We start from the raw sequence: 72,089 nt of genomic DNA, 5'->3' as shown, positions 1-72,089 counted from the left end.
ATGGAGTGGAATGGAATTGACTGGCATAGAATGGAGTGGAATTGAATGCAATGGAATGGATAGGAAAGGAATGGAAAGGAGTAGAGTGGAGTAGAGTGGTGTGGAGTGGAGTGGAATGGAGCTGAATGTACTTCAATGGAGTACAATGGAATGGAATGGAGTGGAATGGAATGGAAAGATATGAGGTGGATTGGAGTGGAATGTAGCGGAGTGGAAGGGAATGGAATAGAATGGAATGGAGTAGACTGTAATGGAATGCAGTGGCGATAAGCGGAGTGGAATGGAATGCATTGGAGTAGAGTGGAGTGGAATGGAATGGAATGGAGTGGAGTGGAGGGCAGTGGAGTGGAATGGAATTGAGTAAAGTGGAGTGGAGTTGAATGGAATATCGTGGTGTGGAGTGGAGTGGAAGTGAATGGAGTGAATAGGAGTGGAATGGAGTGGAAGGTAACGGAGTGGAATGGAATCGAATGGAGTGGAATGGAGTAGAGTGGATTAGAGTGGAATGGTGTCGAACGGACTGGAATGGAATGGAATGGTGTGGAATGGAATTGAATCGAATGGAATGCAGTGGAGTGGAATGGAGTGGAGTGGAGTGGAATGAAATGAAATGGAAGGGAGTGGAGAGAAACGCAGTTGATTGGAGTGGAGTGGAGTGGAAAGGAATGGAAAGGAGAGGGATGGAGTCGTATGGATTGGAGTGGAATGGAGTGGAATGGAATGAAGTGGAAAGGAGTGGAACGGAGTGAAATTGAATTTAGTGGACTGGAGTGGAATGGAGTTAAATGGAATGGAATGGAATGGAGTGGAATGGAATGGAATGGAGTGGAGTGGAATGGAATAGAATGGAATGGAATGGAATTGAATGGAATGGAGTGGAGTGGATAGGAGTGGAATGGATTGGAGTGAAGTGGAGTGGAATGGAATTGAGTGGAGCGGAGAGGAAAGGAATGGAATGGAGTGGAGTGGAATGGCATGGAATGGAGTGGAATGGAATGGATAGTAGTGGAGTGGAGTGGAGTGGATTGGAGTGTAGTGGAAGGGAACGGAGTGCAGTGTAATGGAGTGGAATGGAGCAGAGCAGAATGGAGTGGACTGGAGTGGAGTGGAATGGAATGGGATGGAATGGAATGGGAGCTGAGATTTTACCAATGTGCTCTAGGCAGGGTGACTGAGTGTCATACTCTCAAAAGAAAGGAATGGAATGGAACGCAGTGGAATGGAATGGAACAGAGTGGACATTAGTGGAGTGGAATGTGGAGGAATGGAATGAAATGGAACGTAATGGCATGAATTGGAGTGGTGTGGGGTGGAATGGATTATAGTGGAATGGGGTGGAAAGGAATGGGATGGAGTGGAATGAAGTGGAGTGCAGTGGAGTGGAACGGAGTTGAATGGCATAGAATTGAGAGGACAGTAGTGGAATGCAATGGAATGCAGTGGAATCCATTGTAATAGAATATAATACAATGGAAAGTTGAGATGTAGTGTGAGCTGAGATTGTGCCACTGCACTCCAGACTGGGTGACACGTTATATCCTGTGGATAGAAAGGAATGGGATGCAATAGAGTGAAATGGAATGAAGTGGAATGGAATTGAATGGAATGGAGTGGAGTGCAGTTGAGTGGAGTCGAATGGAGACGAATGGAATTTGACGGAGTGGAATGGAACGGAGTGACGTGGAGTATCGTTGAGTGAAATAGAATGGAATGCAATGGGTTGGAATGGAATGCAATGGACTGCTGAAAGGAAATGTGAGCTGTTATTGTTCCACTGCACTCCAGCCTTTGTGACGGAATGAAATCCTGTGGAAAAAAAGGAATGGAATGGAATGGAATGGAATGGAATGGAACGGAATGAAGTGCAGTGGTGTGGAGAGGAGTGTAGTGGAGTGGAGTGAAATGGAGTGGAGTGTCGTGGAGGAGAGTGGAATGGAGTGGAATTGAATGCTGTGGAAAGGAACGGAGCGGAGTGGAATGGAACGGAGTGGTTTGGAATGGAATCCAATGGAATGAAATGGAATTGAATCGAATGGAATGAAGAAATATGTGCAGTGATTTGGCCACGGCGCTGGAGCCTGCGTGACAGAGGGAGATCCTGTCGATAAAACAGAGTGGAATGGAAAGGATTGGAATGGAATGGAATGGAACGTATTGGAGTGGAGTGGAGTGGAATTGAGTGGAGTGGAGTGCACTGGAATGGAATGGAATGCAATGGAATGTAATGGAATGATGGAATGATATGTGAGCTGAGATTGTGCCACTGCACTCCACGCTGGGTGACAGAGTGAGATACTCTTGAAAGAAAGAAATGGAATGGAAAGAATTTTTAATTGAGTGGATTCGAGTGGACTGAAGTAGAGTGCAGTGGAATGGAGAGGAATGGAATGGAACGGAATCGCATGTAAAGGAATGGAATGATGTGGATTGGAGTGGTGAGGAGTGTAGTGCTGTGGAATGGAGCAGAAAGTAATGGGATGGTGTGGAGTGGAGTGCAGTGCAGTGGGGTGGAGAGGAGTGCAATGGCGTGGAATGGAATAGGATGTAAAGGAACGTACTGGAGTGGAGTGGAGTGGAAAAGAGTGGAATGGAATGGAATTGAATGTAATGGAAAGCAAAGGAATGGAATGGGATGCAATGGAATTTTATGCAATAGAATGCAGTTCAATAGAGAGTTGATATGTAATGTGAGCTGAGATTGTGCCTAACCTCTCCAGGCTGTTTGACACAGTGATATCGTGTCGAAAGAATGGAATTGAATGCAGTGGTGTGAAATGGAATGGAATGTAGTGGACAGGGGTAGAATGGAGAGGAGTGAAGAGGAACAGAGTGGAATAGAATGGGATGCAGTGGAATGGAATGCAGTGGAGTGGAGTGAAATAGAAAGAAATGGAATGGGATGGAATGGAATGCAATGGAATGGAGAACAGAAATGTGAGCTGCGATGGTATGACGACACTCCTGCCTTAGTGACCGAGTGAGATTCTGTGGAAGGAAGGAACTGATTTCAAAGGAGTGGAATGGAAGGGAATGTAGTACAGTGGAGTAGAGTGGAATGGAGTGAAACGGAATAGAATGGAGTGGAATGCAATGGAATGGAATTGAATGGAGTGGAGTGGAATAGAGAGGAGTGCACTGCAATGGAGTGGAGTGGAGTGGAAGGGAATTGAATGCAATGGAATGTAGTGGAGTGCAGTGGAGTGGAATGGAATGGAGTGGAGAGGACCGGAAGGAGTAGAGTGGACTTTAATGGAATAGAATGAATAGAATGCCGTGGACTGGAGGGGAGTGGAGGTGAGTGGAGTGGCATGGAGTGGAATGGAATGGAATGGAGTGAAATGGAATCCAATCTATTGGAATGGAGTGGAGTGGAGTGGAGTTGAATGGAGAGGAGTCGAATGGAATGGAAGGGAATGCAACGGAATGCAGTGGTGTGGATTGGAGTGCAGTGAAATGGAGTACTATGGATTCTAAAGGAGTGGAGTGGAGTCTAGTGGAGTGGAATGGAATGGAATAAAATGGAATGGAATGGCACGGAATGGAGTGGAGTAGAGTGGAGTGGGAAGGAAGGGAGATGAGTGGACTGGAGCGGAATGGAATGGAGTGGAGTGGATTGGATTGGAATGAGCTGGAATGGAGATTAATGGAATGAAGTGGAACGGAATGGACTGCAATGGAATTGAATGGAGTGAAATGGAGAGGAGTGGAGTGGAGTGGAATGGAGTGGAAATGAATGGAATGGAGTGGAATGGAAGGGAATGGAGACAAGTGGATAGGAATTGAATGAAGCAGATTGGAGTGGAGTGGAGTGGAGTGGCATGGAATGGAATGAAGTGGAAGGGAAAGCAATGGAGTGGAATGTAATGGAATAAAATGAAATGGAGTGGAATGGAGAGGAATGGAGTGGAGTGGAGTGGAATGGAGGGTAGTAAGAGGAAGAGAATGGAATGGAATCGAAAGGAGGGAAGTGCAATTGTGTGGAGTGAAGTGGAGATGAAAGGAGTAGAGTGATGTGGAGTCGAGAGGAAAGGAATGGAATGGAATGGAATTGAGTTAAGTGGAGTGGAATGCAGTGGAAGGTAAAGGAGTGGAATGAAAAGGAGTGGATTGGAATGGAGTGGAATGGAATGGAGTGGAATGGAGTGGAGTAGAATGGAGTGGGTTTCAGGGGAGTGGAATGGAGTGGAATGGAAGGGAACGGAAAGGAATGTAGTGGAAAGGAATGGAATAGAGTGGATTGAAATTGAATGGAAAGGATTGGAGTGCAGTGGACTGGAGGGGAGTGGAATAAAATGGAGTATAGTGCAGTGGAATGGAGTGGACTGGAGTGGAGATGAGTGGAGTGGACTGAAATGGAGTGGAATGGAGTGGAGTGGAATGGTGTGGAGTGGGGTGGAAAGGAATGGCACAGAATGGAATGGAGAGGAATGGAGTGGCATGTAGTGGATGGGAGTGAAGTGGAAAGCAATGGAATTGAATGGAATTGAATGGAGTGGAGTGGAGTGCAATAGAATGGAGTGGAGTGGAGTGGAATGCAGTGGAGTAGATTTTGGAGGAATGGAGTGTAGTGGAATGGCATGGAATGGCATGGAATGGAATGGAGCGGAAGCGGAGATTGTGCGTCTGTGCTCCAGGCTATGTGACAGAGTGAGATAACATTGAAAGAAAGGAATGGAATGGAATGGAATGGAGTGGACTGCATGGGAACAGAGTGGAGTGAAGTGGAGTGGCCTGGAATGGAGAGAACTGGAATGAGACGGAATGGAATGGATTGAAATGGAGCGGAGTGAGGTGGAGCGGAATACAGTGCAATGTAGATGAATGCAAGGGGATGGCGTGAAATGGAGTGGAGCGGAATGCAGTCAAGTGTAGAGGAGTGTAAAGCAGTGGAATGCAATTGGATGTAACGAAATGTAGTGGAGTGGACTGGAGTAGAATGGAAGGAAATGGAACGGAGCAGAGCCTAGCAGAGCTGAATGGAGTGGAACGGAAAGAAAAGGAACAGAACAGAACGGGAGCTGAGACTGTGCCACTGAACTCCATGCTGAGTGACAGAGTGAGATACTCTCGAAAGAAAGGAAAAGAATGCAATGGAGTAAAACAGAACGGAATGGAATGGAATGGAATGGAATGGAATGGAATAGAATGGAGTAGAATGGAATGGAATGGAGTGGATTGGAATGAAGTGGAGTGGAGTGGAATGGAATGGAGAGAAATGGAATGGGATGGAATGGAATGGAATGAACTGGAGTTGATTGAGGTGGGGAGGATAGCAGTGGAATGGAGTGGAATGGAATGAGAAGGAGTGGAACTGAGAGGAGAGCATTGCGGCAAAGTGGAGGAGTGGAATGGAGTGGAATGGATTTGGATGTAATGGAATGTAGTGCAGTGGAGTAGAGTTGAGTGGAACAGAGGAGAATAGAATAGAATTGAAAGTAATGGAATGGAAAGCAGTGGAAGGGAATGGAATGCAAAGAGTGGAGTGGAGTGGAAAGGAGTAGAATGGAATGGAGTGGAACGGAATGGAATGGAATAGAATGGAACGGATTGGAGTGGGAAAGATTGGAGTGCAGTGGAATGGAGTGGAATAGAATGGAGTGGAGTAGAGTGGAGTGGAGGGAAGAGGAATGGAGTAGAATGGAATGGAATGGAAAGGAATGGAATGGAATGGAGTGGATTGGAAAGGGAGTGGAGTGGAGTAGAATGGATTGGAATGGTATGGAATGGAGTGACGTGGAATAGTTTGGAAAGGAATGGCATGGAATGGAGTAGAGTGGAATGGAGGGGAATGGAATGGAATGGAATTGAGTGGAATGGAGTGGAATGGAGTGTAGTGGAGAGGAATGGAATGGAGTGGAAAGTTCTGAAAGGAGTGGAATGGAGTGGAGTGGAATGCAATGGAGTAGATTGGAATGAAGTGGAAAGGAATGGAATGGAGAGAAGTAGAGTAGAATGAAGTGGATTGGAATGGAGGGGAGCAGAGTGGAGTTAACAGCAGTGGATTGGAATACAGTGTATGGAGTAGAGTGGAAGGGAGTGGAATTGTATGGAATGGAATGTATTGGATTGGAGTGGAAGGGAGTGGAGTGGAGTTGAAAGTAGAGGAATCGAAAGAAGTGGAAAGGAGTGGAGTAGAGTGGATTAGAGTGGATTGGAATGGAATGGAGTGGAGTGGAATGGTGTGGAAACGAATGGAAGGAAGGGGAGTGGAATGGAACGAAATGGAATGGAATGTAGTGGAATGGAGAGGAGTGGAGTGGACTGGAGTGGAATGTAATCGAATGGAGTGTACTGGAGTTTAATGTATTTGAGAGGAGGGTAATGGACAGGAATTGAGTGGAGTGGAGTGGAGTGAAATACATCGGAATGGCATGGAATTGAATGGAATGGTGGGGAATGGAATGCAGTGGAGTGGAGTCGATTGGAGTGGTGAGGAATAGAACGGAGTGGCATGGAAAGGAGCACAGTGGAATGCAATAGAGTGTAGTGGATTGGAAAGGGGTGGAGTGCAGTGACGATGGGTGAAGTGGAATGGAATGGAGTGGAGTGCAGAGGAGTCTCATGCAATGGAATGGAATGGAACGCAATGGAAGCTGAGATTGTACCACTGTGCTCCAGGAAGGGTGACAGAGTGTGATACTCTCGAAAGAAAGGAATTGAATGGAATGCAGTGGAATGCAAAGGAATGCAATGGGGTGCATTGGAGTGGAGTGGAGTGAAGTGAAGTGGATTGGAGTGGAATGGAGAGGAATGGAACGGAATGGAATGGAATGAAGTGGACTGGAGTGGGGTGGAGTTGAGTGCAATGGAATGGAGCGAAATGGAATCAGATGCAGTGAAATGGAGTAGAGAGGAGTGCAGTAGAGTGGAAAGGAGTGCAATGGAGTGGAATGGAATCGGAAGTAATGGAAAGTAGTGGAGTGGATGGAACGGAAAGGAAAGGAGCGGAGCGGAGTGGAATGGAACGGAGCGGGAGGTGGGATGGGGCCACTGCACTCCAGGCTGGCTGGCTGACTGTGGTATTCTCGAAATAAAGGAATGGACTGGAATGCCGTAGAATGGAATGGAACGGAGTGGAGTGGAGTGGAATGGAGTGAGTTGGAGCAGAGTGGAATGAAGAATGCAATGGGATGGAAGGGAATTGAATGAAATGCAGTGGAGTGCAGTGGAGTGCATTGCAGTGGAATGGATCAGAATGAAATGGAAAGGAGTGGATTGGACAGGAGTGGAGTGCACTGGAGAGGAGACGATAGGAATGCAGTGGAATGGAATTGGATGTAATGGAACGTAGAGGAGTGGAGTGGAATGGAGTGGGCCAGAGTGGAATGGAGTGGAATGCAATGGAAAGGAATGGAGTGGAATAGAATGGAATGGAATGGAATGGAGTGGAGTGGAATGAAATGTAGTGGAGTGGAGTGAAATGGAGTGGAATGGAATGGAGTGGAGTGGAGTGGAATGTGATAGAATGGAGAGGAGGGGAATGGAGCAGAATGGAATATAGTGCAGCAGAATGGAGTGGAGTGGAATGGAATCAAATGGAGTGGAATGGAGCAGAGTGGAATGGATTGGAGTGCAATAGACTAGAATTGAGTGTAGTGTAGTGGAATTTAGTGGAATGGACTGGAATGGAGTGGAATGGAATTGAATTGAGAGGAATGGAATGGAATGGAATGGAATGGAATGGAATGGAATGGAATGGAATGGAATAGACTTGAATGCAACGGAATTAAAAGTATGCAATGGAATGCAATGGAATAGAATGCAATGGAATGTATAGTTGACATGTAATATGAGCTGAGATTGTGAAACTGCGCTCCAGCCAGGGTGACATAGTGATATCCTGTCGTAAGAAGTGAATGGAATGCAATGGAGTGAAATGGAATGGAATGAAATGGAATGGAGTGGAGTGGAACGGAATGGAGTGGAATGGAAGCGAATGAAGTGGAGTGGAGCGGGGTGGAGTGGAATGAAATGGAATGCAGTGGACTGTAATGGCATGGAGTGGAAAGAAGTAGAGTGGAATGGAGTGGAATGGAATGGACAGGCATAGAATGGAGTGGAACTGAATGCAATGGAGTGGATTGGAAAGGAATGGAAAGGAGTAGAGTGCAGTAGAGTGGTGTGGAGTGGAGTGGAATGGAGATGAATGAACTTCGATGGAGTACAATGGAATGGAACGGAGTGGAATGGAATGGAATGATATGAGGTGGATTGGAGTGGAATGCAGTGGAGTGGAATGGAATGGAATAGAATGGAATGGAGTAGAGTGTAATGGAATGCAGTGGCGATAAGTGGAGTGGAATGGAATGCATTGGAGTAGAGTGGAGTGGAATGGAATGGAATGGAGTGGAGTGGAGGGGAGTGGAGTGGAATGGAATTGAGTGTAGTGGAGTGCAGTTGAATGGAATATCGTGGTGTGGAGTGGAGTGGAAGTGAAAGGAGTGAATAGGAGTGGAATGGAGTGGAAGGTAACGGAGTGGAATGGAGTCGAATGGAGTGGAATGGAGTAGAGTGGATTAGAGTGGAATGGTGTCGAACGGACTGGAATGGAATGGAATGGAGTGGAATGGAATTGAATCAAATGGAATGCAGTGGAGTGGAATGGAGTGGACTGGAGTGGAGTGGAATGGAATGGGATGGAATGGAATGGGAGCTGAGATTTTACCAATGTGCTCTAGGCAGGGTGACTGAGTGTCATACTCTCAAAAGAAAGGAATGGAATGGAACGCAGTGGAATGGAATGGAACAGAGTGGACATTAGTGGAGTGGAATGTGGAGGAATGGAATGAAATGGAACGTAATGGCATGAATTGGAGTGGTGTGGGGTGGAATGGATTATAGTGGAATGGGGTGGAAAGGAACGGGATGGAGTGGAATGAAGTGGAGTGCAGTGGAGTGGAACGGAGTTGAATGGCCTAGAATTGAGTGGACAGTAGTGGAATGTAATGGAATGCAATGGAATCCATTGTAAGAGAATATAATACAATGGAATGTTGACATGTAGTGTGAGCTGAGATTGTGCCACTGCACTCCAGACTGGGTGACACGTCATATCCTGTGGATAGAAAGGAATGGAATGCAATAGAGTGAAATGGAATGGAGTGGAATGGAATTGAATGGAATGGAGTGGAGTGGAGTCGAATGGAGACGAACGGAGTGGGACGGAGTGGAATGGAACGGAGTGGAGTGCAGTATCGTGGAGTGAAATAGAATGGAATGCAATGGGTTGGAATGGAATGCAATGGACTGCTGAAAGGAAATGTGAGCTGTTATTGTTCCACTGCACTCCAGCCTTTGTGACGGAAAGAAATCCTGTGGAAAAAAAGGAATGGAATGGAATGGAATGGAATGGAATGGAGTGGAATGGAATGGAATGGAGGGGAGTGGAGTGGTGTGGAGAGGAGTGGAGTGGAGTGGAGTGAAATGGAGTGGAGTGTCGTGGAGGAGAGTGGAATGGAGTGGAATGGAATGGAGAGGAAAGGAACGGAGTGGAGTGGAATGGAACGGAGTGGAGTGGAATGGAATCCAATGGAATGAAATGGAATTGAATCGAATGGAATGAAGAAATATGTGCAGTGATTTGGCCACTGCGCTGGAGCCTGCGTGACAGAGGGAGATCCTGTCGATAAAACAGACTGGAATGGAAGGGATTGGAATGGAATGGAATGGAACTTGTTGGAGTGGAGTGGAGTGGAATTGAGTGGGTGGAGTGCACTGGAATGGAATGGAATGCAATGGAATGTAATGGAATGATGAAATGATATGTGAGCTGAGATTGTGCCACTGCACTCCACGCTGGGTGACAGAGTGAGATACTCTGGAAAGAAAGAAATGGAATGGAAAGAATTTTTAATTGGGTGGATTCGAGTGGACTGAAGTAGAGTGCAGTGGAATGGAGAGGAATGGAATGGAATGGAATCGGATGTCAAGGAATGGAATGATGTGGAGTGGAGTGTTGAGGAGTGTGGTGCTGTGGAATGGAGCAGAAAGTAATGGGATGGTGTGGAGTGGAGTGCAGTGCAGTGGAGTGGAGAGGAGTGCAATGGCGTGGAATGGAATCGGATGTAAAGGAACGTACTGGAGTGGAGTGGAGTGGAAAGGAGTGGAATGGAATGGAATTGAATGTAATGGAAAGCAAAGGAATGGAATGGGATGCAATGGAATTTAATGCAATAGAATGCAGTTCAATAGAGAGTTGACATGTAATGTGAGCTGAGATTGTGCCTAAGCTCTCCAGGCTGTTTGACACAGTGATATCGTGTCGAAAGAATGGAATGGAATGCAGTGGTGTGAAATGGAATGGAATGTAGTGGACAGGAGTAGAATGGAGTGGAGTGACGAGGAACAGAGTGGAATGGAATGGGATGCAGTGGAATGGAATGCAGTGGAGTGGAGTGAAATAGAAAGAAACGGAATGGGATGGAATAGAATGCAATGGAATGGAGAAGAGAAATGTGAGCTGAGATTGTGTGACTACACTCCAGCCTTAGTGACCGAGAGAGATTCTGTGGAAGGAAAGAACTGATTTCAAAGGAGTGGAATGGAAGGGAATGTAGTACAGTGGAGTAGAGTGGAATGGAGTGAAACAGAATAGAATGGAGTGGAATGCAATGGAATGGAATGGAATGGAGTGGAGTGGAATAGAGAGGAGTGCACTGCAATGGAGTGGAGTGGAGTGGAAGGGAGTGGAATGCAATGGAATGTAGTGGAGTGCAGTGGAGTGGAATGGAATGGAGTGGACAGGAGTGGAAGGAGTAGAGTGGACTGGAATGGAATAGAATGGAACAGAATGCAGTGGAGTGGAGGGGAGTGGAGGTGAGTGGAGTGGCATGGAGTGGAATGGAATGGAATGGAGTGAAATGGAATCCAATGGATTGGAATGGAGTGGAGTGGAGTGGAGTGGAATGGAGAGGAGTCGAATGGAATGGAAGGGAATGCAACGGAACGCAGTGGTGTGGATTGGAATGCAGTGAAATGGAGTACTATGGAATCTAAAGGAGTGGAGTGCAGTCTAGTGGAGTGGAATGGAATGGAACAAAATGGATTGGAATGGCACGGAATGGAGTGGAGTAGAGTGGAGTGGGAAGGAAGGGAGATGAGTGGAATGGAGAGGAATGGAATGGAGTGGAGTGGATTGGATTGGAATGAACTGGAATGGAGAGGAATGGAATGAAGTGGAACGGAATGGACTGCAATGGAATTGAATGGAGTGAAATGGAGAGGAGTGGAGTGGAGTGGAATGGAGTGGAAATGAATGGAATGGAGTGGAATGGAAGGGAATGGAGACAAGTGGATAGGAATTGAATGAAGCAGATTGGAGTGGAGTGGAGTGGAGTGGCATGGAATGGAATGAAGTGGAAGGGAATGCAATGGAGTGGAATGTAATGGAATAAAATGGAATGTAGTGGAATGGAGAGGAATGGAGTGGAGTGGAGTGGAATGGAGGGGAGTAAGAGGAAGAGAATGGAATGGAATCGAAAGGAGGGAAGTGCAATTGTGTGGAGTGGAGTGGAGATGAAAGGAGTGGAGTGATGTGGAGTCGAGAGGAAAGGAATGGAATGGAATGGAATGGAGTTAAGTGGAGTGGAATGGAGTGGAAGGTAATGGAGTGGAATGAAAAGGAGTGGATTGGAATGGAGTGGAATGGAATGGAGTGGAACGGAGTGGAGTAGAACGGAGTGGGTTGCAGAGGAGTGGAATGGAGTGGAATGGAAGGGAACGGAAAGGAATGTAGTGGAAAGGAATGGAATGGAGTGGATTGAAACTGAATGGAAAGGATTGGAGTGCAGTGGACTGGAGGGGAGTGGAATTAAATGGAGTATAGTGCAGTGGAATGGAGTGGACTGGAGTGGAGATGAGTGGAGTGGACTGAAATGGAATGGAATGGAGTGGAGTGGAATGGTGTGGAGTGGGGTGGAAAGGAAGGGAACAGAATGGAATGGAGAGGAATGGAGTGGTATGTAGTGGAGTGGAGTGAAGTGGAAAGGAATGGAATTGAATGGAATTGAATGGACTGGAGTGGAGTGCAATAGAATGGAGCGGAGTGGAGTGGAATGCATTGGAGTAGATTTTAGCGGATTGGAGTGTAGTGGAATGGAATGGAATGGCATGGAATGGAATGGAACGGAAGCGGAGATTGTGCGACTGTGCTCCAGGCTATGTGACAGAGTGAGATAACATTGAAAGAAAGGAATGGAATGGAATGGAATGGAGTGGACTGCATGGGAACAGAGTGGAGTGAAGTGGAGTGGCCTGGAATGGAGAGAACTGGAATGAGACGGAATGGAATGGATTGAAATGGAGCGGAGTGAGGTGGAGCGGAATACAGTGCCATGGAGATGAATGCAAGGGGATGGCGTGAAGTGGAGTGGAATGGAATGCAGTTAAGTGTAGAGGAGTGTAAAGCAGTGGAATGCAATTGGATGTAACGAAATGTAGTGGAGTGGACTGGAGTAGAATGGAAGGAAATGGAACGGAGCAGAGCCTAGCAGAGCTGAATGGAGTGGAACAGAAAGAAAAGGAACAGAACAGAACGGGAGCTGAGACTGTGCCACTGCACTCCATGCTGAGTGACAGAGTGAGATACTCTCAAAAGAAAGGAAAAGAATGCAATGGAGTACAACAGAAAGGAAAGGAATGGAATGGAATGGAATGGAATAGAATGGAGTAGAATGGAATGGAATGGAGTGGATTGGAGTGAAGGGGACTGGAGTGGAATGGAATGGAGAGAAATGGAATGGGATGGAATGGAATGGAATGAACCGGAGTTGATTGAGGTGGAGAGGATAGCAGTGGAATGGAGCGGAATGGAATGAGAAGGAGTGGAATTGAGAGGAGAGCATTGCAGCAAAGTGGAGGAGTGGAATGGAGTGGAATGGATTTGGATGTAATGGAATGTAGTGCAGTGGAGTAGAGTTGAGTGGAACGGAGGAGAATAGAATAGAATTGAAAGTAATGGAATGGAAAGCAGCGGAAGGGAATGGAATGCAAAGAAGGGAGTGGAGTGGAAAGGAGTAGAATGGAATGGAGTGGAACGGAATGGAATGGAATAGAATGGAATGGATTGGAGTGGGAAAGATTGGAGTGCAGTGGAATGGAGTGGAATAGAATGGAGTGGAGTGGAGTGGAGGGAAGAGGAATGGAGTAGAATGGAATGGAGTGGAAAGGAATGGAATGGAATGGAGTGGGTTGGAAAGGGAGTGGAGTGGAGTAGAATGGATTGGAATGGAATGGAATGGAGTGACGTGGAATAGTTTGGAAAGGAATGGCATGGAATGGAGTAGAGTGGAATGGAGGGGAATGGAATGGAATGGAATTGAGTGGAATGGAGTGGAATGGAGTGGAGTGGAGAGGAATGGAATGGAGTGGAAAGGTCTGAAAGGAGTGGAGTGGAGTGGAGTGGAATGCAATGGAGTAGATTGGAATGAAGTGGAAAGGAATGGAATGGAGAGATGTAGAGTAGAATGGAGTGGATTGGAATGGAGGGGAGCAGAGTGGAGTTAACAGCAGTGGATTGGAATACAGTGGATGGAGTAGAGTGGAAGGGAGTGTAATTATATGGAATGGAATGGATTGGATTGGAGTGGAAGGGAGTGGAGTGGAGTTGAAAGTAGAGGAATCGAAAGAAGTGGAAAGGAGTGGAGTAGAGTGGATTAGAGTGGATTGGAATGGAATGGAGTGGAGTGGAATGGTGTGGAAACGAATGGAAGGGAGGGGAGTGGAATGGAACGAAATGGAATGGAATGTAGTGGAATGGAGAGGAGTGGAGTGGACTGGAGTGGAATGTATTTGAGAGGAGGGTAATGGACAGGAATTGAGTGGAGTGGAGTGGAGTGAAATACATCGGAATGGCATGGAATTGAATGGAATGGTGGGGAATGGAATGCAGTGGAGTGGAGTCGATTGGAGTGGTGAGGAATAGAACGGAGTGGCATGGAAAGGAGCACAGTGGAATGCAATAGAGTGTAGTGGATTTGAAAGGGGTGGAGTGCAGTGACGATGGGTGAAGTGGAATGGAATGGAGTGGAGTGCAGAGGAGTCTCATGGAATGGAATGGAATGGAACGCAATGTAAGCTGAGATTGTACCACTGTGCTCCAGGAAGGGTGACAGAGTGTGATACTCTCGAAAGAAAGGAATTGAATGGAATGCAGTGGAATGCAAAGGAATGCAATGGGGTGCATTGGAGTGGAGTGGAGTGAAGTGAAGTGGATTGGAGTGGAATGGAGAGGAATGGAACGGAATGGAATGGAATGAAGTGGACTGGAGTGGGGTGGAGTTGAGTGCAATGGAATGGAGCGAAATGGAATCAGATGCAGTGAAATGGAGTAGAGAGGAGTGCAGTAGAGTGGAAAGGAGTGCAATGGAGTGGAATGGAATCGGAAGTAATGGAAAGTAGTGGAGTGGATGGAACGGAAAGGAAAGGAGCGGAGCGGAGTGGAATGGAACGGAGCGGGAGGTGGGATGGGGCCACTGCACTCCAGGCTGGCTGGCTGACTGTGGTATTCTCGAAATAAAGGAATGGACTGGAATGCCGTAGAATGGAATGGAACGGAGTGGAGTGGAGTGGAATGGAGTGAGTTGGAGGAGAGTGGAATGAAGAATGCAATGGGATGGAAGGGAATTGAATGAAATGCAGTGGAGTGCAGTGGAGTGCATTGCAGTGGAATGGATCAGAATGAAATGGAAAGGAGTGGATTGGACAGGAGTGGAGTGCACTGGAGAGGAGACGATAGGAATGCAGTGGAATGGAATTGGATGTAATGGAACGTAGAGGAGTGGAGTGGAATGGAGTGGGCCAGAGTGGAATGGAGTGGAATGCAATGGAAAGGAATGGAGTGGAATAGAATGGAATGGAATGGAATGGAGTGGAGTGGAATGAAATGTAGTGGAGTGGAGTGAAATGGAGTGGAATGGAATGGAGTGGAGTGGAGTGGAATGTGATAGAATGGAGAGGAGGGGAATGGAGCAGAATGGAATATAGTGCAGCAGAATGGAGTGGAGTGGAATGGAATCAAATGGAGTGGAATGGAGCAGAGTGGAATGGATTGGAGTGCAATAGACTAGAATTGAGTGTAGTGTAGTGGAATTTAGTGGAATGGACTGGAATGGAGTGGAATGGAATGGAATTGAGAGGAATGGAATGGAATGGAATGGAATGGAATGGAATGGAATGGAATGGAATGGAATGGAATGGAATAGACTTGAATGCAACGGAATTAAAAGTATGCAATGGAATGCAATGGAATAGAATGCAATGGAATGTATAGTTGACATGTAATATGAGCTGAGATTGTGAAACTGCGCTCCAGCCAGGGTGACATAGTGATATCCTGTCGTAAGAAGTGAATGGAATGCAATGGAGTGAAATGGAATGGAATGAAATGGAATGCAGTGGAGTGGAACGGAATGGAGTGGAATGGAAGCGAATGAAGTGGAGTGGAGCGGGGTGGAGTGGAATGAAATGGAATGCAGTGGACTGTAATGGCATGGAGTGGAAAGAAGTAGAGTGGAATGGAGTGGAATGGAATGGACAGGCATAGAATGGAGTGGAACTGAATGCAATGGAGTGGATTGGAAAGGAATGGAAAGGAGTAGAGTGCAGTAGAGTGGTGTGGAGTGGAGTGGAATGGAGATGAATGAACTTCGATGGAGTACAATGGAATGGAACGGAGTGGAATGGAATGGAATGATATGAGGTGGATTGGAGTGGAATGCAGTGGAGTGGAATGGAATGGAATAGAATGGAATGGAGTAGAGTGTAATGGAATGCAGTGGCGATAAGTGGAGTGGAATGGAATGCATTGGAGTAGAGTGGAGTGGAATGGAATGGAATGGAGTGGAGTGGAGGGGAGTGGAGTGGAATGGAATTGAGTGTAGTGGAGTGCAGTTGAATGGAATATCGTGGTGTGGAGTGGAGTGGAAGTGAAAGGAGTGAATAGGAGTGGAATGGAGTGGAAGGTAACGGAGTGGAATGGAGTCGAATGGAGTGGAATGGAGTAGAGTGGATTAGAGTGGAATGGTGTCGAACGGACTGGAATGGAATGGAATGGAGTGGAATGGAATTGAATCAAATGGAATGCAGTGGAGTGGAATGGAGTGGACTGGAGTGGAGTGGAATGGAATGGGATGGAATGGAATGGGAGCTGAGATTTTACCAATGTGCTCTAGGCAGGGTGACTGAGTGTCATACTCTCAAAAGAAAGGAATGGAATGGAACGCAGTGGAATGGAATGGAACAGAGTGGACATTAGTGGAGTGGAATGTGGAGGAATGGAATGAAATGGAACGTAATGGCATGAATTGGAGTGGTGTGGGGTGGAATGGATTATAGTGGAATGGGGTGGAAAGGAACGGGATGGAGTGGAATGAAGTGGAGTGCAGTGGAGTGGAACGGAGTTGAATGGCCTAGAATTGAGTGGACAGTAGTGGAATGTAATGGAATGCAATGGAATCCATTGTAATAGAATATAATACAATGGAATGTTGACATGTAGTGTGAGCTGAGATTGTGCCACTGCACTCCAGACTGGGTGACACGTCATATCCTGTGGATAGAAAGGAATGGAATGCAATAGAGTGAAATGGTATGGAGTGGAATGGAATTGAATGGAATGGAGTGGAGTGGAGTCGAATGGAGACGAACGGAGTGGGACGGAGTGGAATGGAACGGAGTTTAGTGCAGTATCGTGGAGTGAAATAGAATGGAATGCAATGGGTTGGAATGGAATGCAATGGACTGCTGAAAGGAAATGTGAGCTGTTATTGTTCCACTGCACTCCAGCCTTTGTGACGGAAAGAAATCCTGTGGAAAAAAAGGAATGGAATGGAATGGAATGGAATGGAATGGAATGGAGTGGAATGGAATGGAATGGAGGGGAGTGGAGTGGTGTGGAGAGGAGTGGAGTGGAGTGGAGTGAAATGGAGTGGAGTGTCGTGGAGGAGAGTGGAATGGAGTGGAATGGAATGGAGAGGAAAGGAACGGAGTGGAGTGGAATGGAACGGAGTGGAGTGGAATGGAATCCAATGGAATGAAATGGAATTGAATCGAATGGAATGAAGAAATATGTGCAGTGATTTGGCCACTGCGCTGGAGCCTGCGTGACAGAGGGAGATCCTGTCGATAAAACAGAGTGGAATGGAAGGGATTGGAATGGAATGGAATGGAACTTGTTGGAGTGGAGTGGAGTGGAATTGAGTGGGTGGAGTGCACTGGAATGGAATGGAATGCAATGGAATGTAATGGAATGATGAAATGATATGTGAGCTGAGATTGTGCCACTGCACTCCACGCTGGGTGACAGAGTGAGATACTCTGGAAAGAAAGAAATGGAATGGAAAGAATTTTTAATTGGGTGGATTCGAGTGGACTGAAGTAGAGTGCAGTGGAATGGAGAGGAATGGAATGGAATGGAATCGGATGTCAAGGAATGGAATGATGTGGAGTGGAGTGTTGAGGAGTGTGGTGCTGTGGAATGGAGCAGAAAGTAATGGGATGGTGTGGAGTGGAGTGCAGTGCAGTGGAGTGGAGAGGAGTGCAATGGCGTGGAATGGAATCGGATGTAAAGGAACGTACTGGAGTGGAGTGGAGTGGAAAGGAGTGGAATGGAATGGAATTGAATGTAATGGAAAGCAAAGGAATGGAATGGGATGCAATGGAATTTAATGCAATAGAATGCAGTTCAATAGAGAGTTGACATGTAATGTGAGCTGAGATTGTGCCTAAGCTCTCCAGGCTGTTTGACACAGTGATATCGTGTCGAAAGAATGGAATGGAATGCAGTGGTGTGAAATGGAATGGAATGTAGTGGACAGGAGTAGAATGGAGTGGAGTGACGAGGAACAGAGTGGAATGGAATGGGATGCAGTGGAATGGAATGTAGTGGAGTGGAGTGAAATAGAAAGAAATGGAATGGGATGGAATAGAATGCAATGGAATGGAGAAGAGAAATGTGAGCTGAGATTGTGTGACTACACTCCAGCCTTAGTGACCGAGAGAGATTCTGTGGAAGGAAAGAACTGATTTCAAAGGAGTGGAATGGAAGGGAATGTAGTACAGTGGAGTAGAGTGGAATGGAGTGAAACAGAATAGAATGGAGTGGAATGCAATGGAATGGAATGGAATGGAGTGGAGTGGAATAGAGAGGAGTGCACTGCAATGGAGTGTAGTGGAGTGGAAGGGAGTGGAATGCAATGGAATGTAGTGGAGTGCAGTGGAGTGGAATGGAATGGAGTGGACAGGAGTGGAAGGAGTAGAGTGGACTGGAATGGAATAGAATGGAACAGAATGCAGTGGAGTGGAGGGGAGTGGAGGTGAGTGGAGTGGCATGGAGTGGAATGGAATGGAATGGAGTGAAATGGAATCCAATGGATTGGAATGGAGTGGAGTGGAGTGGAGTGGAATGGAGAGGAGTCGAATGGAATGGAAGGGAATGCAACGGAACGCAGTGGTGTGGATTGGAATGCAGTGAAATGGAGTACTATGGAATCTAAAGGAGTGGAGTGGAGTCTAGTGGAGTGGAATGGAATGGAACAAAATGGATTGGAATGGCACGGAATGGAGTGGAGTAGAGTGGAGTGGGAAGGAAGGGAGATGAGTGGAATGGAGAGGAATGGAATGGAGTGGAGTGGATTGGATTGGAATGAACTGGAATGGAGAGGAATGGAATGAAGTGGAACGGAATGGACTGCAATGGAATTGAATGGAGTGAAATGGAGAGGAGTGGAGTGGAGTGGAATGGAGTGGAAATGAATGGAATGGAGTGGAATGGAAGGGAATGGAGACAAGTGGATAGGAATTGAATGAAGCAGATTGGAGTGGAGTGGAGTGGAGTGGCATGGAATGGAATGAAGTGGAAGGGAATGCAATGGAGTGGAATGTAATGGAATAAAATGGAATGTAGTGGAATGGAGAGGAATGGAGTGGAGTGGAGTGGAATGGAGGGGAGTAAGAGGAAGAGAATGGAATGGAATCGAAAGGAGGGAAGTGCAATTGTGTGGAGTGGAGTGGAGATGAAAGGAGTGGAGTGATGAGGAGTCGAGAGGAAAGGAATGGAATGGAATGGAATGGAGTTAAGTGGAGTGGAATGGAGTGGAAGGTAATGGAGTGGAATGAAAAGGAGTGGATTGGAATGGAGTGGAATGGAATGGAGTGGAACGGAGTGGAGTAGAATGGAGTGGGTTGCAGAGGAGTGGAATGGAGTGGAATGGAAGGGAACGGAAAGGAATGTAGTGGAAAGGAATGGAATGGAGTGGATTGAAATTGAATGGAAAGGATTGGAGTGCAGTGGACAGGAGGGGAGTGGAATAAAATGGAGTATAGTGCAGTGGAATGGAGTGGACTGGAGTGGAGATGAGTGGAGTGGACTGAAATGGAATGGAATGGAGTGGAGTGGAATGGTGTGGAGTGGGGTGGAAAGGAAGGGAACAGAATGGAATGGAGAGGAATGGAGTGGCATGTAGTGGAGTGGAGTGAAGTGGAAAGGAATGGAATTGAATGGAATTGAATGGAGTGGAGTGGAGTGCAATAGAATGGAGCGGAGTGGAGTTGAATGCATTGGAGTAGATTTTAGCGGATTGGAGTGTAGTGGAATGGAATGGAATGGCATGGAATGGAATGGAACGGAAGCGGAGATTGTGCGACTGTGCTCCAGGCTATGTGACAGAGTGAGATAACATTGAAAGAAAGGAATGGAATGGAATGGAATGGAGTGGACTGCATGGGAACAGAGTGGAGTGAATTGGAGTGGCCTGGAATGGAGAGAACTGGAATGAGACGGAACGGAATGGATTGAAATGGAGCGGAGTGAGGTGGGGCGGAATACAGTGCAATGGAGATGAATGCAATGGGATGGCGTGAAGTGGAGTGGAATGGAATGCAGTTAAGTGTAGAGGAGTGTAAAGCAGTGGAATGCAATTGGATGTAACGAAATGTAGTGGAGTGGACTGGAGTAGAATGGAAGGAAATGGAACGGAGCAGAGCCTAGCAGAACTGAATGGAGTGGAACAGAAAGAAAAGGAACAGAACAGAACGGGAGCTGAGACTGTGCCACTGCACTCCATGCTGAGTGACAGAGTGAGATACTCTCAAAAGAAAGGAAAAGAATGCAATGGAGTACAACAGAAAGGAAAGGAATGGAATGGAATGGAATGGAATAGAATGGAGTAGAATGGAATGGAATGGAGTGGATTGGAGTGAAGTGGACTGGAGTGGAATGGAATGGAGAGAAATGGAATGGGATGGAATGGAATGGAATGAACCGGAGTTGATTGAGGTGGAGAGGATAGCAGTGGAATGGAGCGGAATGGAATGAGAAGGAGTGGAATTGAGAGGAGAGCATTGCAGCAAAGTGGAGGAGTGGAATGGAGTGGAATGGATTTGGATGTAATGGAATGTAGTGCAGTGGAGTAGAGTTGAGTGGAACGGAGGAGAATAGAATAGAATTGAAAGTAATGGAATGGAAAGCAGTGGAAGGGAATGGAATGCAAAGAATGGAGTGGAGTGGAAAGGAGTAGAATGGAATGGAGTGAAACGGAATGGAATGGAATAGAATGGAATGGATTGGAGTGGGAAAGATTGGAGTGCAGTGGAATGGAGTGGAATAGAATGGAGTGGAGTGGAGTGGAGGGAAGAGGAATGGAGTAGAATGGAATGGAGTGGAAAGGAATGGAATGGAATGGAGTGGGTTGGAAAGGGAGTGGAGTGGAGTAGAATGGATTGGAATGGAATGGAATGGAGTGACGTGGAATAGTTTGGAAAGGAATGGCATGGAATGGAGTAGAGTGGATTGGAGGGGAATGGAATGGAATGGAATTGAGTGGAATGGAGTGGAATGGAGTGGAGTGGAGAGGAATGGAATGGAGTGGAAAGGTCTGAAAGGATTGGAGTGGAGTGGAGTGGAATGCAATGGAGTAGATTGGAATGAAGTGGAAAGGAATGGAATGGAGAGATGTAGAGTAGAATGGAGTGGATTGGAATGGAGGGGAGCAGAGTGGAGTTAACAGCAGTGGGTTGGAATACAGTGGATGGAGTAGAGTGGAAGGGAGTGTAATTATATGGAATGGAATGGATTGGATTGGAGTGGAAGGGAGTGGAGTGGAGTTGAAAGTAGAGGAATCGAAAGAAGTGGAAAGGAGTGGAGTAGAGTGGATTAGAGTTGATTGGAATGGAATGGAGTGGAGTGGAATGGTGTGGAAACGAATAGAAGGGAGGGGAGTGGAATGGAACGAAATGGAATGGAATGTAGTGGAATGGAGAGGAGTGGAGTGGACTGGAGTGGAATGTAATCGAACGCAGTGTACTGGAGTGGAATGTATTTGAGAGGAGGGTAATGGACAGGAATTGAGTGGAGTGGAGTGGAGTGAAATACATCGGAATGGCATGGAATTGAATGGAATGGTGGGGAATGGAATGCAGTGGAGTGGAGTCGATTGGAGTGGTGAGGAATAGAACGGAGTGGCATGGAAAGGAGCACAGTGGAATGCAATAGAGTGTAGTGGATTGGAAAGGGGTGGAGTGCAGTGACGATGGGTGAAGTGGAATGGAATGGAGTGGAGTGCAGAGGAGTCTCATGGAATGGAATGGAATGGAACGCAATGTAAGCTGAGATTGTACCACTGTGCTCCAGGAAGGGTGACAGAGTGTGATACTCTCGAAAGAAAGGAATTGAATGGAATGCAGTGGAATGCAAAGGAATGCAATGGGGTGCATTGGAGTGGAGTGGAGTGAAGTGAAGTGGATTGGAGTGGAATGGAGAGGAATGGAACGGAATGGAATGGAATGAAGTGGACTGGAGTGGGGTGGAGTTGAGTGCAATGGAATGGAGCGAAATGGAATCAGATGCAGTGAAATGGAGTAGAGAGGAGTGCAGTAGAGTGGAAAGGAGTGCAATGGAGTGGAATGGAATCGGAAGTAATGGAAAGTAGTGGAGTGGATGGAACGGAAAGGAAAGGAGCGGAGCGGAGTGGAATGGAACGGAGCGGGAGGTGGGATGGGGCCACTGCACTCCAGGCTGGCTGGCTGACTGTGGTATTCTCGAAATAAAGGAATGGACTGGAATGCCGTAGAATGGAATGGAACGGAGTGGAGTGGAGTGGAATGGAGTGAGTTGGAGCAGAGTGGAATGAAGAATGCAATGGGATGGAAGGGAATTGAATGAAATGCAGTGGAGTGCAGTGGAGTGCATTGCAGTGGAATGGATCAGAATGAAATGGAAAGGAGTGGATTGGACAGGAGTGGAGTGCACTGGAGAGGAGATGATAGGAATGCAGTGGAATGGAATTGGATGTAATGGAACGTAGAGGAGTGGAGTGGAATGGAGTGGGCCAGAGTGGAATGGAGTGGAATGCAATGGAAAGGAATGGAGTGGAATAGAATGGAATGGAATGGAATGGAGTGGAGTGGAATGAAATGTAGTGGAGTGGAGTGAAATGGAGTGGAATGGAATGGAGTGGAGTGGAGTGGAATGTGATAGAATGGAGAGGAGGGGAATGGAGCAGAATGGAATATAGTGCAGCAGAATGGAGTGGAGTGGAATGGAATCAAATGGAGTGGAATGGAGCAGAGTGGAATGGATTGGAGTGCAATAGACTAGAATTGAGTGTAGTGTAGTGGAATTTAGTGGAATGGACTGGAATGGAGTGGAATGGAATTGAATTGAGAGGAATGGAATGGAATGGAATGGAATGGAATGGAATGGAATGGAATGGAATGGAATAGACTTGAATGCAACGGAATTAAAAGTATGCAATGGAATGCAATGGAATAGAATGCAATGGAATGTATAGTTGACATGTAATATGAGCTGAGATTGTGAAACTGCGCTCCAGCCAGGGTGACATAGTGATATCCTGTCGTAAGAAGTGAATGGAATGCAATGGAGTGAAATGGAATGGAATGAAATGGAATGCAGTGGAGTGGAACGTAATGGAGTGGAATGGAAGCGAATGAAGTGGAGTGGAGCGGGGTGGAGTGGAATGAAATGGAATGCAGTGGACTGTAATGGCATGGAGTGGAAAGAAGTAGAGTGGAATGGAGTGGAATGGAATGGACAGGCATAGAATGGAGTGGAACTGAATGCAATGGAGTGGATTGGAAAGGAATGGAAAGGAGTAGAGTGCAGTAGAGTGGTGTGGAGTGGAGTGGAATGGAGATGAATGAACTTCGATGGAGTACAATGGAATGGAACGGAGTGGAATGGAATGGAATGATATGAGGTGGATTGGAGTGGAATGCAGTGGAGTGGAATGGAATGGAATAGAATGGAATGGAGTAGAGTGTAATGGAATGCAGTGGCGATAAGTGGAGTGGAATGGAATGCATTGGAGTAGAGTGGAGTGGAATGGAATGGAATGGAGTGGAGTGGAGGGGAGTGGAGTGGAATGGAATTGAGTGTAGTGGAGTGCAGTTGAATGGAATATCGTGGTGTGGAGTGGAGTGGAAGTGAAAGGAGTGAATAGGAGTGGAATGGAGTGGAAGGTAACGGAGTGGAATGGAGTCGAATGGAGTGGAATGGAGTAGAGTGGATTAGAGTGGAATGGTGTCGAACGGACTGGAATGGAATGGAATGGAGTGGAATGGAATTGAATCAAATGGAATGCAGTGGAGTGGAATGGAGTGGACTGGAGTGGAGTGGAATGGAATGGGATGGAATGGAATGGGAGCTGAGATTTTACCAATGTGCTCTAGGCAGGGTGACTGAGTGTCATACTCTCAAAAGAAAGGAATGGAATGGAACGCAGTGGAATGGAATGGAACAGAGTGGACATTAGTGGAGTGGAATGTGGAGGAATGGAATGAAATGGAACGTAATGGCATGAATTGGAGTGGTGTGGGGTGGAATGGATTATAGTGGAATGGGGTGGAAAGGAACGGGATGGAGTGGAATGAAGTGGAGTGCAGTGGAGTGGAACGGAGTTGAATGGCCTAGAATTGAGTGGACAGTAGTGGAATGTAATGGAATGCAATGGAATCCATTGTAATAGAATATAATACAATGGAATGTTGACATGTAGTGTGAGCTGAGATTGTGCCACTGCACTCCAGACTGGGTGACACGTCATATCCTGTGGATAGAAAGGAATGGAATGCAATAGAGTGAAATGGTATGGAGTGGAATGGAATTGAATGGAATGGAGTGGAGTGGAGTCGAATGGAGACGAACGGAGTGGGACGGAGTGGAATGGAACGGAGTTTAGTGCAGTATCGTGGAGTGAAATAGAATGGAATGCAATGGGTTGGAATGGAATGCAATGGACTGCTGAAAGGAAATGTGAGCTGTTATTGTTCCACTGCACTCCAGCCTTTGTGACGGAAAGAAATCCTGTGGAAAAAAAGGAATGGAATGGAATGGAATGGAATGGAATGGAATGGAGTGGAATGGAATGGAATGGAGGGGAGTGGAGTGGTGTGGAGAGGAGTGGAGTGGAGTGGAGTGAAATGGAGTGGAGTGTCGTGTAGGAGAGTGGAATGGAGTGGAATGGAATGGAGAGGAAAGGAACGGAGTGGAGTGGAATGGAACGGAGTGGAGTGGAATGGAATCCAATGGAATGAAATGGAATTGAATCGAATGGAATGAAGAAATATGTGCAGTGATTTGGCCACTGCGCTGGAGCCTGCGTGACAGAGGGAGATCCTGTCGATAAAACAGAGTGGAATGGAAGGGATTGGAATGGAATGGAATGGAACTTGTTGGAGTGGAGTGGAGTGGAATTGAGTGGGTGGAGTGCACTGGAATGGAATGGAATGCAATGGAATGTAATGGAATGATGAAATGATATGTGAGCTGAGATTGTGCCACTGCACTCCACGCTGGGTGACAGAGTGAGATACTCTGGAAAGAAAGAAATGGAATGGAAAGAATTTTTAATTGGGTGGATTCGAGTGGACTGAAGTAGAGTGCAGTGGAATGGAGAGGAATGGAATGGAATGGAATCGGATGTCAAGGAATGGAATGATGTGGAGTGGAGTGTTGAGGAGTGTGGTGCTGTGGAATGGAGCAGAAAGTAATGGGATGGTGTGGAGTGGAGTGCAGTGCAGTGGAGTGGAGAGGAGTGCAATGGCGTGGAATGGAATCGGATGTAAAGGAACGTACTGGAGTGGAGTGGAGTGGAAAGGAGTGGAATGGAATGGAATTGAATGTAATGGAAAGCAAAGGAATGGAATGGGATGCAATGGAATTTAATGCAATAGAATGCAGTTCAATAGAGAGTTGACATGTAATGTGAGCTGAGATTGTGCCTAAGCTCTCCAGGCTGTTTGACACAGTGATATCGTGTCGAAAGAATGGAATGGAATGCAGTGGTGTGAAATGGAATGGAATGTAGTGGACAGGAGTAGAATGGAGTGGAGTGACGAGGAACAGAGTGGAATGGAATGGGATGCAGTGGAATGGAATGCAGTGGAGTGGAGTGAAATAGAAAGAAATGGAATGGGATGGAATAGAATGCAATGGAATGGAGAAGAGAAATGTGAGCTGAGATTGTGTGACTACACTCCAGCCTTAGTGACCGAGAGAGATTCTGTGGAAGGAAAGAACTGATTTCAAAGGAGTGGAATGGAAGGGAATGTAGTACAGTGGAGTAGAGTGGAATGGAGTGAAACAGAATAGAATGGAGTGGAAAGCAATGGAATGGAATGGAATGGAGTGGAGTGGAATAGAGGGGAGTGCACTGCAATGGAGTGGAGTGGAGTGGAAGGGAGTGGAATGCAATGGAATGTAGTGGAGTGCAGTGGAGTGGAATGGAATGGAGTGGACAGGAGTGGAAGGAGTAGAGTGGACTGGAATGGAATAGAATGGAACAGAATGCAGTGGAGTGGAGGGGAGTGGAGGTGAGTGGAGTGGCATGGAGTGGAATGGAATGGAATGGAGTGAAATGGAATCCAATGGATTGGAATGGAGTGGAGTGGAGTGGAGTGGAATGGAGAGGAGTCGAAGGGAATGGAAGGGAATGCAACGGAACGCAGTGGTGTGGATTGGAATGCAGTGAAATGGAGTACTATGGAATCTAAAGGAGTGGAGTGGAGTCTAGTGGAGTGGAATGGAATGGAACAAAATGGATTGGAATGGCACGGAATGGAGTGGAGTAGAGTGGAGTGGGAAGGAAGGGAGATGAGTGGAATGGAGAGGAATGGAATGGAGTGGAGTGGATTGGATTGGAATGAACTGGAATGGAGAGGAATGGAATGAAGTGGAACGGAATGGACTGCAATGGAATTGAATGGAGTGAAATGGAGAGGAGTGGAGTGGAGTGGAATGGAGTGGAAATGAATGGAATGGAGTGGAATGGAAGGGAATGGAGACAAGTGGATAGGAATTGAATGAAGCAGATTGGAGTGGAGTGGAGTGGAGTGGCATGGAATGGAATGAAGTGGAAGGGAATGCAATGGAGTGGAATGTAATGGAATAAAATGGAATGGAGTGGAATGGAGAGGAATGGAGTGGAGTGGAGTGGAATGGAGGGGAGTAAGAGGAAGAGAATGGAATGGAATCGAAAGGAGGGAAGTGCAATTGTGTGGAGTGGAGTGGAGATGAAAGGAGTGGAGTGATGAGGAGTCGAGAGGAAAGGAATGGAATGGAATGGAATGGAGTTAAGTGGAGTGGAATGGAGTGGAAGGTAATGGAGTGGAATGAAAAGGAGTGGATTGGAATGGAGTGGAATGGAATGGAGTGGAACGGAGTGGAGTAGAATGGAGTGGGTTGCAGAGGAGTGGAATGGAGTGGAATGGAAGGGAACGGAAAGGAATGTAGTGGAAAGGAATGGAATGGAGTGGATTGAAATTGAATGGAAAGGATTGGAGTGCAGTGGACAGGAGGGGAGTGGAATAAAATGGAGTATAGTGCAGTGGAATGGAGTGGACTGGAGTGGAGATGAGTGGAGTGGACTGAAATGGAATGGAATGGAGTGGAGTGGAATGGTGTGGAGTGGGGTGGAAAGGAAGGGAACAGAATGGAATGGAGAGGAATGGAGTGGCATGTAGTGGAGTGGAGTGAAGTGGAAAGGAATGGAATTGAATGGAATTGAATGGAGTGGAGTGGAGTGCAATAGAATGGAGCGGAGTGGAGTGGAATGCATTGGAGTAGATTTTAGCGGATTGGAGTGTAGTGGAATGGAATGGAATGGCATGGAATGGAATGGAACGGAAGCGGAGATTGTGCGACTGTGCTCCAGGCTATGTGACAGAGTGAGATAACATTGAAAGAAAGGAATGGAATGGAATGGAATGGAGTGGACTGCATGGGAACAGAGTGGAGTGAATTGGAGTGGCCTGGAATGGAGAGAACTGGAATGAGACGGAACGGAATGGATTGAAATGGAGCGGAGTGAGGTGGGGCGGAATACAGTGCAATGGAGATGAATGCAATGGGATGGCGTGAAGTGGAGTGGAATGGAATGCAGTTAAGTGTAGAGGAGTGTAAAGCAGTGGAATGCAATTGGATGTAACGAAATGTAGTGGAGTGGACTGGAGTAGAATGGAAGGAAATGGAACGGAGCAGAGCCTAGCAGAACTGAATGGAGTGGAACAGAAAGAAAAGGAACAGAACAGAACGGGAGCTGAGACTGTGCCACTGCACTCCATGCTGAGTGACAGAGTGAGATACTCTCAAAAGAAAGGAAAAGAATGCAATGGAGTACAACAGAAAGGAAAGGAATGGAATGGAATGGAATGGAATAGAATGGAGTAGAATGGAATGGAATGGAGTGGATTGGAGTGAAGTGGACTGGAGTGGAATGGAATGGAGAGAAATGGAATGGGATGGAATGGAATGGAATGAACCGGAGTTGATTGAGGTGGAGAGGATAGCAGTGGAATGGAGCGGAATGGAATGAGAAGGAGTGGAATTGAGAGGAGAGCATTGCAGCAAAGTGGAGGAGTGGAATGGAGTGGAATGGATTTGGATGTAATGGAATGTAGTGCAGTGGAGTAGAGTTGAGTGGAACGGAGGAGAATAGAATAGAATTGAAAGTAATGGAATGGAAAGCAGTGGAAGGGAATGGAATGCAAAGAATGGAGTGGAGTGGAAAGGAGTAGAATGGAATGGAGTGAAACGGAATGGAATGGAATAGAATGGAATGGATTGGAGTGGGAAAGATTGGAGTGCAGTGGAATGGAGTGGAATAGAATGGAGTGGAGTGGAGTGGAGGGAAGAGGAATGGAGTAGAATGGAATGGAGTGGAAAGGAATGGAATGGAATGGAGTGGGTTGGAAAGGGAGTGGAGTGGAGTAGAATGGATTGGAATGGAATGGAATGGAGTGACGTGGAATAGTTTGGAAAGGAATGGCATGGAATGGAGTAGAGTGGATTGGAGGGGAATGGAATGGAATGGAATTGAGTGGAATGGAGTGGAATGGAGTGGAGTGGAGAGGAATGGAATGGAGTGGAAAGGTCTGAAAGGAGTGGAGTGGAGTGGAGTGGAATGCAATGGAGTAGATTGGAATGAAGTGGAAAGGAATGGAATGGAGAGATGTAGAGTAGAATGGAGTGGATTGGAATGGAGGGGAGCAGAGTGGAGTTAACAGCAGTGGGTTGGAATACAGTGGATGGAGTAGAGTGGAAGGGAGTGTAATTATATGGAATGGAATGGATTGGATTGGAGTGGAAGGGAGTGGAGTGGAGTTGAAAGTAGAGGAATCGAAAGAAGTGGAAAGGAGTGGAGTAGAGTGGATTAGAGTTGATTGGAATGGAATGGAGTGGAGTGGAATGGTGTGGAAACGAATAGAAGGGAGGGGAGTGGAATGGAACGAAATGGAATGGAATGTAGTGGAATGGAGAGGATTGGAGTGGACTGGAGTGGAATGTAATCGAACGCAGTGTACTGGAGTGGAATGTATTTGAGAGGAGGGTAATGGACAGGAATTGAGTGGAGTGGAGTGGAGTGAAATACATCGGAATGGCATGGAATTGAATGGAATGGTGGGGAATGGAATGCAGTGGAGTGGAGTCGATTGGAGTGGTGAGGAATAGAACGGAGTGGCATGGAAAGGAGCACAGTGGAATGCAATAGAGTGTAGTGGATTGGAAAGGGGTGGAGTGCAGTGACGATGGGTGAAGTGGAATGGAATGGAGTGGAGTGCAGAGGAGTCTCATGGAATGGAATGGAATGGAACGCAATGTAAGCTGAGATTGTACCACTGTGCTCCAGGAAGGGTGACAGAGTGTGATACTCTCGAAAGAAAGGAATTGAATGGAATGCAGTGGAATGCAAAGGAATGCAATGGGGTGCATTGGAGTGGAGTGGAGTGAAGTGAAGTGGATTGGAGTGGAATGGAGAGGAATGGAACGGAATGGAATGGAATGAAGTGGACTGGAGTGGGGTGGAGTTGAGTGCAATGGAATGGAGCGAAATGGAATCAGATGCAGTGAAATGGAGTAGAGAGGAGTGCAGTAGAGTGGAAAGGAGTGCAATGGAGTGGAATGGAATCGGAAGTAATGGAAAGTAGTGGAGTGGATGGAACGGAAAGGAAAGGAGCGGAGCGGAGTGGAATGGAACGGAGCGGGAGGTGGGATGGGGCCACTGCACTCCAGGCTGGCTGGCTGACTGTGGTATTCTCGAAATAAAGGAATGGACTGGAATGCCGTAGAATGGAATGGAACGGAGTGGAGTGGAGTGGAATGGAGTGAGTTGGAGCAGAGTGGAATGAAGAATGCAATGGGATGGAAGGGAATTGAATGAAATGCAGTGGAGTGCAGTGGAGTGCATTGCAGTGGAATGGATCAGAATGAAATGGAAAGGAGTGGATTGGACAGGAGTGGAGTGCACTGGAGAGGAGATGATAGGAATGCAGTGGAATGGAATTGGATGTAATGGAACGTAGAGGAGTGGAGTGGAATGGAGTGGGCCAGAGTGGAATGGAGTGGAATGCAATGGAAAGGAATGGAGTGGAATAGAATGGAATGGAATGGAATGGAGTGGAGTGGAATGAAATGTAGTGGAGTGGAGTGAAATGGAGTGGAATGGAATGGAGTGGAGTGGAGTGGAATGTGATAGAATGGAGAGGAGGGGAATGGAGCAGAATGGAATATAGTGCAGCAGAATGGAGTGGAGTGGAATGGAATCAAATGGAGTGGAATGGAGCAGAGTGGAATGGATTGGAGTGCAATAGACTAGAATTGAGTGTAGTGTAGTGGAATTTAGTGGAATGGACTGGAATGGAGTGGAATGGAATTGAATTGAGAGGAATGGAATGGAATGGAATGGAATGGAATGGAATGGAATGGAATGGAATGGAATAGACTTGAATGCAACGGAATTAAAAGTATGCAATGGAATGCAATGGAATAGAATGCAATGGAATGTATAGTTGACATGTAATATGAGCTGAGATTGTGAAACTGCGCTCCAGCCAGGGTGACATAGTGATATCCTGTCGTAAGAAGTGAATGGAATGCAATGGAGTGAAATGGAATGGAATGAAATGGAATGCAGTGGAGTGGAACGGAATGGAGTGGAATGGAAGCGAATGAAGTGGAGTGGAGCGGGGTGGAGTGGAATGAAATGGAATGCAGTGGACTGTAATGGCATGGAGTGGAAAGAAGTAGAGTGGAATGGAGTGGAATGGAATGGACAGGCATAGAATGGAGTGGAACTGAATGCAATGGAGTGGATTGGAAAGGAATGGAAAGGAGTAGAGTGCAGTAGAGTGGTGTGGAGTGGAGTGGAATGGAGATGAATGAACTTCGATGGAGTACAATGGAATGGAACGGAGTGGAATGGAATGGAATGATATGAGGTGGATTGGAGTGGAATGCAGTGGAGTGGAATGGAATGGAATAGAATGGAATGGAGTAGAGTGTAATGGAATGCAGTGGCGATAAGTGGAGTGGAATGGAATGCATTGGAGTAGAGTGGAGTGGAATGGAATGGAATGGAGTGGAGTGGAGGGGAGTGGAGTGGAATGGAATTGAGTGTAGTGGAGTGCAGTTGAATGGAATATCGTGGTGTGGAGTGGAGTGGAAGTGAAAGGAGTGAATAGGAGTGGAATGGAGTGGAAGGTAACGGAGTGGAATGGAGTCGAATGGAGTGGAATGGAGTAGAGTGGATTAGAGTGGAATGGTGTCGAACGGACTGGAATGGAATGGAATGGAGTGGAATGGAATTGAATCAAATGGAATGCAGTGGAGTGGAATGGAGTGGACTGGAGTGGAGTGGAATGGAATGGGATGGAATGGAATGGGAGCTGAGATTTTACCAATGTGCTCTAGGCAGGGTGACTGAGTGTCATACTCTCAAAAGAAAGGAATGGAATGGAACGCAGTGGAATGGAATGGAACAGAGTGGACATTAGTGGAGTGGAATGTGGAGGAATGGAATGAAATGGAACGTAATGGCATGAATTGGAGTGGTGTGGGGTGGAATGGATTATAGTGGAATGGGGTGGAAAGGAACGGGATGGAGTGGAATGAAGTGGAGTGCAGTGGAGTGGAACGGAGTTGAATGGCCTAGAATTGAGTGGACAGTAGTGGAATGTAATGGAATGCAATGGAATCCATTGTAATAGAATATAATACAATGGAATGTTGACATGTAGTGTGAGCTGAGATTGTGCCACTGCACTCCAGACTGGGTGACACGTCATTTCCTGTGGATAGAAAGGAATGGAATGCAATAGAGTGAAATGGTATGGAGTGGAATGGAATTGAATGGAATGGAGTGGAGTGGAGTCGAATGGAGACGAACGGAGTGGGACGGAGTGGAATGGAACGGAGTGGAGTGCAGTATCGTGGAGTGAAATAGAATGGAATGCAATGGGTTGGAATGGAATGCAATGGACTGCTGAAAGGAAATGTGAGCTGTTATTGTTCCACTGCACTCCAGCCTTTGTGACGGAAAGAAATCCTGTGGAAAAAAAGGAATGGAATGGAATGGAATGGAATGGAATGGAATGGAGTGGAATGGAATGGAATGGAGGGGAGTGGAGTGGTGTGGAGAGGAGTGGAGTGGAGTGGAGTGAAATGGAGTGGAGTGTCGTGGAGGAGAGTGGAATGGAGTGGAATGGAATGGAGAGGAAAGGAACGGAGTGGAGTGGAATGGAACGGAGTGGAGTGGAATGGAATCCAATGGAATGAAATGGAATTGAATCGAATGGAATGAAGAAATATGTGCAGTGATTTGGCCACTGCGCTGGAGCCTGCGTGACAGAGGGAGATCCTGTCGATAAAACAGAGTGGAATGGAAGGGATTGGAATGGAATGGAATGGAACTTGTTGGAGTGGAGTGGAGTGGAATTGAGTGGGTGGAGTGCACTGGAATGGAATGGAATGCAATGGAATGTAATGGAATGATGAAATGATATGTGAGCTGAGATTGTGCCACTGCACTCCACGCTGGGTGACAGAGTGAGATACTCTGGAAAGAAAGAAATGGAATGGAAAGAATTTTTAATTGGGTGGATTCGAGTGGACTGAAGTAGAGTGCAGTGGAATGGAGAGGAATGGAATGGAATGGAATCGGATGTCAAGGAATGGAATGATGTGGAGTGGAGTGTTGAGGAGTGTGGTGCTGTGGAATGGAGCAGAAAGTAATGGGATGGTGTGGAGTGGAGTGCAGTGCAGTGGAGTGGAGAGGAGTGCAATGGCGTGGAATGGAATCGGATGTAAAGGAACGTACTGGAGTGGAGTGGAGTGGAAAGGAGTGGAATGGAATGGAATTGAATGTAATGGAAAGCAAAGGAATGGAATGGGATGCAATGGAATTTAATGCAATAGAATGCAGTTCAATAGAGAGTTGACATGTAATGTGAGCTGAGATTGTGCCTAAGCTCTCCAGGCTGTTTGACACAGTGATATCGTGTCGAAAGAATGGAATGGAATGCAGTGGTGTGAAATGGAATGGAATGTAGTGGACAGGAGTAGAATGGAGTGGAGTGACGAGGAACAGAGTGGAATGGAATGGGATGCAGTGGAATGGAATGCAGTGGAGTGGAGTGAAATAGAAAGAAATGGAATGGGATGGAATAGAATGCAATGGAATGGAGAAGAGAAATGTGAGCTGAGATTGTGTGACTACACTCCAGCCTTAGTGACCGAGAGAGATTCTGTGGAAGGAAAGAACTGATTTCAAAGGAGTGGAATGGAAGGGAATGTAGTACAGTGGAGTAGAGTGGAATGGAGTGAAACAGAATAGAATGGAGTGGAATGCAATGGAATGGAATGGAATGGAGTGGAGTGGAATAGAGAGGAGTGCACTGCAATGGAGTGGAGTGGAGTGGAAGGGAGTGGAATGCAATGGAATGTAGTGGAGTGCAGTGGAGTGGAATGGAATGGAGTGGACAGGAGTGGAAGGAGTAGAGTGGACTGGAATGGAATAGAATGGAACAGAATGCAGTGGAGTGGAGGGGAGTGGAGGTGAGTGGAGTGGCATGGAGTGGAATGGAATGGAATGGAGTGAAATGGAATCCAATGGATTGGAATGGAGTGGAGTGGAGTGGAGTGGAATGGAGAGGAGTCGAAGGGAATGGAAGGGAATGCAACGGAACGCAGTGGTGTGGATTGGAATGCAGTGAAATGGAGTACTATGGAATCTAAAGGAGTGGAGTGGAGTCTAGTGGAGTGGAATGGAATGGAACAAAATGGATTGGAATGGCACGGAATGGAGTGGAGTAGAGTGGAGTGGGAAGGAAGGGAGATGAGTGGAATGGAGAGGAATGGAATGGAGTGGAGTGGATTGGATTGGAATGAACTGGAATGGAGAGGAATGGAATGAAGTGGAACGGAATGGACTGCAATGGAATTGAATGGAGTGAAATGGAGAGGAGTGGAGTGGAGTGGAATGGAGTGGAAATGAATGGAATGGAGTGGAATGGAAGGGAATGGAGCCAAGTGGATAGGAATTGAATGAAGCAGATTGGAGTGGAGTGGAGTGGAGTGGCATGGAATGGAATGAAGTGGAAGGGAATGCAATGGAGTGGAATGTAATGGAATAAAATGGAATGGAGTGGAATGGAGAGGAATGGAGTGGAGTGGAGTGGAATGGAGGGGAGTAAGAGGAAGAGAATGGAATGGAATCGAAAGGAGGGAAGTGCAATTGTGTGGAGTGGAGTGGAGATGAAAGGAGTGGAGTGATGAGGAGTCGAGAGGAAAGGAATGGAATGGAATGGAATGGAGTTAAGTGGAGTGGAATGGAGTGGAAGGTAATGGAGTGGAATGAAAAGGAGTGGATTGGAATGGAGTGGAATGGAATGGAGTGGAACGGAGTGGAGTAGAATGGAGTGGGTTGCAGAGGAGTGGAATGGAGTGGAATGGAAGGGAACGGAAAGGAATGTAGTGGAAAGGAATGGAATGGAGTGGATTGAAATTGAATGGAAAGGATTGGAGTGCAGTGGACAGGAGGGGAGTGGAATAAAATGGAGTATAGTGCAGTGGAATGGAGTGGACTGGAGTGGAGATGAGTGGAGTGGACTGAAATGGAATGGAATGGAGTGGAGTGGAATGGTGTGGAGTGGGGTGGAAAGGAAGGGAACAGAATGGAATGGAGAGGAATGGAGTGGCATGTAGTGGAGTGGAGTGAAGTGGAAAGGAATGGAATTGAATGGAATTGAATGGAGTGGAGTGGAGTGCAATAGAATGGAGCGGAGTGGAGTGGAATGCATTGGAGTAGATTTTAGCGGATTGGAGTGTAGTGGAATGGAATGGAATGGCATGGAATGGAATGGAACGGAAGCGGAGATTGTGCGACTGTGCTCCAGGCTATGTGACAGAGTGAGATAACATTGAAAGAAAGGAATGGAATGGAATGGAATGGAGTGGACTGCATGGGAACAGAGTGGAGTGAATTGGAGTGGCCTGGAATGGAGAGAACTGGAATGAGACGGAACGGAATGGATTGAAATGGAGCGGAGTGAGGTGGGGCGGAATACAGTGCAATGGAGATGAATGCAATGGGATGGCGTGAAGTGGAGTGGAATGGAATGCAGTTAAGTGTAGAGGAGTGTAAAGCAGTGGAATGCAATTGGATGTAACGAAATGTAGTGGAGTGGACTGGAGTAGAATGGAAGGAAATGGAACGGAGCAGAGCCTAGCAGAACTGAATGGAGTGGAACAGAAAGAAAAGGAACAGAACAGAACGGGAGCTGAGACTGTGCCACTGCACTCCATGCTGAGTGACAGAGTGAGATACTCTCAAAAGAAAGGAAAAGAATGCAATGGAGTACAACAGAAAGGAAAGGAATGGAATGGAATGGAATGGAATAGAATGGAGTAGAATGGAATGGAATGGAGTGGATTGGAGTGAAGTGGACTGGAGTGGAATGGAATGGAGAGAAATGGAATGGGATGGAATGGAATGGAATGAACCGGAGTTGATTGAGGTGGAGAGGATAGCAGTGGAATGGAGCGGAATGGAATGAGAAGGAGTGGAATTGAGAGGAGAGCATTGCAGCAAAGTGGAGGAGTGGAATGGAGTGGAATGGATTTGGATGTAATGGAATGTAGTGCAGTGGAGTAGAGTTGAGTGGAACGGAGGAGAATAGAATAGAATTGAAAGTAATGGAATGGAAAGCAGTGGAAGGGAATGGAATGCAAAGAATGGAGTGGAGTGGAAAGGAGTAGAATGGAATGGAGTGAAACGGAATGGAATGGAATAGAATGGAATGGATTGGAGTGGGAAAGATTGGAGTGCAGTGGAATGGAGTGGAATAGAATGGAGTGGAGTGGAGTGGAGGGAAGAGGAATGGAGTAGAATGGAATGGAGTGGAAAGGAATGGAATGGAATGGAGTGGGTTGGAAAGGGAGTGGAGTGGAGTAGAATGGATTGGAATGGAATGGAATGGAGTGACGTGGAATAGTTTGGAAAGGAATGGCATGGAATGGAGTAGAGTGGATTGGAGGGGAATGGAATGGAATGGAATTGAGTGGAATGGAGTGGAATGGAGTGGAGTGGAGAGGAATGGAATGGAGTGGAAAGGTCTGAAAGGAGTGGAGTGGAGTGGAGTGGAATGCAATGGAGTAGATTGGAATGAAGTGGAAAGGAATGGAATGGAGAGATGTAGAGTAGAATGGAGTGGATTGGAATGGAGGGGAGCAGAGTGGAGTTAACAGCAGTGGGTTGGAATACAGTGGATGGAGTAGAGTGGAAGGGAGTGTAATTATATGGAATGGAATGGATTGGATTGGAGTGGAAGGGAGTGGAGTGGAGTTGAAAGTAGAGGAATCGAAAGAAGTGGAAAGGAGTGGAGTAGAGTGGATTAGAGTTGATTGGAATGGAATGGAGTGGAGTGGAATGGTGTGGAAACGAATAGAAGGGAGGGGAGTGGAATGGAACGAAATGGAATGGAATGTAGTGGAATGGAGAGGAGTGGAGTGGACTGGAGTGGAATGTAATCGAACGCAGTGTACTGGAGTGGAATGTATTTGAGAGGAGGGTAATGGACAGGAATTGAGTGGAGTGGAGTGGAGTGAAATACATCGGAATGGCATGGAATTGAATGGAATGGTGGGGAATGGAATGCAGTGGAGTGGAGTCGATTGGAGTGGTGAGGAATAGAACGGAGTGGCATGGAAAGGAGCACAGTGGAATGCAATAGAGTGTAGTGGATTGGAAAGGGGTGGAGTGCAGTGACGATGGGTGAAGTGGAATGGAATGGAGTGGAGTGCAGAGGAGTCTCATGGAATGGAATGGAATGGAACGCAATGTAAGCTGAGATTGTACCACTGTGCTCCAGGAAGGGTGACAGAGTGTGATACTCTCGAAAGAAAGGAATTGAATGGAATGCAGTGGAATGCAAAGGAATGCAATGGGGTGCATTGGAGTGGAGTGGAGTGAAGTGAAGTGGATTGGAGTGGAATGGAGAGGAATGGAACGGAATGGAATGGAATGAAGTGGACTGGAGTGGGGTGGAGTTGAGTGCAATGGAATGGAGCGAAATGGAATCAGATGCAGTGAAATGGAGTAGAGAGGAGTGCAGTAGAGTGGAAAGGAGTGCAATGGAGTGGAATGGAATCGGAAGTAATGGAAAGTAGTGGAGTGGATGGAACGGAAAGGAAAGGAGCGGAGCGGAGTGGAATGGAACGGAGCGGGAGGTGGGATGGGGCCACTGCACTCCAGGCTGGCTGGCTGACTGTGGTATTCTCGAAATAAAGGAATGGACTGGAATGCCGTAGAATGGAATGGAACGGAGTGGAGTGGAGTGGAATGGAGTGAGTTGGAGCAGAGTGGAATGAAGAATGCAATGGGATGGAAGGGAATTGAATGAAATGCAGTGGAGTGCAGTGGAGTGCATTGCAGTGGAATGGATCAGAATGAAATGGAAAGGAGTGGATTGGACAGGAGTGGAGTGCACTGGAGAGGAGATGATAGGAATGCAGTGGAATGGAATTGGATGTAATGGAACGTAGAGGAGTGGAGTGGAATGGAGTGGGCCAGAGTGGAATGGAGTGGAATGCAATGGAAAGGAATGGAGTGGAATAGAATGGAATGGAATGGAATGGAGTGGAGTGGAATGAAATGTAGTGGAGTGGAGTGAAATGGAGTGGAATGGAATGGAGTGGAGTGGAGTGGAATGTGATAGAATGGAGAGGAGGGGAATGGAGCAGAATGGAATATAGTGCAGCAGAATGGAGTGGAGTGGAATGGAATCAAATGGAGTGGAATGGAGCAGAGTGGAATGGATTGGAGTGCAATAGACTAGAATTGAGTGTAGTGTAGTGGAATTTAGTGGAATGGACTGGAATGGAGTGGAATGGAATTGAATTGAGAGGAATGGAATGGAATGGAATGGAATGGAATGGAATGGAATGGAATGGAATAGACTTGAATGCAACGGAATTAAAAGTATGCAATGGAATGCAATGGAATAGAATGCAATGGAATGTATAGTTGACATGTAATATGAGCTGAGATTGTGAAACTGCGCTCCAGCCAGGGTGACATAGTGATATCCTGTCGTAAGAAGTGAATGGAATGCAATGGAGTGAAATGGAATGGAATGAAATGGAATGCAGTGGAGTGGAACGTAATGGAGTGGAATGGAAGCGAATGAAGTGGAGTGGAGCGGGGTGGAGTGGAATGAAATGGAATGCAGTGGACTGTAATGGCATGGAGTGGAAAGAAGTAGAGTGGAATGGAGTGGAATGGAATGGACAGGCATAGAATGGAGTGGAACTGAATGCAATGGAGTGGATTGGAAAGGAATGGAAAGGAGTAGAGTGCAGTAGAGTGGTGTGGAGTGGAGTGGAATGGAGATGAATGAACTTCGATGGAGTACAATGGAATGGAACGGAGTGGAATGGAATGGAATGATATGAGGTGGATTGGAGTGGAATGCAGTGGAGTGGAATGGAATGGAATAGAATGGAATGGAGTAGAGTGTAATGGAATGCAGTGGCGATAAGTGGAGTGGAATGGAATGCATTGGAGTAGAGTGGAGTGGAATGGAATGGAATGGAGTGGAGTGGAGGGGAGTGGAGTGGAATGGAATTGAGTGTAGTGGAGTGCAGTTGAATGGAATATCGTGGTGTGGAGTGGAGTGGAAGTGAAAGGAGTGAATAGGAGTGGAATGGAGTGGAAGGTAACGGAGTGGAATGGAGTCGAATGGAGTGGAATGGAGTAGAGTGGATTAGAGTGGAATGGTGTCGAACGGACTGGAATGGAATGGAATGGAGTGGAATGGAATTGAATCAAATGGAATGCAGTGGAGTGGAATGGAGTGGACTGGAGTGGAGTGGAATGGAATGGGATGGAATGGAATGGGAGCTGAGATTTTACCAATGTGCTCTAGGCAGGGTGACTGAGTGTCATACTCTCAAAAGAAAGGAATGGAATGGAACGCAGTGGAATGGAATGGAACAGAGTGGACATTAGTGGAGTGGAATGTGGAGGAATGGAATGAAATGGAACGTAATGGCATGAATTGGAGTGGTGTGGGGTGGAATGGATTATAGTGGAATGGGGTGGAAAGGAACGGGATGGAGTGGAATGAAGTGGAGTGCAGTGGAGTGGAACGGAGTTGAATGGCCTAGAATTGAGTGGACAGTAGTGGAATGTAATGGAATGCAATGGAATCCATTGTAATAGAATATAATACAATGGAATGTTGACATGTAGTGTGAGCTGAGATTGTGCCACTGCACTCCAGACTGGGTGACACGTCATATCCTGTGGATAGAAAGGAATGGAATGCAATAGAGTGAAATGGTATGGAGTGGAATGGAATTGAATGGAATGGAGTGGAGTGGAGTCGAATGGAGACGAACGGAGTGGGACGGAGTGGAATGGAACGGAGTGGAGTGCAGTATCGTGGAGTGAAATAGAATGGAATGCAATGGGTTGGAATGGAATGCAATGGACTGCTGAAAGGAAATGTGAGCTGTTATTGTTCCACTGCACTCCAGCCTTTGTGACGGAAAGAAATCCTGTGGAAAAAAAGGAATGGAATGGAATGGAATGGAATGGAATGGAATGGAGTGGAATGGAATGGAATGGAGGGGAGTGGAGTGGTGTGGAGAGGAGTGGAGTGGAGTGGAGTGAAATGGAGTGGAGTGTCGTGGAGGAGAGTGGAATGGAGTGGAATGGAATGGAGAGGAAAGGAACGGAGTGGAGTGGAATGGAACGGAGTGGAGTGGAATGGAATCCAATGGAATGAAATGGAATTGAATCGAATGGAATGAAGAAATATGTGCAGTGATTTGGCCACTGCGCTGGAGCCTGCGTGACAGAGGGAGATCCTGTCGATAAAACAGAGTGGAATGGAAGGGATTGGAATGGAATGGAATGGAACTTGTTGGAGTGGAGTGGAGTGGAATTGAGTGGGTGGAGTGCACTGGAATGGAATGGAATGCAATGGAATGTAATGGAATGATGAAATGATATGTGAGCTGAGATTGTGCCACTGCACTCCACGCTGGGTGACAGAGTGAGATACTCTGGAAAGAAAGAAATGGAATGGAAAGAATTTTTAATTGGGTGGATTCGAGTGGACTGAAGTAGAGTGCAGTGGAATGGAGAGGAATGGAATGGAATGGAATCGGATGTCAAGGAATGGAATGATGTGGAGTGGAGTGTTGAGGAGTGTGGTGCTGTGGAATGGAGCAGAAAGTAATGGGATGGTGTGGAGTGGAGTGCAGTGCAGTGGAGTGGAGAGGAGTGCAATGGCGTGGAATGGAATCGGATGTAAAGGAACGTACTGGAGTGGAGTGGAGTGGAAAGGAGTGGAATGGAATGGAATTGAATGTAATGGAAAGCAAAGGAATGGAATGGGATGCAATGGAATTTAATGCAATAGAATGCAGTTCAATAGAGAGTTGACATGTAATGTGAGCTGAGATTGTGCCTAAGCTCTCCAGGCTGTTTGACACAGTGATATCGTGTCGAAAGAATGGAATGGAATGCAGTGGTGTGAAATGGAATGGAATGTAGTGGACAGGAGTAGAATGGAGTGGAGTGACGAGGAACAGAGTGGAATGGAATGGGATGCAGTGGAATGGAATGCAGTGGAGTGGAGTGAAATAGAAAGAAATGGAATGGGATGGAATAGAATGCAATGGAATGGAGAAGAGAAATGTGAGCTGAGATTGTGTGACTACACTCCAGCCTTAGTGACCGAGAGAGATTCTGTGGAAGGAAAGAACTGATTTCAAAGGAGTGGAATGGAAGGGAATGTAGTACAGTGGAGTAGAGTGGAATGGAGTGAAACAGAATAGAATGGAGTGGAATGCAATGGAATGGAATGGAATGGAGTGGAGTGGAATAGAGAGGAGTGCACTGCAATGGAGTGGAGTGGAGTGGAAGGGAGTGGAATGCAATGGAATGTAGTGGAGTGCAGTGGAGTGGAATGGAATGGAGTGGACAGGAGTGGAAGGAGTAGAGTGGACTGGAATGGAATAGAATGGAACAGAATGCAGTGGAGTGGAGGGGAGTGGAGGTGAGTGGAGTGGCATGGAGTGGAATGGAATGGAATGGAGTGAAATGGAATCCAATGGATTGGAATGGAGTGGAGTGGAGTGGAGTGGAATGGAGAGGAGTCGAAGGGAATGGAAGGGAATGCAACGGAACGCAGTGGTGTGGATTGGAATGCAGTGAAATGGAGTACTATGGAATCTAAAGGAGTGGAGTGGAGTCTAGTGGAGTGGAATGGAATGGAACAAAATGGATTGGAATGGCACGGAATGGAGTGGAGTAGAGAGGAGTGGGAAGGAAGGGAGATGAGTGGAATGGAGAGGAATGGAATGGAGTGGAGTGGATTGGATTGGAATGAACTGGAATGGAGAGGAATGGAATGAAGTGGAACGGAATGGACTGCAATGGAATTGAATGGAGTGAAATGGAGAGGAGTGGAGTGGAGTGGAATGGAGTGGAAATGAATGGAATGGAGTGGAATGGAAGGGAATGGAGACAAGTGGATAGGAATTGAATGAAGCAGATTGGAGTGGAGTGGAGTGGAGTGGCATGGAATGGAATGAAGTGGAAGGGAATGCAATGGAGTGGAATGTAATGGAATAAAATGGAATGGAGTGGAATGGAGAGGAATGGAGTGGAGTGGAGTGGAATGGAGGGGAGTAAGAGGAAGAGAATGGAATGGAATCGAAAGGAGGGAAGTGCAATTGTGTGGAGTGGAGTGGAGATGAAAGGAGTGGAGTGATGAGGAGTCGAGAGGAAAGGAATGGAATGGAATGGAATGGAGTTAAGTGGAGTGGAATGGAGTGGAAGGTAATGGAGTGGAATGAAAAGGAGTGGATTGGAATGGAGTGGAATGGAATGGAGTGGAACGGAGTGGAGTAGAATGGAGTGGGTTGCAGAGGAGTGGAATGGAGTGGAATGGAAGGGAACGGAAAGGAATGTAGTGGAAAGGAATGGAATGGAGTGGATTGAAATTGAATGGAAAGGATTGGAGTGCAGTGGACAGGAGGGGAGTGGAATAAAATGGAGTATAGTGCAGTGGAATGGAGTGGACTGGAGTGGAGATGAGTGGAGTGGACTGAAATGGAATGGAATGGAGTGGAGTGGAATGGTGTGGAGTGGGGTGGAAAGGAAGGGAACAGAATGGAATGGAGAGGAATGGAGTGGCATGTAGTGGAGTGGAGTGAAGTGGAAAGGAATGGAATTGAATGGAATTGAATGGAGTGGAGTGGAGTGCAATAGAATGGAGCGGAGTGGAGTGGAATGCATTGGAGTAGATTTTAGCGGATTGGAGTGTAGTGGAATGGAATGGAATGGCATGGAATGGAATGGAACGGAAGCGGAGATTGTGCGACTGTGCTCCAGGCTATGTGACAGAGTGAGATAACATTGAAAGAAAGGAATGGAATGGAATGGAATGGAGTGGACTGCATGGGAACAGAGTGGAGTGAATTGGAGTGGCCTGGAATGGAGAGAACTGGAATGAGACGGAACGGAATGGATTGAAATGGAGCGGAGTGAGGTGGGGCGGAATACAGTGCAATGGAGATGAATGCAATGGGATGGCGTGAAGTGGAGTGGAATGGAATGCAGTTAAGTGTAGAGGAGTGTAAAGCAGTGGAATGCAATTGGATGTAACGAAATGTAGTGGAGTGGACTGGAGTAGAATGGAAGGAAATGGAACGGAGCAGAGCCTAGCAGAACTGAATGGAGTGGAACAGAAAGAAAAGGAACAGAACAGAACGGGAGCTGAGACTGTGCCACTGCACTCCATGCTGAGTGACAGAGTGAGATACTCTCAAAAGAAAGGAAAAGAATGCAATGGAGTACAACAGAAAGGAAAGGAATGGAATGGAATGGAATGGAATAGAATGGAGTAGAATGGAATGGAATGGAGTGGATTGGAGTGAAGTGGACTGGAGTGGAATGGAATGGAGAGAAATGGAATGGGATGGAATGGAATGGAATGAACCGGAGTTGATTGAGGTGGAGAGGATAGCAGTGGAATGGAGCGGAATGGAATGAGAAGGAGTGGAATTGAGAGGAGAGCATTGCAGCAAAGTGGAGGAGTGGAATGGAGTGGAATGGATTTGGATGTAATGGAATGTAGTGCAGTGGAGTAGAGTTGAGTGGAACGGAGGAGAATAGAATAGAATTGAAAGTAATGGAATGGAAAGCAGTGGAAGGGAATGGAATGCAAAGAATGGAGTGGAGTGGAAAGGAGTAGAATGGAATGGAGTGAAACGGAATGGAATGGAATAGAATGGAATGGATTGGAGTGGGAAAGATTGGAGTGCAGTGGAATGGAGTGGAATAGAATGGAGTGGAGTGGAGTGGAGGGAAGAGGAATGGAGTAGAATGGAATGGAGTGGAAAGGAATGGAATGGAATGGAGTGGGTTGGAAAGGGAGTGGAGTGGAGTAGAATGGATTGGAATGGAATGGAATGGAGTGACGTGGAATAGTTTGGAAAGGAATGGCATGGAATGGAGTAGAGTGGATTGGAGGGGAATGGAATGGAATGGAATTGAGTGGAATGGAGTGGAATGGAGTGGAGTGGAGAGGAATGGAATGGAGTGGAAAGGTCTGAAAGGAGTGGAGTGGAGTGGAGTGGAATGCAATGGAGTAGATTGGAATGAAGTGGAAAGGAATGGAATGGAGAGATGTAGAGTAGAATGGAGTGGATTGGAATGGAGGGGAGCAGAGTGGAGTTAACAGCAGTGGGTTGGAATACAGTGGATGGAGTAGAGTGGAAGGGAGTGTAATTATATGGAATGGAATGGATTGGATTGGAGTGGAAGGGAGTGGAGTGGAGTTGAAAGTAGAGGAATCGAAAGAAGTGGAAAGGAGTGGAGTAGAGTGGATTAGAGTTGATTGGAATGGAATGGAGTGGAGTGGAATGGTGTGGAAACGAATAGAAGGGAGGGGAGTGGAATGGAACGAAATGGAATGGAATGTAGTGGAATGGAGAGGATTGGAGTGGACTGGAGTGGAATGTAATCGAACGCAGTGTACTGGAGTGGAATGTATTTGAGAGGAGGGTAATGGACAGGAATTGAGTGGAGTGGAGTGGAGTGAAATACATCGGAATGGCATGGAATTGAATGGAATGGTGGGGAATGGAATGCAGTGGAGTGGAGTCGATTGGAGTGGTGAGGAATAGAACGGAGTGGCATGGAAAGGAGCACAGTGGAATGCAATAGAGTGTAGTGGATTGGAAAGGGGTGGAGTGCAGTGACGATGGGTGAAGTGGAATGGAATGGAGTGGAGTGCAGAGGAGTCTCATGGAATGGAATGGAATGGAACGCAATGTAAGCTGAGATTGTACCACTGTGCTCCAGGAAGGGTGACAGAGTGTGATACTCTCGAAAGAAAGGAATTGAATGGAATGCAGTGGAATGCAAAGGAATGCAATGGGGTGCATTGGAGTGGAGTGGAGTGAAGTGAAGTGGATTGGAGTGGAATGGAGAGGAATGGAACGGAATGGAATGGAATGAAGTGGACTGGAGTGGGGTGGAGTTGAGTGCAATGGAATGGAGCGAAATGGAATCAGATGCAGTGAAATGGAGTAGAGAGGAGTGCAGTAGAGTGGAAAGGAGTGCAATGGAGTGGAATGGAATCGGAAGTAATGGAAAGTAGTGGAGTGGATGGAACGGAAAGGAAAGGAGCGGAGCGGAGTGGAATGGAACGGAGCGGGAGGTGGGATGGGGCCACTGCACTCCAGGCTGGCTGGCTGACTGTGGTATTCTCGAAATAAAGGAATGGACTGGAATGCCGTAGAATGGAATGGAACGGAGTGGAGTGGAGTGGAATGGAGTGAGTTGGAGCAGAGTGGAATGAAGAATGCAATGGGATGGAAGGGAATTGAATGAAATGCAGTGGAGTGCAGTGGAGTGCATTGCAGTGGAATGGATCAGAATGAAATGGAAAGGAGTGGATTGGACAGGAGTGGAGTGCACTGGAGAGGAGATGATAGGAATGCAGTGGAATGGAATTGGATGTAATGGAACGTAGAGGAGTGGAGTGGAATGGAGTGGGCCAGAGTGGAATGGAGTGGAATGCAATGGAAAGGAATGGAGTGGAATAGAATGGAATGGAATGGAATGGAGTGGAGTGGAATGAAATGTAGTGGAGTGGAGTGAAATGGAGTGGAATGGAATGGAGTGGAGTGGAGTGGAATGTGATAGAATGGAGAGGAGGGGAATGGAGCAGAATGGAATATAGTGCAGCAGAATGGAGTGGAGTGGAATGGAATCAAATGGAGTGGAATGGAGCAGAGTGGAATGGATTGGAGTGCAATAGACTAGAATTGAGTGTAGTGTAGTGGAATTTAGTGGAATGGACTGGAATGGAGTGGAATGGAATTGAATTGAGAGGAATGGAATGGAATGGAATGGAATGGAATGGAATGGAATGGAATGGAATAGACTTGAATGCAACGGAATTAAAAGTATGCAATGGAATGCAATGGAATAGAATGCAATGGAATGTATAGTTGACATGTAATATGAGCTGAGATTGTGAAACTGCGCTCCAGCCAGGGTGACATAGTGATATCCTGTCGTAAGAAGTGAATGGAATGCAATGGAGTGAAATGGAATGGAATGAAATGGAATGCAGTGGAGTGGAACGTAATGGAGTGGAATGGAAGCGAATGAAGTGGAGTGGAGCGGGGTGGAGTGGAATGAAATGGAATGCAGTGGACTGTAATGGCATGGAGTGGAAAGAAGTAGAGTGGAATGGAGTGGAATGGAATGGACAGGCATAGAATGGAGTGGAACTGAATGCAATGGAGTGGATTGGAAAGGAATGGAAAGGAGTAGAGTGCAGCAGAGTGGTGTGGAGTGGAGTGGAATGGAGATGAATGAACTTCGATGGAGTACAATGGAATGGAACGGAGTGGAATGGAATGGAATGATATGAGGTGGATTGGAGTGGAATGCAGTGGAGTGGAATGGAATGGAATAGAATGGAATGGAGTAGAGTGTAATGGAATGCAGTGGCGATAAGTGGAGTGGAATGGAATGCATTGGAGTAGAGTGGAGTGGAATGGAATGGAATGGAGTGGAGTGGAGGGGAGTGGAGTGGAATGGAATTGAGTGTAGTGGAGTGCAGTTGAATGGAATATCGTGGTGTGGAGTGGAGTGGAAGTGAAAGGAGTGAATAGGAGTGGAATGGAGTGGAAGGTAACGGAGTGGAATGGAGTCGAATGGAGTGGAATGGAGTAGAGTGGATTAGAGTGGAATGGTGTCGAACGGACTGGAATGGAATGGAATGGAGTGGAATGGAATTGAATCAAATGGAATGCAGTGGAGTGGAATGGAGTGGACTGGAGTGGAGTGGAATGGAATGGGATGGAATGGAATGGGAGCTGAGATTTTACCAATGTGCTCTAGGCAGGGTGACTGAGTGTCATACTCTCAAAAGAAAGGAATGGAATGGAACGCAGTGGAATGGAATGGAACAGAGTGGACATTAGTGGAGTGGAATGTGGAGGAATGGAATGAAATGGAACGTAATGGCATGAATTGGAGTGGTGTGGGGTGGAATGGATTATAGTGGAATGGGGTGGAAAGGAACGGGATGGAGTGGAATGAAGTGGAGTGCAGTGGAGTGGAACGGAGTTGAATGGCCTAGAATTGAGTGGACAGTAGTGGAATGTAATGGAATGCAATGGAATCCATTGTAATAGAATATAATACAATGGAATGTTGACATGTAGTGTGAGCTGAGATTGTGCCACTGCACTCCAGACTGGGTGACACGTCATATCCTGTGGATAGAAAGGAATGGAATGCAATAGAGTGAAATGGTATGGAGTGGAATGGAATTGAATGGAATGGAGTGGAGTGGAGTCGAATGGAGACGAACGGAGTGGGACGGAGTGGAATGGAACGGAGTGGAGTGCAGTATCGTGGAGTGAAATAGAATGGAATGCAATGGGTTGGAATGGAATGCAATGGACTGCTGAAAGGAAATGTGAGCTGTTATTGTTCCACTGCACTCCAGCCTTTGTGACGGAAAGAAATCCTGTGGAAAAAAAGGAATGGAATGGAATGGAATGGAATGGAATGGAATGGAGTGGAATGGAATGGAATGGAGGGGAGTGGAGTGGTGTGGAGAGGAGTGGAGTGGAGTGGAGTGAAATGGAGTGGAGTGTCGTGGAGGAGAGTGGAATGGAGTGGAATGGAATGGAGAGGAAAGGAACGGAGTGGAGTGGAATGGAACAGAGTGGAGTGGAATGGAATCCAATGGAATGAAATGGAATTGAATCGAATGGAATGAAGAAATATGTGCAGTGATTTGGCCACTGCGCTGGAGCCTGCGTGACAGAGGGAGATCCTGTCGATAAAACAGAGTGGAATGGAAGGGATTGGAATGGAATGGAATGGAACTTGTTGGAGTGGAGTGGAGTGGAATTGAGTGGGTGGAGTGCACTGGAATGGAATGGAATGCAATGGAATGTAATGGAATGATGAAATGATATGTGAGCTGAGATTGTGCCACTGCACTCCACGCTGGGTGACAGAGTGAGATACTCTGGAAAGAAAGAAATGGAATGGAAAGAATTTTTAATTGGGTGGATTCGAGTGGACTGAAGTAGAGTGCAGTGGAATGGAGAGGAATGGAATGGAATGGAATCGGATGTCAAGGAATGGAATGATGTGGAGTGGAGTGTTGAGGAGTGTGGTGCTGTGGAATGGAGCAGAAAGTAATGGGATGGTGTGGAGTGGAGTGCAGTGCAGTGGAGTGGAGAGGAGTGCAATGGCGTGGAATGGAATCGGATGTAAAGGAACGTACTGGAGTGGAGTGGAGTGGAAAGGAGTGGAATGGAATGGAATTGAATGTAATGGAAAGCAAAGGAATGGAATGGGATGCAATGGAATTTAATGCAATAGAATGCAGTTCAATAGAGAGTTGACATGTAATGTGAGCTGAGATTGTGCCTAAGCTCTCCAGGCTGTTTGACACGGTGATATCGTGTCGAAAGAATGGAATGGAATGCAGTGGTGTGAAATGGAATGGAATGTAGTGGACAGGAGTAGAATGGAGTGGAGTGACGAGGAACAGAGTGGAATGGAATGGGATGCAGTGGAATGGAATGCAGTGGAGTGGAGTGAAATAGAAAGAAATGGAATGGGATGGAATAGAATGCAATGGAATGGAGAAGAGAAATGTGAGCTGAGATTGTGTGACTACACTCCAGCCTTAGTGACCGAGAGAGATTCTGTGGAAGGAAAGAACTGATTTCAAAGGAGTGGAATGGAAGGGAATGTAGTACAGTGGAGTAGAGTGGAATGGAGTGAAACAGAATAGAATGGAGTGGAATGCAATGGAATGGAATGGAATGGAGTGGAGTGGAATAGAGAGGAGTGCACTGCAATGGAGTGGAGTGGAGTGGAAGGGAGTGGAATGCAATGGAATGTAGTGGAGTGCAGTGGAGTGGAATGGAATGGAGTGGACAGGAGTGGAAGGAGTAGAGTGGACTGGAATGGAATAGAATGGAACAGAATGCAGTGGAGTGGAGGGGAGTGGAGGTGAGTGGAGTGGCATGGAGTGGAATGGAATGGAATGGAGTGAAATGGAATCCAATGGATTGGAATGGAGTGGAGTGGAGTGGAGTGGAATGGAGAGGAGTCGAAGGGAATGGAAGGGAATGCAACGGAACGCAGTGGTGTGGATTGGAATGCAGTGAAATGGAGTACTATGGAATCTAAAGGAGTGGAGTGGAGTCTAGTGGAGTGGAATGGAATGGAACAAAATGGATTGGAATGGCACGGAATGGAGTGGAGTAGAGTGGAGTGGGAAGGAAGGGAGATGAGTGGAATGGAGAGGAATGGAATGGAGTGGAGTGGATTGGATTGGAATGAACTGGAATGGAGAGGAATGGAATGAAGTGGAACGGAATGGACTGCAATGGAATTGAATGGAGTGAAATGGAGAGGAGTGGAGTGGAGTGGAATGGAGTGGAAATGAATGGAATGGAGTGGAATGGAAGGGAATGGAGACAAGTGGATAGGAATTGAATGAAGCAGATTGGAGTGGAGTGGAGTGGAGTGGCATGGAATGGAATGAAGTGGAAGGGAATGCAATGGAGTGGAATGTAATGGAATAAAATGGAATGGAGTGGAATGGAGAGGAATGGAGTGGAGTGGAGTAGAATGGAGGGGAGTAAGAGGAAGAGAATGGAATGGAATCGAAAGGAGGGAAGTGCAATTGTGTGGAGTGGAGTGGAGATGAAAGGAGTGGAGTGATGTGGAGTCGAGAGGAAAGGAATGGAATGGAATGGAGTTAAGTGGAGTGGAATGGAGTGGAAGGTAATGGAGTGGAATGAAAAGGAGTGGATTGGAATGGAGTGGAATGGAATGGAGTGGAACGGAGTGGAGTAGAATGGAGTGGGTTGCAGAGGAGTAGAATGGAGTGGAATGGAAGGGAACGGAAAGGAATGTAGTGGAAAGGAATGGAATGGAGTGGATTGAAACTGAATGGAAAGGATTGGAGTGCAGTGGACTGGAGGGGAGTGGAATAAAATGGAGTATAGTGCAGTGGAATGGAGTGGACTGGAGTGGAGATGAGTGGAGTGGACTGAAATGGAATGGAATGGAGTGGAGTGGAATGGTGTGGAGTGGGGTGGAAAGGAAGGGAACAGAATGGAATGGAGAGGAATGGAGTGGCATGTAGTGGAGTGGAGTGAAGTGGAAAGGAATGGAATTGAATGGAATTGAATGGAGTGGAGTGGAGTGCAATAGAATGGAGCGGAGTGGAGTGGAATGCATTGGAGTAGATTTTAGCGGATTGGAGTGTAGTGGAATGGAATGGAATGGCATGGAATGGAATGGAACGGAAGCGGCGATTGTGCGACTGTGCTCCAGGCTATGTGACAGAGTGAGATAACATTGAAAGAAAGGAATGGAATGGAATGGAATGGAGTGGACTGCATGGGAACAGAGTGGAGTGAAGTGGAGTGGCCTGGAATGGAGAGAACTGGAATGAGACGGAATGGAATGGATTGAAATGGAGCGGAGTGAGGTGGAGCGGAATACAGTGCCATGGAGATGAATGCAAGGGGATGGCGTGAAGTGGAGTGGAATGGAATGCAGTTAAGTGTAGAGGAGTGTAAAGCAGTGGAATGCAATTGGATGTAACGAAATGTAGTGGAGTGGACTGGAGTAGAATGGAAGGAAATGGAACGGAGCAGAGTCTAGCAGAGCTGAATGGAGTGGAACAGAAAGAAAAGGAACAGAACAGAACGGGAGCTGAGACTGTGCCACTGCACTCCATGCTGAGTGACAGAGTGAGATACTCTCAAAAGAAAGGAAAAGAATGCAATGGAGTACAACAGAAAAGAAAGGAATGGAATGGAATGGAATGGAATAGAATGGAGTAGAATGGAATGGAATGGAGTGGATTGGAGTGAAGGGGACTGGAGTGGAATGGAATGGAGAGAAATGGAATGGGATGGAATGGAATGGAATGAACCGGAGTTGATTGAGGTGGAGAAGATAGCAGTGGAATGGAGCGGAATGGAATGAGAAGGAGTGGAATTGAGAGGAGAACATTGCAGCAAAGTGGAGGAGTGGAATGGAGTGGAATGGATTTGGATGTAATGGAATGTAGTGCAGTGGAGTAGAGTTGAGTGGAACGGAGGAGAATAGAATAGAATTGAAAGTAATGGAATGGAAAGCAGCGGAAGGGAATGGAATGCAAAGAAGGGAGTGGAGTGGAAAGGAGTAGAATGGAATGGAGTGGAACGGAATGGAATGGAATAGAATGGAATGGATTGGAGTGGGAAAGATTGGAGTGCAGTGGAATGGAGTGGAATAGAATGGAGTGGAGTGGAGTGGAGGGAAGAGGAATGGAGTAGAATGGAATGGAGTGGAAAGGAATGGAATGGAATGGAGTGGGTTGGAAAGGGAGTGGAGTGGAGTAGAATGGATTGGAATGGAAAGGAATGGAGTGACGTGGAATAGTTTGGAAAGGAATGGCATGGAATGGAGTAGAGTGGAATGGAGGGGAATGGAATGGAATGGAATTGAGTGGAATGGAGTGGAATGGAGTGGAGTGGAGAGGAATGGAATGGAGTGGAAAGGTCTGAAAGGAGTGGAGTGGAGTGGAGTGGAATGCAATGGAGTAGATTGGAATGAAGTGGAAAGGAATGGAATGGAGAGATGTAGAGTAGAATGGAGTGGATTGGAATGGAGGGGAGCAGAGTGGAGTTAACAGCAGTGGATTGGAATACAGTGGATGGAGTAGAGTGGAAGGGAGTGTAATTATATGGAATGGAATGGATTGGATTGGAGTGGAAGGGAGTGGAGTGGAGTTGAAAGTAGAGGAATCGAAAGAAGTGGAAAGGAGTGGAGTAGAGTGGATTAGAGTGGATTGGAATGGAATGGAGTGGAGTGGAATGGTGTGGAAACGAATGGAAGGGAGGGGAGTGGAATGGAACGAAATGGAATGGAATGTAGTGGAATGGAGAGGAGTGGAGTGGACTGGAGTGGAATGTATTTGAGAGGAGGGTAATGGACAGGAATTGAGTGGAGTGGAGTGGAGTGAAATACATCGGAATGGCATGGAATTGAATGGAATGGTGGGGAATGGAATGCAGTGGAGTGGAGTCGATTGGAGTGGTGAGGAATAGAACGGAGTGGCATGGAAAGGAGCACAGTGGAATGCAATAGAGTGTAGTGGATTGGAAAGGGGTGGAGTGCAGTGACGATGGGTGAAGTGGAATGGAATGGAGTGGAGTGCAGAGGAGTCTCATGGAATGGAATGGAATGGAACGCAATGTAAGCTGAGATTGTACCACTGTGCTCCAGGAAGGGTGACAGAGTGTGATACTCTCGAAAGAAAGGAATTGAATGGAATGCAGTGGAATGCAAAGGAATGCAATGGGGTGCATTGGAGTGGAGTGGAGTGAAGTGAAGTGGATTGGAGTGGAATGGAGAGGAATGGAACGGAATGGAATGGAATGAAGTGGACTGGAGTGGGGTGGAGTTGAGTGCAATGGAATGGAGCGAAATGGAATCAGATGCAGTGAAATGGAGTAGAGAGGAGTGCAGTAGAGTGGAAAGGAGTGCAATAGAGTGGAATGGAATCGGAAGTAATGGAAAGTAGTGGAGTGGATGGAACGGAAAGGAAAGGAGCGGAGCAGAGTGGAATGGAACGGAGCGGGAGGTGGGATGGGGCCACTGCACTCCAGGCTGGCTGGCTGACTCTGGCATTCTCGAAATAAAGGAATGGACTGGAATGCCGTAGAATGGAATGGAACGGAGTGGAGTGGAGTGGAATGGAGTGAGTTGGAGCAGAGTGGAATGAAGAATGCAATGGGATGGAAGGGAATTGAATGAAATGCAGTGGAGTGCAGTGGACTGCCTTGCAGTGGAATGGATCAGAATGAAATGGAAAGGAGTGGATTGGACAGGAGTGGAGTGCACTGGAGAGGAGACGATAGGAATGCAGTGGAATGGAATTGGATGTAATGGAACGTAGAGGAGTGGAGTGGAATGGAGTGGGCCAGAGTGGAATGGAGTGGAATGCAATGGAAAGGAATGGAGTGGAATACAATGGAATGGAATGGAATGGAATGGAGTGGAATGAAATGTAGTGGAGTGGAGTGAAATGGAGTGGAATGGAATGGAGTGGAGTGGAGTGGAATGTGATAGAATGGAGAGGAGGGGAATGGAGCAGAATGGAATGGAGTGCAGCGGAATGGAGTGGAGAGGAATGGAATCAAATGGAGTGGAATGGAACAGAGTGGAATGGAATGGAGTGCGATAGACTAGAATTGAGTGTAGTGTAGTTTAATTTAGTGGAATGGACTGGAATGGAGTGGAATGGAATGGAATTGAGAGGAATGGAATGGAATGGAATGGAATGGAATGGAATGGAATGGAACGGAATGGAATGGAATGGAATGGAATAGAATTGAATGCAACGGAATTAAAAGAATGCAATGGAATGCAATGGAATAGAATGCAATGGAATGTATTGTTGACATGTAATATGAGCTGAGATTGTGACACTGCACTCCAGCCAGGGTGACATAGTGATATCCTGTCGTAAGAAGTGAATGGAATGCAATGGAGTGAAATGGAATGGAATGAAGTGAAATGGATTGGAGTGGAACGGAATAGAGTGGAATGGAAGCGAATGCAGTGGAGTGGAGTGGGGTGGAGTGGAATGAAATGGAATGCAGTGGACTGTAATGGCATGGAGTGGAAAGAAGTGGAGTGGCATGGAGTGGAATGGAATTGACTGGCATAGAATGGAGTGGAATTGAATGCAATGGAATGGATAGGAAAGGAATGGAAAGGAGTAGAGTGGAGTAGAGTGGTGTGGAGTGGAGTGGAATGGAGCTGAATGTACTTCAAGGGAGTACAATGGAATGGAATGGAGTGGAATGGAATGGAAAGATATGAGGTGGATTGGAGTGGAATGTAGTGGAGTGGAAGCGAATGGAATAGAATGGAATGGAGTAGAGTGTAATGGAATGCAGTGGCGATAAGCGGAGTGGAATGGCATGCATTGGAGTAGAGTGGAGTGGAATGGAATGGAATGGAGTGGAGTGGAGGGCAGTGCAGTGGAATGGAATTGAGTAGTGTGGAGTGGAGTTGAATGGAATATCGTGGTGTGGAGTGGAGTGGAAGTGAATGGAGTGAATAGGAGTGGAATGGAGTGGAAGGTAACGGAGTGAAATGGAGTCGAATGGAGTGGAATGGAGTAGAGTGGATTAGAGTGGAATGGTGTCGAACGGACTGGAATGGAATGGAATGGAGTGGAATGGAATTGAATCGAATGGAATGCAGTGGAATGGAATGGAGTGGAGTGGAGTGGAGTGGAATGAAATGAAATGGAAGGGAGTGGAGAGAAACGCAGTTGATTGGAGTGGAGTGGAGTGGAAAGGATTGGAAAGGAGTGGGATGGAGTCGTATGGATTGGAGTGGAATGGAGTGGAATGGAATGAAGTGGAAAGGAGTGGAACGGAGTGAAATTGAATTTAGTGGACTGGAGTGGAATGGAGTTAAATGGAATGGAATGGAATGGAGTGGAATGGAATGGAATGGAGTGGAATCTAATGGAATGGAGTGGAGTGGAATGGAATAGAATGGAATGGAATGGAATTGAATGGAATGGAGTGGAGTGGATAGGAGTGGAATGGATTGGAGTGAAGTGGAGTGGAATGGAATTGAGTGGAGCGGAGAGGAAAGGAATGGAATGGAGTGGAGTGGAATGGCATGGAATGGAGTGGAATGGAATGGATAGTAGTGGAGTGGAGTGGAGTGGATTGGAGTGTAGTGGAAGGGAATGGAGTGCAGTGTAATGGACTGGAATGGAGCAGAGCAGAATGGAGTGGACTGGAGTGGAGTGGAATGGAATGGGATGGAATGGAATGGGAGCTGAGATTTTACCAATGTGCTCTAGGCAGGGTGACTGAGTGTCATACTCTCAAAAGAAAGGAATGGAATGGAACGCAGTGGAATGGAATGGAACAGAGTGGACATTAGTGGAGTGGAATGTGGAGGAATGGAGTGAAATGGAACGTAATGGCATGAATTGGAGTGGTGTGGGGTGGAATGGATTATAGTGGAATGGGGTGGAAAGGAATGAGATGGAGTGGAATGAAGTGGAGTGCAGTGGAGTGGAACGGAGTTGAATGGCATAGAATTGAGTGGACAGTAGTGGAATGTAATGGAATGCAATGGAATCCACTGTAATAGAATATAATACAATGGAAAGTTGACATGTAGTGTGAGCTGAGATTGTGCCACTGCACTCCAGACTGGGTGACACGTTATATCCTGTGGATAGAAAGGAATGGAATGCAATAGAGTGAAATGGAATGAAGTGGAATGGAATTGAATGGAATGGAGTGGAGTGGAGTTGAGTGGAGTCGAATGGAGACGAATGGAATTTGACGGAGTGGAATGGAACGGAGTGGCGTGGAGTATCGTTGAGTGAAATAGAATGGAATGCAATGGGTTGGAATGGAATGCAATGGACTGCTGAAAGGAAATGTGAGCTGTTATTGTTCCACTGCACTCCAGCCTTTGTGACGGAATGAAATCCTGTGGAAAAAAAGGAATGGAATGGAATGGAATGGAATGAAGTGCAGTGGTGTGGAGAGGAGTGTAGTGGAGTGGAGTGAAATGGAGTGGAGTGTCGTGGAGGAGAGTGGAATGGAGTGGAATGGAATGGGGAGGAAAGGAACGGAGTGGAGTGGAATGGAACGGAGTGGTGTGGAATGGAATCCAATGGAATGAAATGGAATTGAATCGAATGGAATGAAGAAATATGTGCAGTGATTTGGCCACGGCGCTGGAGCCTGCGTGACAGAGGGAGATCCTGTCGATAAAACAGAGTTTAATGGAAGGGATTGGAATGGAATGGAATGGAACGTATTGGAGTGGAGTGGAGTGGAATTGAGTGGAGTGCAGTGCACTGGAATGGAATGGAATGCAATGGAAAGTAATGGAATGATGGAATGATATGTGAGCTGAGATTGTGCCACTGCACTCCACGCTGGGTGACAGAGTGAGATACTCTTGAAAGACAGAAATGGAATGGAAAGAATTTTTAATTGAGTGGATTCGAGTGGACTGAAGTAGAGTGCAGTGGAATGGAGAGGAATGGAATGGAACGGAATCGCATGTAAAGGAATGGAATGATGTGGAGTGGAGTGGTGAGGAGTGTAGTGCTGTGGAATGGAGCAGAAAGTAATGGGATGGTGTGGAGTGGAGTGCAGTGCAGTGGAGTGGAGAGGAGTGCAATGGCTTGGAATGGAATCTGATGTAAAGGAACGTACTGGAGTGGAGTGGAGTGGAAAGGAGTGGAATGGAATGGAATTGAATGTAATGGAAAGCAAAGGAATGGAATGGGATGCAATGGAATTTTATGCAATAGAATGCAGTTCAATAGAGAGTTGACATGTAATGTGAGCTGAGATTGTGCCTAAGCTCTCCAGGCTGCTTGACAGAGTGATATCGTGTCAAAAGAATGGAATGGAATGCAGTGGTGTGAAATGGAATGGAATGTAGTGGACAGGGGTAGAATGGAGTGGAGTGAAGAGGAACAGAGTGGAATGGAATGGGATGCAGTGGAATGGAATGCAGTGGAGTGGAGTGAAATAGAAAGAAATGGAATGGGATGGAATGGAATGCAATGGAATGGAGAACAGAAATGTGAGCTGCGATGGTATGACGACACTCCAGCCTTAGTGACCGAGTGAGATTCTGTGGAAGGAAAGAACTGATTTCAAAGGAGTGGAATGGAAGGGAATGTAGTACAGTGGAGTAGAGTGGAATGGAGTGAAACGGAATAGAATGGAGTGGAATGCAATGGAATGGAATGGAATGGAGCGGAGTGGAATAGAGAGGAGTGCACTGCAATGGAGTGGAGTGGAGTGGAAGGGAATGGAATGCAATGGAATGTAGTGGAGTGCAGTGGAGTGGAATGGAATGCAGTGGAGAGCACCGGAAGGAATAGAGTGGACTGGAATGGAATAGAATGGAATAGAATGCAGTGGACTGGAGGATAGTGGAGGTGAGTGGAGTGGCATGGAGTGGAATGGAATGGAATGGAGTGAAATGGAATCCAATGTACTGGAATGGAGTGGAGTGGAGTGGAGTGGAATGGAGAGGAGTCGAATGGAGAGGAAGGGAATGCAAGGGAACGCAGTGGTGTGGATTGGAATGCAGTGAAATGGAGTACTATGGAATCTAAAGGAGTGGAGTGGAGTCTAGTGGAGTGGAATGGAATGGAACAAAATGGAATGGAATTTCACGGAATGGAGTGGAGTAGAGTGGAGTGGAAAGGAAGGGAGATGAGTGGACTGGAGCGGAATGGAATGGAGTGGAGTGGATTGGATTGGAATGAGCTGGAATGGAGATTAATGGAATGAAGTGGAACGGAATGGACTGCAATGGAATTGAATGGAGTGAAATGGAGAGGAGTGGAGTGGAGTGGAATGGATTGGAAATGAAAGGAATGGAGTGGAATGGAAGGGAATGGAGACAAGTGGATAGGAATTGAATGAAGCAGATTGGAGTGGAGTGGAGTGGAGTGGCATGGAATGGAATGAAGTGGAAGGGAAAGCAATTGAGTGGAATGTAATGGAATAAAATGAAATGGAGTGGAATGGAGAGGAATGGAGTGGAGTGGAGTGGAATGGAGGGTAGTAAGAGGAAGAGAATGGAATGGAATCGAAAGGAGGGAAGTGCAATTGTGTGGAGTGAAGTGGAGATGAAAGGAGTAGAGTGATGTGGAGTCGAGAGGAAAGGAATGGAATGGAATGGAGTTAAGTGGAGTGGAATGCAGTGGAAGGTAAAGGAGTGGAATGAAAAGGAGTGGAATGGAATGGAGTGGAATGGAATGGAGTGGAATGGAGTGGAGTAGAATGGAGTGGGTTGCGAGGGAGTGGAATGGAGTGCAATGGAAGGGAACGGAAAGGAATGTAGTGGAAAGCAATGGAATGGAGTGGATTGAAATTGAATGGAAAGGATTGGAGTGCAGTGGACTGGAGGGGAGTGGAATAAAATGGAGTATAGTGCAGTGGAATGGAGTGGACTGGAGTGGAGATGAGTGGAGTGGACTGAAATGGAATGGAATGGAGTGGAGTGGAATGGTGTGGAGTGGGGTGGAAAGGAATGGAACAGAATGGAATGGAGAGGAATGGAGTGGCATGTAGAGGAGTGGAATGGAATGGAATAGAATGGAATGGAGTAGAGTGTAATGGAATGCAGTGGCGATAAGTGGAGTGGAATGGAATGCATTGGAGTACAGTGGAGTGGAATGGAATGGAATGGAGTGGAGTGGAGGGGAGTGGAGTGGAATGGAATTGAGTGAAGTGGAGTGCAGTTGAATGGAATATCGTGGTGTGGGGTGGAGTGGAAGTGAAAGGAGGGAATAGGAGTGGAATGGAGTGGAAGGTAACGGAGTGGAATGGAGTCGAATGGAGTGGAATGGAGTAGAGTGGATTAGAGTGGAATGGTGTCGAACGGACTGGAATGGAATGGAATGGAGTGGAAAGGAATTGAATCAAATGGAATGGAGTGGAGTGGAATGGAGTGGAGTGGAGTGGAGTGGAATGAAATGAAATGGAAGGGAGTGGAGAGAAACGCAGTTGATTGGAGTGGAGTGGAGTGGAAAGGAATGGAAAGGAGTGGGATGGAGTCGTATGGATTGGAGTGGAATGGAGTGGAATGGAATGAAGTGGAAAGGAGTGGAACGGAGTGAAATTGAATTTAGTGGACTGGAGTGGAATGGAGTTAAATGGAATGGAATGGAATGGATAGGAATGGAATGGAATGGAGTGGAGTGGAATGGAATAGAATGGAATGGAATGGAATAGAATGGAATGGAGTGGAGTGGAGAGGAGTGGAATGGATTGGAGTGAAGTGGAGTGGAATGGAATTGAGTGGAGCGGAGAGGAAAGGAATGGAATGGAGTGGAGTGGAATGGCATGGAATGGAGTGGAATGGAATGGATAGTAGTGGAGTGGAGTGGAGTGGATTGGAGTGTAGTGGAAGGGAATGGAGTGCAGTGTAATGGACTGGAATGGAGCAGAGCAGAATGGAGTGGACTGGAGTGGAGTGGAATGGAATGGGATGGAATGGAATCGGAGCTGAGATTTTACCAATGTGCTCTAGACAGGGTGACTGAGTGTCATACTCTGAAAAGAAAGGAATGGAATGGAACGCAGTGGAATGGAATGGAACAGAGTGGACATTAGTGGAGTGGAAAGTGGAGGAATGGAATGAAATGGAAAGTAATGGCATGAATTGGAGTGGTGTGGGGTGGAATGGATTATAGTGGAATGGGGTGGAAAGGAATGGGATGGAGTGGAATGAAGTGGACTGCAGTGGAGTGGAACGGAGTTGAATGGCATAGAATTGAGAGGACAGTAGTGGAATGTAATAGAATGCAATGGAATCCTTTGTAATAGAATATAATACAATGGAAAGTTGAGATGTAGTTTGAGCTGAGATTGTGCCACTGCACTCCGGACTGGGTGACACGTTCTATCCTGTGGATAGAAAGGAATGGAATGCAATAGAGTGAAATGGAATGGAGTGGAATGGAATTGAATGGAATGGAGTGGAGTGGAGTGGAGTGGAGTCGAATGGAGACGAATGGAATGGGACGGAGTGGAATGGAACGGAGTGGAGTGGAGTATCGTGGAGTGAAATAGAATGGAATGCAATGGGTTGGAATGGAATGCAATGGACTGCTGTAAGGAAATGTGAGCTGTTATTGTTCCACTGCACTCCAGCCTTTGTGACGGAATGAAATCCTGTGGAAAAAAAGGAATGGAATGGAATGGAATGGAATGGAATGGAATGGAGAGGAGTGTAGTGGTGTGGAGTGAAATGGAGTGGAGTGTCGTGGAGGAGAGTGGAATGGAATGGAATGGAATGCGGAGGAAAGGAACGGAGTGGAGTGGAATGGAACAGATTGGAGTGGAATGGAATCCAATGGAATGAAATGGAATTGAATCGAATGGAATGAAGAAATATGTGCAGTGATTTGGCCACGGCGCTGGATCCTGCGTGACACAGGGAGATCCTGTCGATAAAACAGAGTGGAATGGAAGGGATTGGAATGGAATGGAATGGAACGTATTGGAGTGGAGTGGAGTGAAATTGAGTGGAGTGGAGTGTACTGGAATGGAATGGAATGCTATGGAATGTAATAGAATGATGAAATGATATGTGAGCTGAGATTGTGCCACTGCACTCTACGCTGAGTGACAGAGTGAGATACTCTTGAAAGAAAGAAATGGAATGGAAAGAATTTTTAATTGGGTGGATTCGAGTGGACTGAAGTAGAGTGCAGTGGAATGGAGAGGAATGGAATGGAATGGAATCGGATGTAAAGGAATGGAATGATGTGGAGTGGAGTGGTGAGGAGTGTAGTGCTGTGGAATGGAGCAGAAAGTAATTGGATGGTGTGGAGTTGAGTGCAGTGCAGTGGAGTGGAGAGGAGTGCAATGGCCTGGAATGGAATCGGATGTAAAGGAACGTACTGGAGTGGAGTGGAGTGGAAAGGAGTGGAATGGAATGGAATTGAATGTAATGGAAAGCAAAGGAATGGAATGGGATGCAATGGAATTTAATGCAATAGAATGCAGTTCAATAGAGAGTTGACATGTAATGTGAGCTGAGATTGTGCCTAAGCTCTCCAGGCTGTTTGACACTGAGATATCCTGTCGAAAGAATGCAATGGAATGCAGTGGTGTGAAATGGAATGGAATGTAGTGGACAGGAGTAGAATGGAGTGGAGTGAAGAGGAACAGAGTGGAATGGAATGGGATGCATTGGAATGGAATGCAGTGGAGTGGAGTGAAATAGAAAGAAATGGAATGGGATGGAATGGAATGCAATGGAATGGAGAACAGAAATGTGAGCTGAGATTGTGTGACTACACTCCAGCCTTAGTGACCGAGAGAGATTCTGTGGAAGGAAAGAACTGATTTCAAAGGAGTGGAATGGAAGGGAATGTAGTACAGTGGAGTAGAGTGGAATGGAGTGAAACAGAATAAAATGGAGTGGAATGCAATGGAATGGAATGGAATGCAGTGTAGTGGAATAGAGAGGGGTGCCCTGCAATGGAGTGGAGTGGAGTGGAAGGGAGTGGAATGCAATGGAATATAGTGGAGTGCAGTGGAGTGGAATGGAATGGAGTGGACAGGAGTGGAAGGAGTAGAGTGGACTGGAATAGAATAGAATGGAACAGAATGCAGTGGAGTGGAGGGGAGTGGAAGTGAGTGGAGTGGCATGGAGTGGAATGGAATGGAATGGAGTGAAATGGAATCCAAAGGATTGGAATGAAGTGGAGTGGAGTGGAGTTTAATGGAGAGGAGTGGAATGGAATGGAAGGGAATGCAACGGAACACAGTGGTGTGGATTGGAATGCAGTGAAATGGAGTACTATGGAATCTAAAGGGGTGGAGTGGAGTCTAGTGGAGTGGAATGGAATGGAACCAAATGGAATGGAATGTCACGGAATGGAGTGGAGTAGAGTGGAGTGGGAAGGAAGGGAGATGAGTGGAATGGAGAGGAATGGAATGGAGTGGAGTGGATTGGATTGGAATGAACTGGAATGGAGAGGAATGGAATGAAGTGGAACGGAATGGACTGCAATGGAATTGAATGGAGTGAAATGGAGAGGAGTGGAGTGGAGTGGAATGGAGTGGAAATGAATGGAATGGAGTGGAATGGAAGGGAATCGAGACAAGTGGATAGGAACTGAATGAAGCAGATTGGAGTGGAGTGGAGTGGAGTGGCATGGAATGGAATGAAGTGGAAGGGAATGCAATGGAGTGGAATGTAATGGAATAAAATGGAATGGAGTGGAATGAAGAGGAATGGAGTGGAGTGGAGTGGAATGGAGGGGAGTAAGAGGAAGAGAATGGAATGGAATCGAAAGGAGGGAAGTGCAATTGTGTGTAGTTGAGTGGAGATGAAAGGAGTGGAGTGATGTGGAGTCGAGAGGAAAGGATTGGAATGGAACGGAATGGAGTTAAGTGGAGTGGAATGCAGTGGAAGGTAAACGAGTGGAATGAAAAGGAGTGGATTGGAATGGAGTGGAATGGAATGGAGTTGAATGGACTGGAGTAGAATGGAGTGGGTTGCAGAGGAGTGGAATGGAATGGAATGGAACGGAATGGAATGGAATGTAGTGGAAAGGAATGGAATGGAGTGGATTGAAATTGAATGGAAAGGATTGGAGTGCAGTGGACTGGAGGGGAGTGGAATAAAATGGAGTATAGTGCAGTGGAATGGAGTGGACGGGATTGGAGATGAGTGGAGTGGACTGAAATGGAATGGAATGGAGTGGATTGGAATGGTGTGGAGTGGGGTGGAAAGGAATGGAACAGAATGGAATGGAGAGGAATGGAGTGGCATGTAGTGGAGTGGAGTGAAGTGGAAAGGAATGGAATTGAATGGAATTGAATGGAGTGGAGTGGAGTGCAATAGAAGGGAGTGGAGTGGAGTGGAATGCAGTGGAGTAGATTTTAGTGGAATGGAGTGTAGTGGAATGGAATGGAATGGCATGGAATGGAATGGAACAGGGGCGGAGATAGTGCGAGTGTGCTCCAGGCTATGTGACAGAGTGAGATAACATTGAAAGAATGGAATGGAATGGAATGGAATGGATTAGACTACATGGGAACAGAGTGGAGTGAAGTGGAGTGGTGTGGAATGGAGAGAACTGGAATGAGATGGAATGGAATGGATTGAAATGGAGCGGAGTGAGGAGGAGCGGAATACAGTGCAATGGAGATGAATGCAAGGGGATGGCGTGAAATGGAGTGGAGTGGAATGCAGTTAAGTGTAGAGGAGTGTAAAGCAGTGGAATGCAATTGGATGTAACGCAATGTAGTGGAGTGGACTGGAGTAGAATGGAAGGAAATGGAACGGAGCAGAGCCTAGCAGAGCTGAATGGAGTGGAACGGAAAGAAAAGGAACAGAACAGAACGGGAGCTGAGACTGTGCCACAGCACTCCATGCTGAGTGACAGAGTGAGATACTCTCGAAAGAAAGGAAAAGAATGCAATGGAGTACAACAGAACGGAATGCAATGGAATGGAATGGAATGGAATAGAATGGAGTAGAATGGAATGGAATGGAGTGGATTGGAGTGAAGTGGAGTGGAGTGGAATGGAATGGGGAGAAATGGAATGGGATGGAATGGAATGGAATGAACCGGAGTTGATTGAGGTGGAGAGGATAGCAGTGGAATGGAGTGGAATGGAATGAGAAGGAGTGGAATTGAGAGGAGAGCATTGCAGCAAAGTGGAGGTGTGGAATGGAGTGGAATGGATTTGGATGTAATGGAATGTAGTGGAGTGGAGTAGAGTTGAGTGGATCGGAGGAGAATAGAATAGAATTGAAAGTAATGGAATGGAAGGCAGTGGAAGGGAATGGAATGCAAAGAATGGAGTGGAGAGGAAAGGAGTAGAATGGAATGGAGTGGAACGGAATGGAATGGAATAGAATGGAATGGATTGGAGTGGGAAAGATTGGAGTGCAGTGGAATGGAGTGGAATAGAATGGGGTGGAGTGGAGGGAAGAGGAATGGAGTAGAATGGAATGGAATGGAAAGGAATGGAATGGAATGGAGTGGATTGGAAAGGGAGTGGAGTGGAGTAGAATGGATTGAAATGGAATGGAATGGAGTGACGTGGAATAGTTTGGAAAGGAATGGCATGGAATGGAGTAGAGTGGAATGGAGGGGAATGGAATGGAATGGAATTGAGTGGAATGGAGTGGAATGGAGTGGAGTGGAGAGGAATGGAATGGAGTGGAAATGTCTGAAGGGAGTGGAATGGAGTGGAGTGGAATGCAATAGACTAGATTGGAAAGAAGTTGGAAGGAATGGAATGGAGAGAAGTAGAGTAGAACGGAGTGGATTGGAATGGAGGGGAGCAGAGTGGAGTTAACAGCAGTGGATTGGAATACAGTGGATGGAGTAGAGTGGAAGGGAGTGGAATTATATGGAATGGAATGGATTGGATTGGATTGGAGTGGAAGGGAGTGGAGTGGAGTTGAAAGTAGAGGAATCGAAAGAAGTGGAAAGGAGTGGAGTAGAGTGGATTAGAGTGGATTGGAATGGAATGGAGTGGAGTGGAATGGTGTGGAAACGAATGGAAGGGAGGGGAGTGGAATGGTACGAAATGGAATGGAATGTAGCGGAATGGAGAGGAGTGGAGTGGACTGGAGTAGAATGTAATCGAATGGAGTGTACTGAAGTGGAATGTATTTGAGAGGAGGGTAATGGACAGGAATTGAGTGGAGTGGAGTGGAGTGAAATACATCGGAATGGCATGGAAATGAATGGAATGGAGGGGAGTGGAATGCAGTGGAGTGGAGTCGATTGGAGTGGTGAGGAATAGAACGCAGTGGCATGGAATGGAGCACAGTGGAATGCAATGGAGTGGAGTGGATTGGAAAGGGGTGGAGTGGAGTGACGAAGGGTGAAGTGGAATGGAATGGAGTGGAGTGCAGAGGAGTCTCATGAATGGAATGGAACGCAATGGAAGCTGAGATTGTACCACTGCGCTCCAGGATGGGTGACAGAGTGTGATACTCTCGAAAGAAAGGAATGGAATGGAATGCAGTGGAATGGAATGGAATGCAATGGGGTGCATTGGGGTGGAGTGGACTGAATTGAAGTTTACTGGAGTGGAATGGAGAGGAATGGAACGGAATGGAATGGAATGAAGTGGACTGGAGTGGGGTGGAGTTGAGTGCAATGGAATGGAGCGAAATGGAATCAGATGCAGTGAAATGGAGTAGAGAGGAGTGCAGTAGATTGGAAAGGAGTGCAATGGAGTGGAATGGAATGGGAAGTAATGGAAAGTAGTGGAGTGGATGGAACGGAAAGGAAAGGAGTGGAGCAGAGTGGAATGGAACGGAGCGGGAGGTGGGATGGGGCCACTGCACTCCAGGCTGGCTGACTGAGTGAGATATTCTCGAAATAAATGAATGGAATGCAATGCCGTAGAATGGAATGGAACGGAGTGGAGTGGAGTGGAATGGAGTGAGTTGCAGCAGAGTGGAATGAAGAATGCAATGGGATGGAAGGGAATTGACTGAAATGCAGTGGAGTGCAGTGGAGTGCATTGCAGTGGAATGGAGCAGAATGGAATGGAAAGGAGTGGAATGGACAGGAGTGGAGTGCACTGGAGAAGAGAGGATAGGAATGCAGTGGAATGGAATTGGATGTAATGGAACGTAGAGGAGTGGAGTGGAATGGAGTGGGCCAGAGTGGAATGGAATGGAATGCAATGGAAAGGAATGGAGTGGAATAGAATGGAATGGAATGGAACGGAATGGAACGGAGTGGAATGAAATGTAGTGGAGTGGAGTGAAATGGAGTGGAATGGAATGGAGTGGAGTGGAGTGGAATGTGATAGAATGGAGAGGAGGGGAATGGAGCAGAAGGGAATGGAGTGCAGCGGAATGGAGTGGAGTGGAATGGAATCAAATGGAGTGCAATGGAACAGAGTGGAATGTAATGAAGTGCAATAGACTAGAATTGAGTGTAGTGTAGTGGAATTTAGTGGAATGGACTGGAATGGAGTGGAATGGAATGGAATTGAGAGGAATGGAATGGAATGGAATGGAATGGAATGGAATGGAATGGAATGGAAAGGAATAGAATTGAATGCAACGGAATTAAAAGAATACAATGGAATGCAATGGAATAGAATGCAATGGAATGTATAGTTGACATGTAATATGAGCTGAGATTGTGACACTGCACTCCAGCCAGGGTGACATAGTGATATCCTGTCGTAAGAGGTGAATGGAATGCAATGGAGTGAAACGGAATGGAATGAAATGGAATGGAGTGGAGTGGAAGGGAATGGAGTGGAATGGAAGCGAATGCAGTGGAGTGGAGCGGGGTGGAGTGGAATGAAATGGAATGCAGTGGACTGTAATGGCATGGAGTGGAAAGAAGTAGAGTGGAATGGAGTGGAATGGAATGGACTGGCATAGAATGGAGTGGAATTGAATGCAATGGAGTGGATTGGAAAGGAATGGAAAGGAGTAAAGTGGAGTAGAGTGGTGTGGAGTGGAGTGGAATGGAGCTGAATGTACTTCAATGGAGTACAATGGAATGGAACGGAGTGGAATGGAATGGAATGATATGAGGTGGATTGGAGTGGAATGTAGTGGAGTGGAAGGGAATGGAATAGAATGGAATGGAGTAGAGTGTAATGGAATGCAGTGGCGATAAGTGGAGTGGAATGGAATGCATTGGAGTAGAGTGGAGTGGAATGGAATGGAATGGAGTGGAGTGGAGGGGAGTAGAGTGGAATGAAATTGAGTGAAGTGGAGTGCAGTTGAATGGAATATCGTGGTGTGGAGTGGAGTGGAAGTGAATGGAGTGAATAGGAGTGGAATGGAGTGGAAGGTAACGGAGTGGAATGGAGTCGACTGGAGTGGAATGGAGTAGAGTGGATTAGAGTGGAATGGTGTCGAACGGACTGGAATGGAATGGAATGTAGTGGAATGGAATTGAATCAAATGGAAAGGAGTGGAGTGGAATGGAGTGGAGTGGAGTGGAGTGGAATGAAATGAAATGGAAGGGAGTGGAGAGAAACGCAGTTGATTGGAGTGGAGTGGAGTGGAAAGGAATGGAAAGGAGTGGGATGGAGTCGTATGGACTGGAGTGGAACGGAGTGGAATGGAATGAAGTGGAAAGGAGTGGAACGGAGTGAAATTGAATTTAGTGGACTGGAGTGGAATGGAGTTAAATGGAATGGAATGGAATGGAGTGGAATGGAATGGAATGGAGTGGAGTGGAATGGAATAGAATGGAATGGAATGGAATGGAATAGAATGGAATGGAGTGGAGTGGAGAGGAGTGGAATGGATTGGAGTGAATTGGAGGGGAATGGAATTGGGTGGAGCGGAGAGAAAAGGAATGGAATGGAGTGGAGTGGAATGGTGTGGAATGGAGTGGAATGGAATGGATAGTAGTGGAGTGGAGTGGAGTGGATTGGAGTGTAGTGGAAGGGAATGGAGTGCAGTGTAATGGACTGGAATGGAGCAGAGCAGAATGGAGTGGTTTGGAGTGGAGTGGAATGGAATGGCATGGAATGGAATGGGAGCTGAGACTTTACCAATGTGCTCTAGGCAGGGTGACTTAGTGTCATACTCTCAAAAGAAAGGAATGGATTGGAACGCAGTGGAATGGAATGGAACAGAGTGGACATTAGTGGAGTGGAATGTGGAGGAATGGAATGAAATGGAACGTAATGGCATGAATTGGAGTGGTGTGGGGTGGAATGGATTATAGTGGAATGGGGTGGAAAGGAATGGGATGGAGTGTAATGAAGTGGAGTGCAGTGGAGTGGAACGGAGTTGAATGGCATAGAATTGAGAGGACAGTAGTGGAATGTAATGGAATGCAATGGAATCCATTGTAATAGAATATAATACAATGGAAAGTTGAGATGTAGTGTGAGCTGAGATTGTGACACTGCACTCCAGACTTGGTGACACGTTATATCCTGTGGATAGAAAGGAATGGAATGCAATAGAGTGAAATGGAATGAAGTGGAATGGAATTGAATGGAATGGAGTGGAGTGGGGTGGAGTGGAGTCGAATGGAGACGAATGGAATGGGACGGAGTGGAATGGAACGGAGTGGAGTGGAGTATCGTGGAGTGAAATAGAATGGAATTCAATGGGTTGGAATGGAATGCAATGGACTGCTGAAAGGAAATGTGAGCTGTTATTGTTCCACTGCACTCCAGCCTTTGTGACGGAATGAAATCCTGTGGAAAAAAAGGAATGGAATGGAATGGAATGGAATGGAATGGAGAGGAGTGTAGTGGTGTGTAGTGAAATGGAGTGGAGTGTCGTGGAGGAGAGTGGAATGGAGTGGAATGGAATGAAGAGGAAAGGAACGGAGTGGAGTGGAATGGAACGGAGTGGGGTGGAATGGAATCCAATGGAATGAAATGGAATTGAATCAAATGGAATGAAGAAATATGTGCAGTGATTTGGCCACTGCGCTGGAGCCTGCGTGACAGAGTGAGATCCTGTCGATAAAACAGAGTGGAATGGAAGGGATTCGAATGGAATGGAATGGAACGTATTGGAGTGGAGTGGAGTGGAATTGAGTGGAGTGGAGTGCACTGGAATGGAATGGAATGCAATGGATTGTAATGGAATGATGAAATGATATGTGAGCTGAGATTGTGCCACTGCACTCCACGCACTCCAGAAGATACTCTTGAAAGAAAGAAATGGAATGGAAAGAATTTTTAATTGGGTGGATTCGAGTGGACTGAAGTAGAGTGCAGTGGAATGGAGAGGAATGGAATGGAATGGAATCGGATGTAAAGGAATGGAATGATGTGGAGTGGAGTGGTGAGGAGTGTAGTGCTGTGGAATGGAGCAGAAAGTAATGGGATGGTGTGGAGTGGAGTGTAGTGCAGTGGAGTGGAGAGGAGTGCAATGGCGTGGAATGGAATCGGATGTAAAGGAACGTACTGGAGTGGAGTGGAGTGGAAAGGAGTGGAATGGAATGGAATTGAATGTAATGGAAAGCCAAGGAATGGAATGGGATGCAATGGAATTTAATGCAATAGAATGCAGTTCAATAGAGAGTTCACATGTAATGTGAGCTGAGATTGTGCCTAAGCTCTCCAGGCTGTTTGACACAGTGATATCGTGTCGAAAGAATAGAATGGAATGCAGTGGTGTGAAATGGAATGGAATGTAGTGGACAGGAGTAGAATGGAGTGGAGTGAAGAGGAACAGAGAGGAATGGAATGGAATGCAGTGGAATGTAATGCAGTGGAGTGGAGTGAAATAGAAAGAAATGGAATGGGATGGAATGGAAGGCAATCGAATGGAGAAGAGAAATGTGGGCTGAGATTGTGTGACTACACTCCAGCCTTAGTGACCGAAAGAGATTCTGTGGAAGGAAAGAACTGATTTCAAAGGAGTGGAATGGAAGGGAATGTAGTACAGTGGAGTAGAGTGGAATGGAGTGAAACAGAATAGAATAGAGTGGAATGCAATGGAATGGAGTGGACTGGAATAGAGAGGAGTGCACTCCAATGGAGTGGAGTGGAGTGGAAGGGAGTGTAATCCAATGGAATGTAGAGGAGTGCAGTGGAGTGGAATGGAATGGAGTGGACAGGAGTGGAAAGAGTAGAGTGGACTGGAATGGAATAGAATGGAACAGAATGCAGTGGAGTGGAGGGGAGTGGAGGTGAGTGGAGTGGCATGGAGTGGAATGGAATGGAATGGAGTGAAATGGAAACCAGTGGATTCTAATGGAGTGGAGTGGAGTGGAGTGGAATGGAGAGGAGTGGAATGGAATGGAAGGGAATGCAACGGAACGCAGTGGTGTGGATTGGAATGCAGTGAAATGGAGTACTATGGAATCTAAAGGAGTGGAGGGGAGTCTAGTGGAGTGGAATGGAATGGAACCAAATGGAATGGAATGGCACGGTATGGAGTGGAGTAGAGTGGAGTGGGAAGGAAGGGAGATGAGTGGAATGGAGAGGAATGGAATGGAGTGGAGTGGATTGGATTGGAATGAACTGGAATGGAGAGGAATGGAATGAAGTGGAACGGAATGGACTGCAATGGAATTGAATGGAATGAAATGGAGAGGAGTGGAGTGGAGTGGAATGGAGTGGAAATGAATGGAATGGAATGGAATGGAAGGGAATGGAGACAAGTGGATAGGAATTGAATGAAGCAGATTGGAGTGGAGTGGAGTGGAGTGGCATGGAATGGAATGAAGTGGAAGGGAATGCAATGGAGTGGAATGTAATGGAATAAAATGGAATGGAGTGGAATGGAGAGGAATGGAGTGGAGTGGAGTGGAATGGAGGGGAGTTAGAGGAAGAGAATGGAATGGAATCGAAAGGAGGGAAGTGCAATTGTGTGGAGTGGAGTGGAGATGAAAGGAGTGGAGTGATGTGGAGTCGAGAGGAAAGGAATGGAATGGAATGGAATGGAGTTAAGTGGAGCGGAATGGAGTGGAAGGTAATGGAGTGGAATGAAAAGGAGTGTATTGGAATGGAGTGGAATGGAATGAAGTTTAATGGAGAGGAGTAGAATGGAGTGGGTTGCAGAGGAGTGGAATGGAGTGGAATGGAAGGGAATGGAATGGAATGTAGTGGTTAGGAATGGAATGGAGTGGATTGAAATTGAAAGGAAAGGATTGGAGTGCAGTGGACTGGAGGGGAGTGGAATAAAATGGAGTATAGTGCAATTGAATGAAGTGGACGAGTGGAAATGAGTGGAATGGACTGAAATGGAATGGAATGGAGTGGAGTGGAATGGTGTGGAGTGGGGTGGAAAGGAATGGAACAGAATGGAATGGTGAGGAATGGAGTGGCATGTAGTGGAGTGGAGGGAAGTGGAAAGGAAAGGAATTGAACGGAATTGAATGGAGTGGAGTGGAGTGCAATAGAATGGAGTGGAGTGGAGTGGAATGCAGTGGAGTAGATTTTAGTGGAATGGAGTGTAGTGGAATGGAATGGAATGGCATGGAATGGAATGGAACAGAAGCGGAGATAGTGTGACTGTGCTCCTGGCTATGTGACAGAATGAGATAACATTGAAAGAAAGGAATGGAATGGAATGGAATGGAGTGGACTGCATGGGAACAGAGTGGAGTGAAGTGGAGTGGCCTGGAATGGAGAGAACTGGAATGAGATGGAATGGAATGGATTGAAATGGAGCGGAGTGAGGTGGAGCGGAATACAGTGCAATGGAGATGAATGCAAGGGGATGGCGTGAAATGGAGTGGAGTGGAATGCAGTTAAGTGTAGAGGAGTGTAAAGCAGTGGAATGCAATTGGATGTAACGCAATGTAGTGGAGTGGATTGGAGTAGAATGGAAGGAAATGGAACGGAGCAGAGCCTAGCAGAGCTGAATGGAGTGGAACGGAAAGAAAAGGAACAGAACAGAACGGGAGCTGAGACTGTGCCACTGCACTCCATGCTGAGTGACAGAGTGAGATACTCTCGAAAGAAAGGAAAAAAATACAATGGAGTACAACAGAACGGAATGGAATGGAACGGAATGGAATGGAAAGGAATAGAATTGAATGCAACGGAATTAAAAGAATGCAATGGAATGCAATGGAATAGAATGCAATGGAATGTATAGTTGACATGTAATATGAGCTGAGATTGTGACACTGCACTCCAGCCAGGGTGACATAGTGATATCCTGTCGTAAGAAGTGAATGGAATGCAATGGAGTGAAATGGAATGGAATGAAATGAAATGGAGTGGAGTGGAAGGGAATGGAGTGGAATGGAAGCGAATGCAGTGGAGTGGAGCGGGGTGGAGTGGAATGAAATGGAATGCAGTGTTCTGTAATGGCATGGATTGGAAAGAAGTAGAGTGGAATGGAGTGGAATGGAATGGACTGGCATAGAATGGAGTGGAATTGAATGCAATGGAGTGGATTGGATAGGAATGGAAAGGAGTAGAGTGGAGTAGAGTGGTGTGGAGTGGAGTGTAATGGAGCTGAATGTACTTCAATGGGGTACAATGGAATGGAACGGAGTGGAATGGAATGGAATGATATGAGGTGGATTGGAGTGGAATGTAGTGGAGTGGAATGGAATGGAATAGAATGGAATGGAGTAGATTGTAATGGAATGCAGTGGCGATAAGTGGAGTGAAATGGAATGCATTGGAGTAGAGTGGAGTGGAATGGAATGGAATGGAGTGGAGTGGAGGGGAGTGGAGTGGAATGGAATTGAGTGACGTGGAGTGCAGTTGAATGGAATATCGTGGTGTGGGGTGGAGTGGAAGTGAATGGAGTGAATAGGAGTGGAATGGAGTGGAAGGTAACGGAGTGGAATGGAGTCGAATGGAGTGGAATGGAGTAGAGTGGATTAGAGTGGAATGGTGTCCAACGGACTGGAATGGAATGGAATGGAGTGGAAAGGAATTGAAACAAATGGAATGGAGTGGAGTGGAATGGAGTGGAGTGGAGTGGAGTGGAATTAAATTAAATGGAAGGGAGTGGAGAGAAACGCAGTTGATTGGAGTGGAGTGGAGTGGAAAGGAATGGAAAGGAGTGGGATGGAGTCGTATGGATTGGAGTGGAATGGAGTGGAATGGAATGAAGTGGAAAGGAGTTGAACGGAGTGAAATTGAATTTAGTGGACTGGAGTGGAATGGAGTTAAATGGAATGGAATGGAATGGATTGGAATGGAATGGAATGGAGTGGAGTGGAATGGAATAGAATTGAATGGAATGGAATAGAATGGAATGGAGTGGAGTGGAGAGGAGTGGAATGGATAGGAGTGAATTGGAGTGGAATGGAATTGAGTGGAGCGGAGAGGAAAGGAATAGAATGGAGTGGAGTGGAATGGCATGGAATGGAGTGGAATGGAATGGATAGTAGTGGAGTGGAGTGGAGTGGATTGGAGTGTAGTGGAAGGGAATGGAGTGCAGTGTAATGGACTGGAATGGAGCAGAGCAGAATGGAGTGGACTGGAGTGGAGTGGAATGGAATGGGATGGAATGGAATCGGAGCTGAGATTTTACCAATGTGCTCTAGGCAGGGTGACTGAGTGTCATACTCTGAAAAGAAAGGAATGGAATGGAACGCAGTGGAATGGAATGGAACAGAGTGGACATTAGTGGAGTGGAAAGTGGAGGAATGGAATGAAATGGAACGTAATGGCATGAATTGGAGTGGTGTGGGGTGGAATGGATTATAGTGGAATGGGGTGGAAAGGAATGGGATGGAGTGGA

The sequence above is a fragment of the Pongo abelii genome, chromosome Y (genome assembly GCF_028885655.2).
Source record: "Pongo abelii isolate AG06213 chromosome Y, NHGRI_mPonAbe1-v2.0_pri, whole genome shotgun sequence".
Lineage (NCBI taxonomy): Eukaryota > Metazoa > Chordata > Mammalia > Primates > Hominidae > Pongo > Pongo abelii.
Note: the sequence above shows the minus strand (reverse complement) of the source record.